Source organism: Nyctereutes procyonoides, unplaced genomic scaffold (genome assembly GCF_905146905.1).
Source record: "Nyctereutes procyonoides isolate TBG_1078 unplaced genomic scaffold, NYPRO_anot_genome, whole genome shotgun sequence".
Taxonomy (NCBI): domain Eukaryota; kingdom Metazoa; phylum Chordata; class Mammalia; order Carnivora; family Canidae; genus Nyctereutes; species Nyctereutes procyonoides.
Genome location: NW_026575128.1, coordinates 27,211,815 through 27,283,903, shown reverse-complemented (window position 1 = coordinate 27,283,903; position 72,089 = coordinate 27,211,815). Strand labels below are relative to the sequence as shown.

The 72,089-nt window shown below is 36.7% G+C and overlaps 1 pseudogene; it reads left to right on the top strand.

Moving 5' to 3' along the window:
* The first annotated feature begins 21,577 nt into the window (after positions 1-21,577).
* LOC129520618 (RNA-binding protein EWS-like) lies at positions 21,578-61,974 on the top strand (annotated as a pseudogene).
* The last annotated feature ends 10,115 nt before the right edge of the window (positions 61,975-72,089 follow it).

The following is a 72,089-nucleotide window of genomic DNA, read 5'->3' as shown; positions in this document are numbered from 1 at the left end:
TTTAAGATGTTGAGGAAAGTTCCCTCTATCCCTACACTCTGAAGAGTTTTGATCAGGAATGGATGCTGTATTTTGTCAAATGCTTTCTCTGCATCTAATGAGAGGATCATATGGTTCTTGGTTTTTCTCTTGCTGATATGATGAATCACATTGATTGTTTTACGAGTTTGAACCAGCCTTGTGTCCTGGGGATAAATCCTACTTGGTCAAGGTGAATATTTTTCTTAATGTACTGTTGGATCCTATTGGCTAGTATCTTGTTGAGAATTTTTGCATCCATGTTCATCAGGGATATTGGTCAGTAATTCTCCTTTTTGGTGGGGTCTTTGTCTGGTTTTGGAATTAAGGTGATGCTGGCCTCATAGAATGAATTTGGAAGTACTCCATCTCTATCTTTCCAAACAGCTTTAGTAGAATAGGTATGGTTTCTTCTTTAAACATTTGATAGAATTCCCCTGGGAAGCCATCTGGCCCTGGACTTTTGTGCCTTGGGAGGTTTTTTATGACTGCTTCAATTTCCTCCCTGGTTATTGGCCTGTTCAGGTTTTCTATTTCTTCCTGTTCCAGTTTTGGTAGTTTGTGGCTTTCCAGGAATGCGTCCATTTCTTCTAGATTGCCTAATTTATTGGCGTATAGCTGTTCATGTTTTTAAAATCGTTTGTATTTCCTTGGTGTTGGTAGTGATCTCTCCTTTCTCATTCATGATTTTATTAATTTGAGTCTTCTCTCTCTTCTTTTTAATAAGGCTGGCTAATGGTTTATCTATCTTATTAATTCTTTCAAAGAACCAACTCCTGGTTTTGTTGATCTGTTCCACAGTTCTTCTGGTCTTGATTTCATTGAGTTCTGCTCGAATCTTAATTAACTCTCTTCTTCTGCTGGGTGTAGGATCTATTTGCTGTTTTTTCTCTAGCTCCTTTATGTGTAAGGTTAGCTTTTGTGTTTGAGTTCTTTCCAGTTTTTGAATGGATGCTTGTATTGCGATGTATTTCCCCCTCAGGACTGCTTTTGCTGCATCCCAAAGATTTTGAATGGTTGTATCTTCATTCTCATTAGTTTCCTTGAATATTTTTAATTCTTCCTTAATTTCCTGGTTGACCCTTTCATCTTTTAGCAGGATGGTCCTTAACTTCCACGTGTTTGAGGTCCTTCCAAACTTCTTGTTGTGATTTAGTTCTAATTTCAAGGCATTATGGTCTGAGAATATGCAGGGGACGATCCCAATCTTTTGGTATCGGTTCAGACCTGATTTGTGACCCAGTATGTGGTCTATTCTGGAGAAAGTTCCATGTGCACTTGAGAAGAATGTGTATTCAGTTGAGTTTGGATGAAAAGTTCTGTAGATATCTGTGAAATCCATCTGGTCCAGTGTATCATTTAAAGCTCTCGTTTCTTTGGAGATGTTGTGCTTAGAACAGAAAGAGCTAGATTGAAGTCACCAAGTATAAGTGTATTATTATCTAAGTATTTCTTCACTTTGGTTATTAATTGATTTAAATATTTGGGAGCTCCCACATTTGGGGGATATATATTGAGGATTGTTAAGTCATCTTGTTAGATAGATCCTTTAAGTATGATATAGTGTCCCTCTTCATCTCTCACTACAGTCTTCGGGGTAAATTTTAGTTTATCTGATATAAGGATGGCTACCCCTGCTTTCTTTTGAGGACCATTTGAATGGTAAATGGTTCTCCAACCTTTTATTTTCAGGTTGTAGGTGTCCTTCTGTCTAAAATGAGTCTCTTGTAGACAGCAAATAGATGGGTCCTGCTTTTTTATCCAGTCTGAAACCCTGCGCCTTTTGATGGGATCATTGAGCCCGTTCACGTTCAGAGTTACTATTGACAGATACGAGTTTAGTGTCATCATGATATCTATTCAGCCCTTGTTTTTGTGGATTGTTCCACTGAACTTCTTCTTAAAGGGGAGTTTTAAGAGTCCCCCTTAAAATTTCTTGCAGAGCTGGTTTGGAGGTCACATATTCTTTCAGTTCCTGCCTGTCTTGGAAGCTCTTTATCTCTCCTTCCATTTTGAATGAGAGCCTTGCTGGATAAAGTATTCTTGGTTGTATGTTCTTCTCATTTAGGACCCTGAATATATCCTGCCAGCCCTTTCTGGCCTGCCAGGTATTTGTGGAGTGTTCTGCTGTTACCCTAATACTCCTCTCCATAAAAGTCAGGGATTTCTTGTCTCTTGCTGCTTTAAGGATCTTCTCTTTATCTTTGGAATTTGCAAGCTTAACTATTAGTTGTTGAGGTGTTGAACGGTTTTCATTGATTTTAGGGGGGGATCTCTCTATTTCCTGGATCTGAATGCCTGTTTCTCTTCCCAGATTAGGAAAGTTTTCAGCTAGGATTTGTTCAAATACATATTCTGGCCCTCTGTCCCTTTCGGCACCCTCAGGAACCCCAATTAAACGTAGGTTTTTCTTCCTCAGGCTGTCGTTTATTTCCCTTAATCTATCCTCATGGCCTTTTAATTGTCTCTTTTTTCCTCAGTTTCCCTCTTTGCCATCAACTTGTCTTCTATGTCACTCACTCGTTCTTCCACCTCGTTAACCCTCGTCGTTAGGACTTCTAGTTTGGATTGCATCTCATTCAATTGATTTTTAATTTCTGCCTGATTAGCTCTAAATTCTGCAGTCATGAAGTCTCTTGAGTCCTTTATGGTTTTTTCTAGAGCCACCAGTAGCTGTATAATAGTGCTTCTGAATTGGCTTTCTGACACTGAATTGTAATCCAGATTTTGTAACTCTGTGGGAGAGAGGGCTGTTTCTGATTCTTTCTTTTGAGGTGAGGTTTTCCTTCTAGTCATTTTGCTCAGTGCTGAGTGGTCAAAAACTAGTTGTATTGGGAAAAGGAGAAAAAGAGAAAAAGGAGAGAAAGAAGGAAAGAAAAGAGAAAAAGAAAAAAGAAAAAAAGGAAGAAAAAAAGAAGAAAAAGAGAAAGAAAAAGGAAGAAAGGAAAAAAAAGGTGGGGGAAGCAAACAGAAATCAAAAAGCAAAACAAAAAACAAAAAACAAAAAACAAAAAACAAAACAAAACAACAAAAAAAACAACAAGGGGATGTATCTTCTGATTCTGTAGACTTTAAGTCCCTTGACTTCCCCTGGAACTGGTCCGTCTAGTTGGTCTTCTGGGGGAGGGGCCTGCTGTGCTGATTTTCAGGTGTTAGCACTTGGGGGAGCTGCTCTGCCCCTGCCTGGTGCAGGGCTCAGTGGGGGTTGTTTACCCCGTGAGGCCCCAGGAGGAACAACCCCAGTGGCGGCGGCCAGCCCTGGAGCTCTGGAGTCAGCCCCCGAGTAACTACGGGGCTCTCCGTCTGCAGGGCCTGGAGGCTCCGGGGCGGGGCCGCTGATCTGTCCAGCTCGGGACAGGAGCGTCCTTGCTGTCCTGGGCCCTCCTGGCCTCTGCCTGTCCCGGGGGGAGGCCGGATCCTGGGCTGTGTCCCCGCGCCCTGTGCTCCGGGGCCTGCGCTGTTGGATTCGCGCTCCCGCCCCGCAGCCCCCTCCGCGGAGCCGCTGCCCGAGCCCCTCCGAGCTGCTCCGGTCCCGCCGTGCGCGCTGCAGCCCTTAGGGAGCTCCGCGCACTGTCCCGGGGCGCAGGTGTCTGTTAGTGTCCCCGGGAGCCCGAGGGCATCCCCGCCCTCCCGGGGTTCTGCTCCACCTCCCTGCGAGCCCCTTTCCGCCCGGGAAGGTTGGTGCAGCTCCTGCTCCTCCGGGACGGGGCTCTCCTGTCCTGGGGACACTCGCCCCGGCCTCAGCCCGACTCCTCGTGGGCCCCTCCCCCTCGGAGGCCTTTTGTTTCTTTATTTCTCCCCCCCCCCTTCCTACCTTGATAGAAGCGCGAACTCATCTCTCTGTAGTAGCATTCCAGCTGTTCTCTCTTTAAATCTCAGGCGGAATTCATAGATTTTCAGGATGATTTGAAGGTTATCTAGGTAATTTGGTGGGGACAGGTGATTTGGGGACCTTACTCTTCCGCCATCTTGCCCCTCCCTCTGCATATAAAAATCTAAAGACAAATTTAATTCCAGAGCCTACCATAAGGGAGAGACCCCAGGGGATGAAAGGAGTAGCCGAGAATCAGAATGAGATAAAAGCAAGATGACACATTTGTGCCTGTGTCCAAAAAAAAAAAAAAAAAAAAAAGAGGGATGTAGAGAACTTGACTAGGTCCACCAATGAGTGTCACGGAAAATTTGGAGTCAGCTATCAGAAAACAGTCTTCCCATTTGGGCAGGCACATCACTAGCACAGGTGGGTACAGTAGGCTCTGCAGGAGGCTGTATGATCTTTCCATTTCCACAAATCTTACAGAAAAGTTCAATGTGGTAATCATTAAGCAGTATTTCTTACGAAGAGGCTAAAGCAAATTGGAGTGTCAGAAATCTGGAAAGTAAATGACATTTTGCAACTTTCATGATTGATTTTGCTCTTATGGAAGAATAAGTAATAAAGTAGCTCTAATTCTTGCAAAAGCGTAAAGGGGAGGTAAGAGGAGATTGAGTACAGTCAAGATAGTGGCGAGGTGGTAGCAGCAGAAAAGCAAATTCACATATTCAACTTTGGCTTTGTAAGTAAGTGATTTCTTTCTCTATTCCAGGAAGAGGGATGACATTATGATAGTAGCGGAACCTCATCTTTAAAATGAGAAAATAATGTAATCTGGATAGTGTTGATTTATCAAATAAATGAAATGACTTCTCTAAAGGAAGCTTTACAAAAATTTCTTCCTTTTTGTTTGTGAGTTTTGAACTCATTCTTTATGTGTCAGTAATTTTAGATTCCTTTTAGGATCCAGTGATTTGATATCTAATGAACTATTAGGTCTAAACTATTCATAGAAGTTTTAGACTTTCAAAAAGGTTTTAAAGATCCAATAGATCTTAAGTTATAGTATCTCTTCATTCCCCACCCTCTCCGAGCTATTCTTTGCACACATCTCAGCGCCCCCATCTTCCTCAAGACTCCGAGGCTAAAAATAAAATTATGTCTGCTCATTACCAGTCTCATTTTTTTTTTAATTTAGAGGTAACACAGGATGTGTACATATGTCAATAAGATACCATTTGCCTCATGGGTGCACATACATTTTCACTGTTATTGTGGCTTAGGCATCTCTCATATTATGTTTTTGATGGTTTATCTATTTTCTACCTCATGGGAATCACATTTGTGATAAAACAGCCATATAATTTAGAGTGACAAAAGTTACTTAACTAGATCGTAGCATTCTACTTTGAGATTTAGAAACCTTCTTAAATTAAGGTAGATCATTATTTTAGTTGCCTGAGGTAAAGAATTCTTGCCAGATTTAAGATGTTTGTTTGGTTTGGATGACTTTCTTTTCTTTAGACACATGATTAGTTCACTGTTTTAATACAGTAAAAAGAGTTCTTATTCTTAAGGATTAGAGATACCTGCTTACTCTCACAACCTTTTTTTCTAAAAATACAACAGAAGCAAAGCCAATAAAGAAGTATTAGACCTACTGGAACTTTTATTAGATTTTATTTGTTAAACCTTAAAGCACTGAAATCCTAAAATAGAAGTATTTTATTTTTTTCAATTTACTATAATTATTGAAATAAAACAATTGGGGGGAAATAATTTTCTAAACTAAATGCCTTGTGTTTTAGTTACCCATGATCATTTTATTGTTTGTCCTAAAGTAAATACTTCTGTATTTTAAGCATCAGTGATTATGTTGTTGTCTATCCACAACTTTGAAAGCATTGTACTTCATTAGGGCTAGAATTGGTTATCTTCATAAAAACATTTTTTTCACAATTTAAAAATAAAAAATTAAAGTACCAGCTAAATGGTTTCTGAATTTCAAGAATATGCTTGTAGAGCCAAGTATATTGTTATGGTAACAGTAAATTATGTAACTCTAAAATTGCTATAATAACATACTCACTCTGTCAGAACAAATTAAGGTAGTTGCTATAACCCTATCAAATGAAAGCATTATAGTTGTTAGATATTAAACATACGGTTTCTTATAAATTGATTGGTTTCTATTTATAAGGAACCATCTTGTTAATCTGAACATGGTTACATCATAGTAATTATGATCCTTATTTATTTTCTAACATAACAGTAAATAAATAAGTTACTGGTCACGATATTAGACAGGCAGATAATTCAGCTCTTAAATTCAATTAGTATTTCTGTGGCCCTTCTGCTTAATGTGGTTTTCTTTTCTTTTCTTTTCTTTTTTTCTTTTCTTTCTTTTCTTTTCTTTTCTTTTCTTTTCTTTTCTTTTCTTTTCTTTCTTTCTTTCTTTTCTTTTTCTTTCTTTCTTTCTTTCTTTCTTTCTTTCTTTCTTTCTTTCAATATTTTATTTATTTATTCAGGAGAGACATAAATAAATTTTATTTATTTATTCAGGCAGAGGGAGAAGCAGGCTTCATGCCGGGAGCCCAACATGGGGCTCGATCCCGGATCTCCAGGATCACACCCTGGGTGGAAGGCGGCGCTAAACCGCTGAGCCACCCGGGCCGCCCTTAATGTGGTTTTAACCCCTAAAAATCTGATCACCATTTCCCTGTTGGACTTTTCCCTTTATTCTGTAGAAAGATCATTTACAGGGATCCCTGGGTGGCGCAGCGGTTTAGCGCCTGCCTTTGGCCCAGGGCGCGATCCTGGAGACTCAGGATCGAATCCCACGTCGGGCTCCCGGTGCATGGAGCCTGCTTCTCCCTCTGCCTGTGTCTCTGCCTCTCTCTCTCTCTCTGTGACTATCATAAATAAATAAAAATTTAAAAAAAAAAGATTAGAAAGATCATTTACAGATCATTTCTATATCTCATTCTGCTTAGAGCAGCTGGACTCACGTGTCCGACTTCTCTCTGATTCTTAGACTTAACATTCCACTGGCTGCTTAATTCTTCTATCTCTTTATTCTCTGAGCGGGGATTTCATTATTTTTCTCCTCATAGTCTTTCTTTCAGTAAGACTGGACTTTTTTATCTTAGCCTGGTTAGACACCTTCATCATTGGTGCCAGAAAAATGCCAATAATTAGTTTTTTTTTACTATAGAATTTGCACTAGACAAAAAGTAGGTAGATTTGATTTCCACCCACCGCTTCTATTAAACTCTGGTTGGATGATCATATTCTTGTTCGGGGACTTATAATTCTCCTGTTAAATGGAGGATATGACATAGGTCATCTTTAAAATTTTTGTAACCTTATGCTCAGTCTACTGATATCAATAGGCCTCAATATATTTCCATTTCCTCAAAGTGAATGTAATGGAACAAAATTAATTTATTCCTTGGATCACCTCTATTCTATGATAAGTGAGTCTTTTAAGAAAATTCTCCAAATAGGGCTTGAGAACTGCTCCCTAGCCCCTACTCTGTAATTATATTTTTCTTCTATTAGGCAGTCCTGGGAACTGTTAAATAAAACTCTCCTAATCACACTGAATATATCACCACTTCAACTAATTATTTCATGAACTACTACTTCTTTCACAGCCTACCAAATAACATAAAAATTCTTCTGCCCTGAATTGTGAAGAATCCTGGCTTCAATAATTTCCTAGAATTTTTTTTTCACACAATGCCACATTTCATATGACACAATATAGGTAACATTTACTCCTCACTGAACTTAGACTTATTTATGCATTTCTCAATTTCAACATAAAGACCCAGGCTAATTTCATATATAAAATATGTAACAGAAAAAACTTAGTACTTATTCCCAATTGCCTTCTAAATAGATTATATTAATTGGATAAGTGTGACAAACATTGGCATTTAAGTACTTCAGCATTAAAAAGTGGCCATATGTGAGTTAGTCGATTAAAATTACAACTTGAGGTAGTATTCTAATCAAGAACCTGTACCCAGGGGTGATGAGTTAGCATTTTACTAGAAAGGTTTTAATCCATATTAAATTATTACCCTAATGGAAACCAGATGCTTTGGTAGTTAGCATAAAAAGTGATATTAATAGTTTGTTGAAGTAGTATAATGAATGTTAGAAATGGGTCTCTGCCAGTGAAATAAAAGGTATTCAAGATCTGTGAATTTGCTAATTTCTTTAGAGACACTTCCTTCACATGAACAGTGTTTAAGACTCCAGCCAGGTCTGTAGCCTTTGTCTAGGAATGGAGCCCAAGATTTCATTTCCCAAATGGTTTTATGTCCTGCCATTATTAAAATGACTCCTTGTTGCCTGGTGACGAGTAGGTTAAGAGATTTCTGCTTCTGGCTTAATTCCGAGTGAGTTTTTTGGAATGATGTCAAGTGAACATGTCATGGAAACAGCCCCTGAAAAGACAATAGTATATCATGAATCTTGCCAAACAGTGTGAAAGAAAGAGTTTTATGCCTGCATAATAATGAATGATTGTTTACTAAATGGCTAAATGTGGCAGATAGGCTCTGAGAACCTGTTTACTTTCATTATAAATTGGTCAAGATGTTACATGGCAAACTAAACTCTGACTACCACAAACTGTTTAGAGAGCGACTACTAAATGAGCTGCGATGACTTTTTGGCTTGGGTTGCTTTGTAATAGAGCCTCTGTTGGTGATCACCTTGAAAGGTGTAGATGCAAGTGGAATGCAGCAATAAGAAAAATGAATTATACTGCAAAAAAAGGGGAAGCATTTGAGAGTGGGAAAGAGAGGAAGACAAGAGAAATGGCCACATGTGGCTATTGAGCATTTAAAATGTGGCTGAAGTGGTTCCTTACCTCACTACTCATATTGAAATATTAAATATACTTATCAATATTAATAATTGTTACCAATGATAAATTAAAATTACAGAATACTTTGTTGAATTAATAAAACTTTAGAGTAAGGCATAGCTTTTCCAACCAAACTAAACCAGATATGAGTTTTAAAATTTTTTGTACATAAAAACTTAAAAATTCTCTATAGAAAAGATACAGAGAATTTAAAAAAAGGAGAAAATGTCAATTTGTATTGACAGCATAGAGCAACAAAAATAGCTCATAGCTCATTTTCTCAAGGTAAATAAGTATATATATATATATATATATATATATATATATATATACACAAAGCCACACTAAAATGATATGTACATCAATTACAGTAAGAAAAGATTAAGAAAGAGTAGCTTCCAAAAAAAAAAAAAAAACCTATAGCTGTACAAATAGATTTTCAAACTCATTCATACATAAAGATATACAAATAAAACACAAGATTCTGGGGATCCCTGGGTGGCTCAGCGGTTTAGCACCCACCTTCAGCTCAGGGCTTGATTCTGGCATCCCAGGATTGAGTCCCGCATCGGGCTCCCTGCATGGAGCCTGCTTCACCCTCTGCCTGTGACTCTGCCTCTCTCTCTCTGGTCTCTCATGAATGCATAAATAAAATCTTAAAATAATTAAAATAAAATAAAACATGAGATTCTATGTTTTTTTCCCATCAGATAGACACATATGAAAAGTTGCATAGTACCCAGTATTGGTGAGAGGGTAGGTAAATAATTACTGCCACATCTTGTTGGTGGGGATGTAAAAGAATGGAAATGTTTTGAAGGAAATTTGGCCATATCTATCAAAATGTATAATGCAGGTGCTCTTTTTCCCAGCATTTCCTATCTATAAATGTGACCCTGGACAGACTCACCAAAATTATCAAAACATATGTTCAAAGGTCTTCACTGCAACATTATAATTTAAACTAGAAATAAAGTCAATAGCCAGTATTAAACAGAAAACTGGTGAAATGAGTTATAATGTGTCAATATCAGGACATAATATAAAGCTTTTATGCAGACATAAAAATAGCTATATTGACATAGACAGATCTCATATAAAAATCAAAACAGAATCATTGCAAGCATATTTGTATAGTTTTTAAAATGTTAATTAAATTATTTTAGAAGAAAACATAAGAAACTTGTGCTCCTGACTTATGACCAAGTGGAGGATTTACTAAAGATCTAAAGTATATAATAACTCACTAAAAAAGTAAATAAATGATAAAATAGATATAACTTACTGTTTCCATATTTAAAAAATGATGACTTAGCAATAGTTCTGTTATTTTGGCCAACTTAGATACAAAATTAAAAAAAAAATGTAGAGTCAACAGTTTCACCTGAATTTTCCCATATTGAATTTTTCAGGGGTCAGATTAAATAAATAATTGCCATATATTCATTTATCCTGCGTAGAAAGGTCTACAAGTCACATAAATTACTGCTTTCAACAGTATGTTATGTAAAGATGGAAGTATTTGGACAGAATTCATAATGCCACACTCTATAGAAAGAAGACCAATGTTAAAAAAACATTATTTGTATCCAGAATTCTAACTTAATTCTATGAATATGTATTTCTTGATTGGGTTAGAAATATCTAATTCAAATGAGTAGGTTTTTAAGGTTTGCTTTTTTTCATTCCTTAAATGTGGTATACCTCTATTAGCATTTATTCTGATATCCTCCTGCCTGTTATAGCATGAGAAGAGCCATTGTTCAGCTGAATAAATGTTTTCAAGGAGTAATAATATTTTGATAAGCACATATATGTTCTCTAGAGAAGAAAACAAGTACGAAGAAAACATTCTCTGTTTTCCAACTAGTAATAACTTATAACCCAATTCAGCTTTCTAATTGGCTGCTCTGGAATAAAAATTCCCATAAAACACCTGTAAAATCTCAGAAGACATTATCACCATCAGCCTAAACTAAAATGTTATTGGCAGTTTCAGTGTTTTGAAACCAGAAGGAAAAATAAATATGAGGATCAGTGCCAGGTGGGGAACACTGAAATTTCATTTGTCTGGGCCATTTTCATCATGTCTGCTAGCCTTAGCAGTAGGGAACAACTTTGAAATCCAAGGTGTATACCTGTATACGCATTTAGGGAGATGTCATCACCTTTTCTTAATTGAAATACTTTTCTATTTAAGCTCAGTTCTTAAAAACTGTAATTTAGGAATTCAGTTACTTGTGTGTTTAGTGCATATTTGGATTTAGGAGAATACATTTATCCATGAAAATATGACAAGCCCAATCAGATATATGTTGAAAACAGATTAACAAACCATTCTATCTCTACTTATAGTTACATTACCTTCAAAAACTTGTTGGGCCATTCTAAAGCTTCCATAATTTAGTTATTATAAAACTATCTAAGGGCATATAAAACAATTTACCCAATTGTGAAATATGGTTATTTATAATAAAATATAATTCAGTCACTTATTTAAATACCCAGGATACAAACCTAATTTGCGTTAGACTGTAATTGGACTAAATGACTTGGTATCAAAGATTGAGTATAATCAAGGGTAAAACAATAGTATAGATAAGCAAGGAAAATTGTATTGAATTATGTCAGGAAAAAAATCAGAATGGTAATATTTGAGTTGTGTGTTAAAGAAATAAACTTTACTTTAAAAAATATTTTAGTGTAATTATTTAGAAAGGCTTTTACCTTTTCAGAGGTACTTATTACAGTCTTTATTATGAAAAGAAACTTTTACCATATTATGTTAAAAGATACCTATAAATAGCTAAATCTTTCAAGAGAGCACTATCTAGTTTTTTCTAAATAATATTAACCCTGAAAAAAAAATGTTTCTCAAGATTCAACAAGATTCATGAAGCAGCATGTGTTTATTTTCAAGGTCTGTCATTCCTGAGAGACACAGGCCCAAGCCTGCTTGGTTTGTGACAGCTAATAATATCTCAGAATTGAAAGAACTATTATTTTTATTTTAGTTATGCCCTGTACTTGTTTGGTGAATTAAGTCTCAAGCTTTGAAAGTCTTACTTCATAAGCAAGCTCAATGTCTCGTCATCAAACATAATTTAGCTGCACTACAACTAAAATAGCAGTGGTTGTCCAGAAATCCGTTGATACCTGAGGAAAGAAGAATGAGACAGTTTCTAATTTGAATGGGACGTGGATGGTCGGCAGTGGGCAGATGTCAGTGTCAAAGGATGGAGCTACTATGAAAATGTCATGTTTACAACAGGAGCTTTAGAGATTTTATTTGAAAGAGTGGCGGCTTCTCTCAAAGGAGGGGCCAAATCCCATTTTCTGGTAGCAATCCTTCTGTGCAAGAGAGCAAGAGAATTCACAGGAGAATTCACCTTCAAGGAAAGGCCAGTTGGGCAAGTTTCTTGGGAACAGTGTCCATGGTGCCCTAAAATACCAAGGCATCCAGATCCAGGCTAGGCAGCCGTGGCCTGAACCAGAAAGGCAGTTTCAATTGGATTGGAACATTAAAAAAAAAAAAAAAAAAAAATGATGACCTAGTCCCTGGTGGCTGTTCAAAAGCTCTTAAAGTTCATTGACATTATAAAACACCAAAGGCAAATTCACTTAGTTCACTTTAAACTTGAAAAGAAAGATGGGTGGGAGGGATTATTTGAGTACCTTCATCTCAGTGGAGAGCTGTAAATCACTCTAGTACTTAAAACATGAAAGGAATTTATTTCCCTGCAGAATGTCTCCTAATTTTGTAGTTCTGTTGATGAAAGGCCTTTCCACAGAAACTGAAAAAGAACATTGTAATAGAGCCGCTAGCATAAAAACATATAAATTTAATTCTTTCATATAGCTTTTTAAACATACCAATAAAATTCTGTAGCTTTTGACTACCTTGGAAAACAACAGAATTACCAATGGGAGTAATTTAAGTTTTCATTATCTAGCCTCCTGATTCTGAAAGGTAATAAAGGAGTAAGTTTTAGTGAAAAAGCATATCCTAATAGGCCAGGCTTGAAACTTGCAATAACCATGATGGGACTGCATAGATAGCAAAAGATTCTTAAGCAAGATGTAACAGGGTGGAATTAGTGTTGGAGCAATTATTTTAGCAACATGCTCATTTTCTTTATGTAATTTATAACCTTAATCACTTGTAGGCAAATTTAATCATGAGGCAGTGCTCCTGCTATTTACACTTAGTAACACTGGCAGTGCACGGTGGATGAAAATTCTTCACACATGGTTTCTTCTTCCACAAAGGAAGTTTCCTATAGCTTTTTATTTGTTTTTGATTTTTCAACTCAACAAAAGGATGGAGATCTGGCTTTTGAAAATAAGCCCTTGGAAAGGAGCCACAGATAGGTGTCAACAAGCCTAGGCCTGATTTCTCATCCACAAAGCAATGCATTTATTTTCTTTTGTGCTAAACAATATATGTGGGGAAACAGACCTCAGGTTCATGTGAAATTGAGACTGAACTTGATTGCTAATCAGCATTCTGAGTTATACCCAAGAATGTTCTGACTGTATTATACTAAGCCCAAGTACACAACCACAACAAAAATATAAAAGAACTGGTTGATGAATATGGGTGTGGGTGGCAGTTTCATGTTGGTGGGCCAAGACTGGTCTGATGCAATGCTTCATTGAAGTGTTTGCTTCAAAACAGACCTTTCTAGAGAATAAAAAAAAGGTTTCAGACAAAGCTAAATAAGTAGTATTAACTTGAGAACACTTTAAATTTCTTTAGATTTAAATTCCAGCTGGCACATGTTTCAGGTCTTCTATATTCTCATGTTTTATTTACATCTCTTATCATTCAGTACTATTATTTAAATACCTATTTCTGTTATTAGGTGCTGAGCTTCTTTAGGATAAGAACTAAATGTAGTTTGTCTTTGTATCTCCAATATCTACCTTATGCCTGGTACATCCAGAAGTTAACAAAAAAATGACATTAATATATGTAAGACATAATGAGTCATTAGTTTGCTAAATAAATAACTTGATTGATTCTTGAGAGACAGAAAGATACTTATTGTCAGCCTATTTAAAATTCAACACCAGCTTTTATTATCCCAAACCATCAACAGATTCCAGTTGAAGATACTCTAGAAACCATGTGTTAAAACCGTTAGTCAAAATACTCTTCTCAACAAAACTAACTGACCAGATTAGTTATGTGAGGTGTTGAAAGGACTGGGGGAAATAGGAAAACAATAACATTCGGAGGATGGATTTAGCAAAGTATTTTCATTGTACCATAAAAATTCCAGAAAGTGCAGGTTTATGGGATTTTTGGACCAAAGTAAAAAGACTACATAGCTCTAATGGAGCAATCTGCAACATTTTCTATAGGATACTTTTAGACAATATGTATATGTGAAAAATATGAGAGTACAGTTAAATGTAAGTGGATAAATCACTACACATAATGGATGTCAATTTGAAAAGAGGTTTCTAACATGCTGCAGGCTCTTTGTGTTATATTTAAAACTACAAATTACATTTGTAATTAACATTCATGATTCCAATTTATCAACATGTTTGAAAACACAACACTGGAAAGGACTATCAGTACAGTGGATTTATGCCATTTAATATTGACTGATCAAACCTAACTATATTTCATACATACATACATATAATACATATTGAGAAAGAAAAGTAGGGCTTTATAGGAAGTTATTTCAATTTAAGCCAATAGTATCATGTTAAATGAGCTAACCACTGTACTCTGCTGAGCTTATACTCATTTATCCATTGGGAATATCTTAGCCTTCCTCTCTATTTAGGTTAGGATACACTGTGTATACTATTTCTAAGTACCACACCAAGAAGGACTTGAAAAAGCCAAAGCTTGCTCAAATAAGAGAAGCTTGAATAAGATATCTGAGCTATATGAGAACAGTTAGTGGAGAAAAGGGGAACATCTAAAAGCTGTTCATAAAGGCAAACACTGTGCTCTGCACTAGAAGAAAGAAACTCCTTCAACTCTTACTCCCAAAGAATTAAAAGTCACCAAGCCCCTATCTAAGCTTCCCTTGCTGAGACACCAGGAGAGCCTGTGTCCAAGGCAACATTAGAATTCCAAACTTTAGGTCACATCATTGCAATACTCTTTACAGCCTTGATCTTTACATCTGATCATAATTCATTATGGAAACCTCTCTTCTACATACTATTTATCCAATCTCACTCTCTCACAAAGCTGTTCTTTCCTTCACCCCTCTTCTCATACCTTTCAAATATGCCTAATGAATTACTAGTCTAATATTTAAAAATATTTATAAAACAAAATAAAAAGCCAAAGTCTTTCTACCTCTCTTACTAGAAGAAAATTCTTCAATCTTTCCCCAAAAGAAAATATTTGTTTTTCTACATGCTATAAGGTCTGGAAGGGTCATTACCATTATTGACGCTCAAACTCTTATTCTCTACTCTCATGTAATGTTGTAATGTTCTCTATTTGGATTTCCCAACCTCTGAATATATTATTCTCTATTTTTGCTCTTTACAATAATTTAAAAAGCTTATAGTTACCCCTTCATATTGATGAAAGTTTTTGGAATCCGAATCAATATTTTTCTCTATCCCATGTTCTATAATTAATCATGGTGATTTTCAGAGTCTAGAAGGACTAATTTCATAGATTCTTACTGCTTTTATTTTTTCTCTTTTAAATTCATCTTATTTTTTTCTTTCAAATTTTTATTTAAATTCTAGTTAGTTAACAAATAATGTAATGTTGGCTTAAGGAGTAGAATTTAGTGATTCATCACTTACATATAATACCCAGCGCTCAACACAAGTGCCCTCCTCAATACCCATCACCCACTTAGCCCATCCACCACCCACTTCCCTCCCTCAATCCTCAGTTTGTTTTCTATAGTAAAGAGTCTCTTATGGTTTGTTTTCGTTTCTTTTTTCCCTTCCCCTACATTCATCTGTTTTATTTCTTAAATTCCATATATGAGTGAAATCATTTGTCATTTATCTTTCTCTGACTTGTTTTGCTTAGCATAATACTCTAGTTCTAACCACGTTGTTGCAAATGGCAAGATTTTATTCTTTTTGACAGCTGAGTGATAGTCCATTGTGTGTGTGTGTGTGTGTGTGTGTGTGTGTGTGTGTGTGGTGTGTATCACATTTTCTTTATTTACTCACCAACTGATGGATATTTGGGCTCTTTTCATAATTTAGCTATTGTTGATAATGCTGCTAAAGATCTGAGTGCATGTGATCCTTTGAATCAGTATTTTTATATCTTTTGGGTAAATAACTAGTAGTACAATTGCAAGGTTGTGCTGTTGCAACAACCAATACCAATGAACTATTGGTAGATCTATTTTTAAGTTTTTGAGGAACTTGCGGCTTTTTCAGTTCAATTCTACTTCTTCATATCAAAGGTTTTTATAACTGGACCTTTTTATCACCAAAAAAAAGTGCAACAGAAATCATAAGCCTTAAAATTTCTATCTTTTAATATCATGCTTCTCTCATACTGTCACTTCTATGACCTACTTTTTGACTTCATAGAGATCTCTGAGCCTTTTTGCCATACTCTATTAGTCTCATCTTGAACTTTCATTTCTGACCCACCTAAGATGCTTAGTTAATCACTGGGCCTCACTCTAACAAGTATTCTCAGCCTCTTGATACACTGTCTGCTACTACTCAAGAAAATCATAGAATTGCCTAGATTTGGGCCACTATAAGTTAATGGAATCTCATTTCAGCTGGACTACAAAAGCACCCAACCATTCTATTTTTCTTGGTTACTTTATCCTTTCTGTTCAGTGCGTTTCATATACTTATCTTCCTCTTTGACTTTTACGCAAAATCCACCCTCATATATTCAACAACCTTACCAGCATTTTTAAAATAAAATGAAAGTCATCAGGCATGAACTAACTCATCTACTTTCCCCCTTTGTATAAAATGATTTATACATGCACATGTTTTTACTTTTCTTCCAGGATCAGAATGTGAGTTGTTCTCATCTTGTAAAAGTCAACCAACTTACTCTACCCATCATCTTTTGTCTTTTCTAGGATCTTTGTCTTTAAATTTATCTTCTCTATACATTAACTTTTCCCAATTTCAGCTGATTCTTCAGGCAAGGCGAGGCTCTCAGTTCTAAGTACTTTTTTCCAATGACTCAATTGACAACAACCTGTCTTCAGTTCCTCAGTGGAGTCTCAACTCATATATGTTAGTCTCCTTTTTGGCTCTGTCATCAGGTTTCTGTCCCTGAACAATCAGTGTTTTCCTTCCTTGTACACACCCTCATTGGCAATATCATCACTCATGGTTTTAACCAAAATCCATAAGCCCAATAGCATCAAATATGTATGTCCAGGTTAGACCTTGAACTTAACTTCCAGAATAGTTAATAGGATCTCAAACTCAACATAATAATGTGAAGTTTCACATCATTCCTGTTTTCCATATCTACTATTCACGTACAAAACCTCAGTTAATGAAACCTCTGTTTACAGAGAATCTGTGTACAGAGATGCTGACATCTCTGAGTCATCTTCGATGCTGCATTCTCCCTCACACCTAATTAATCAAATCCTGCTAAATACACGTTTGATCTATCTCTTCTTTGCTATAGCAACTGCACTAGGTCCAGACGACCATTATATCCTAGTTAAGACTATTGAAAGTAACCATTTAATTGGGCTCCTGGTCTTCATTTTTACCTATCTTTAATTCACCTTTGATACCACTGCTAGTAACAGCACATGAAAGCACATCTAATTTATATAAATAGAGAGTGATCTGAGTATATTTGAGTATATTTGAAAGTAGGTTCAAGGAGCAATTAATCATATTGTTATACCTGGTGAATAATCTGGAATGTCATTCTTCAGGTCACCAATAGAATGTGATTAGTTTGTAAAATAATTAGTTCCTCATCCCCATAGCTATACTCTTACAAAGTGATTCCTTGGAAATCTAGCTCTGTACAAATGCTCCTTCTGACTTGAAGGGGGAAGATATTTTCTGAGCTGTTTTTAAAAGAGTTATTATATCTATTTGGCCAAGATATGGCTCAAAGTGCATGTATCCACCCCTCAACACCACTCCAGCAAGTAGAACTACTCTGGCTTTCATTACAGAATAAGTGATCCACTGACATATACTGTCACAGAAAATCTGTTTAAACTCCCCTTCTACTCCCACTCTTGGCTCTATTTGACAGTAAAGAAATTTGTCCTGGCCCAAGTATAATAGGATTAAAAGAACTTCTGGGCATGAAGTTAAGGAGGAAATAGAATGAGTTTCTGATCTTGGGAACTGGAAATAGCTTTGGATTTAATCTGGGCATTGGGCTCATAGTTTAAAACAGATCACAAATCTTTCCTTAGTGTTTACAGAAGCAGAGAAAGGAAAGTACAGCTTTGCCTGGAAAGGACTGAGCTCAGAAAAGAAACAATAAGAAATTCTTGAGTTCCCTCCCAAATTGAATAATTCTCCTAAGCTAGCTAAATCCTGAACCAGTATATTGCCCATCAAGAGTGAATACCCTTAAAAAATCAATCACATTGTTGAATAACAGTGTGTTATTAGACTGCGATAGGCTCTTCTACTGAGAAAAGAATCCTGGAAAAGATTAAACATCAAGATCACACTCCAACATTAGATACAGTTTCAGAAAAAAATTGCCCAAACTGACAAAGAGACTACTGGATATGATTTTAGAGGTTTTATCTGAGTCTACCAGAGTGTATAGCTTTAACTGGCTTTCTGCTGGTTAGGCCATTTTACATGTCTGTAAAAGCAGAAGATAACATTTAAAAAAATGATAGTAGTCCAAATCAGTATGGCCCAGGAAAGATAGATAAAATTTATTTCTGCCCTCTAGAAAACAGAACACCAAATATTACCTATTATTGCTGTATGGAAGATTAGGCAGTTTTGCATCTAATTAATTTTGCAAATTAATTTCAGCATTTCTGAAGGCCCGACTGCCAAAATCTCCTCTGAATTGATTATAATATCTTATTAGTTCCCTCATTACCTAATGAGTTAAATAAAAGTTTTGGCTCATGTTCATTTTATATGAGAGTCATGATGTTACTTTTTTGTATTATAAGTTAATAGCATCATAGTTAGAAGGAAACACTGGGAAGACCAATCAATAAATTCAGTGAACTCTCTGATAGGAAGGTACAAAAATTTTGTCACCTAGCCAGTGAATGGTGATTGACTGACTCACTTCATGCAGCTATCTATACGACAAGAAGATGAAGAAGGAAAATCTTGCCAAGCAAAATAATTTTACACTTCAGCTATCTAGATGTGTAGTATTTCTAAACATAGAAAGCTTTAATTTAGAGTTTGCCTAAAGGCAGCAGGTGCTGGATATTTTTCATCATTTGGTTTTTATGTGAATGTCTCTTGCCAGCAATGAAAATCCCCATTTTCTACTAGAGTGGTAAAATTTTGGTAGAGGAAGTTTTGTGGTCAAGGTTAATGCTGATTGGATTATACATTTCTAAATAGAAATTGCTTGGAGTATAATCACAAAACAATACAAATAAAGAAATCTTCCCTCTCCTCAAAATAGCTATCGTGTCATGGGATTTAATCGAATGCAACTTGACTCAACAAACATTTTTTTATGTACCTACTCTAATGACTAAGGCAATGTATTATGTTCTATCAATGCTAAGAGAAATAGGTATTCTATCCACAGGAGCTCCAAATCAAGCAGGAGAGAATGAAATGCATAATTGTATGTAGAATGCAAGGTAGACTGTAAGAATTCTAATGCTGTATACCTCGTTTCATTTATAGATGATTAATTGATATGCTTTTTTTTTGCAATACTGTGGTGAGACGGTATTTATTCCTTTCTTTAAAATGTATACTCAGATGAATAAGAGAAATCCAAAACTAAGAGATCCCATCATTTTGAGTATTCAGCATTTGTCCTGCATAGGAACCCATTTTGGTATGCCTTGAATGAAGGAAGCAAGATAAGTTCTGAACAAGATGACGGGTGACTTCCTAAGTGGAACTGACCTTCCCAAATGACACTGAATTCACACTGTTCAGATGCTTGCTTGGTAATAATATAGTTTATGAATGTAGAGTTATCCCAAGTTATAATTTTTTTTAATTTTTAAGTTAAATCAAAACTAAAAAGAAAAATCCTTTTGTTTCAAAGAAGATCTCTGATGATAACTGTTAAGAGGCCATCACCACAAAGGAAAAATGGGGCTCATCAGACACAAAGCAAACAAGAATATGTTGTTGCCATCAACTTGCTTCACCATAACGAAAACATAACCAGAGCAAAGCTAGTATGATGTGAGGAAAAACTAAATATGAAAAATCCTTGTCCATGACAGACCCTTGAATGTAAAAAAAAAAAAAAAAAATTATAATGGAGAAGCAGGTAACAAATTCATGGTTATAGACTAATGCAATCTGAAGTTTCACTTTTATCTGTAAATATTAATATTTCATTCAGATGTATGTAACGTAAAAAATAACACAAAGGATTTTTCTCGTGTATTTCTATCATTTTTACTACTTTTGAGAAAATTCAACTTGATTAAAATTTTCAAATCACTTCTCAATTTTCAAGAATGTCACTCACCTAAAAATTAATGAGTAGAGATGGGATGCAATCAGAACTATGCTCTAGGAAGATTATATTGGCTAAATTTTTTTTCTTTTCTTTTTATTATTATTATTTTTTTAAATTTTTATTTATTTATGATAGTCAGAGAGAGAGAGAGAGAGAGAGAGAGAGAGAGAGAGAAAGAGATATGCAGAGACACAGGCAGAGGGAGAAGCAGGCTCCATGCACTGGGGGCCCGACGTGGGATTCAATCCCGGGTCTCCAGGATCGCGCCCTGGGCCAAAGGCAGGCGCTAAACCGCTGCGCCACCCAGGGGTCCCCTATTATTATTATTTTAAATTGGAGTTCAATTTGCCAAACATACAGCATATCACCCAGTGCTCATCCCGTCAAGTGCCCCCCTCAGTGCCCGTCACCCAGTCACCCCAACCCCCCGCCCACCTCCCCTTCCACTACTCCTTGTTTGTTTTCCAGAGTTAGGAGTCTCTCATGTTCTGTCTCCCTCACTGATATTTCCCACTCATTTTCTCTCCTTTCCCCTTTATTCCCTTTCACTCTTTTTTATATTCCCCAAATGAATGAGACCATATAATGATTGTCGTTCTCCGATTGACTTACTTCACTCAGCATAATACTCTCCAGTTCCACCCACGTCGAAGCAAATGGTTGGTATTTGTCATTTCTAATAGCTGAGTAATATTCCATTGCATACATAGACCACAGCTTCTTTATCCATTCATCTTTCGATGGACACAGAGGCTCTTTCCACAGTTTGGCTATTGTGGACACTGCTGCTAGAAACATTGGGATGAAGGTGTTCTGGCATTTCACTGCATCAGTATCTTTGGGGTAAATCCCCAACAGTGCAATTGCTGGGTCGTAGGGCAGATCTATTTTTAACTCTTTGAGGAACTTCCAAACAGTTTTCCCGAGTGGCTGCACCAGTTCACATTCCCACCAACAGTGTAAGAGGGTTCCCCTTTCTCCACATCCTCTCCAACATTTGTTGTTTCCTGTTTTGTTAATTTTCCCCATTCTCACTGGTGTGAGGTGGTATCTCATTGTGGTTTTGATTTGTATTTCCCTGATGGCCAGTGATGCAGAGCATTTTCTCACGTGCTTGTTGGCCATGTCTATGTCTTCCTCTGTGAAATTTCTGTTCATGTCTTTTTTCGCTGAATTTTCAAAGGAGTTGTTATGGTGGGTCGAGATTGAAGCTGGCAAAGGAGAGATCAAGAAGGGAGGAGAGAAAATGATATCCACAGATTACAGTTTCTACAGCCAAGTTGGAGCCCAGCAGGGCTATAGTGCTTGCACAGCTCAGCCCACTCTAGGATATGCACAGACCACCCAGGCATATGGGCAGCAAAGTTATGGAACCTATGGACAGCCCACTGATGTCCACTATACCCAGGTTCAAACCACTGCCACCTATGGGCAGATTGTCTATGAAACTTCTTAGGGACAGCGTCCTGCTGGTTATACTACTCCATCTGCCCCTTCCCAGCCCCTACCCAAGTGTACAGTTAGTCTGTCCAGGGGTACAGTACTGGTGCTTATGATACCACCACTGCTACAGTCACTACCACCCTGGCCTCCTATGTGGCTCAGTCTGCATATGGCACTCAGCCTGCTTGTCCAGCCTATGGGCAGCAGCCAGTGGCCACTGCACTTGCAAGACCACAGGATGGTAACAAACCTGCTGAGACTAGTCAATCTCAGTGTAGCACAGGGGTACAACTAGCCCACCCTAGGATATGAACAGAGCAACCGTAGTATCCCCAGGTACCTGGGAGCTACTCCATGCAGTATTAGGGCACCAGCATATTATCCTCCAAATAGCCAACTAGTTATGATCAGAGCAGTTGCTCTCAGCAGAACACCTATGGGCAGCCAAGCAGCTATGGAAAGTAGAATATCTATGGTCAACAAATCAGCTAGAGGCAGCAGCCACCCACTAGTTATACACCCAAAACTGGATCCTATAGCCAGGCTCTGAGTTTATATAGCCAATAGAGCAGCAGGTACAGGAAGCAGAATTCATTCTGACACGACCACCCCAAGAACATGGGTGTTTATGGGTAGGAGTCTGGAGGATTTTCCAGACCAGGAGAGAACTGGAGCATGAGTGGCCCTGATAATGGGAGGCAGGGGAAGAAGGGGATTTGACTGTGGAAGCATGAGCAGTGGACAGGAAGGAGGACTGAGTAGAACGGGTGCTGGAGAGCGGGGTGGCTTCAATAAACCAAGTGGATTCATACAGGAAGGACCAGATCTTGATCTAGGCCCCACTGTGGATCCAGATGAAGATTCTGACAACAGTGCAAGGCTTAAATGACAATATGACTCTAGACAATCTGGCAGACTTCTTTAAACTGTGTGGAGTTATTAGGAGGAACAAGAGAATTGGACAACCCATGAGCCATATCTACTTGGGTAAGGAAACAGGAAAGCCCAAAGGTGATTGATATAACAGTGTCCTACAAAGACCCACCAACTGCCAAGGCTGCTATGAAGTGGTTTGATGTGAGAGATTTCCATGGGACCAAAAGTAAGATTTCTCTTGCTGGGAAGATGCTTCTGATGAATTGCATGTTGGGTGGTATGCCTCCTCGTGAGGGCAGAAGGATGTTGCCACTACTCCGCGGAGGTCCAGGGAGCCCAGGAGATCCTGGGAGCCCCAATGGGTCACATGGGAGGCCGTGGGGTGGAGAGAGATAACTTTCCCCCAGGAGGGCCCCAGAGTTCCTGAGGGAACTCATCCGGAGGAGGAAACATCTAGCACCAACATGGAAACTGACAGTGCTCCAGTACAGGGTGTGGAAACCAGAACTTTGTCTGGAGAACAGAATGCCATTAATGTTAAGGCTCTGAAGCCTGAAGACTTCCTTCCACCACCCTTTCCACCTCTGGGGAGTTAACATGGCAGAGGCGGTCCCGGTGGCCTGTGGGGAGTAAGGGGAGGCCTCGGGGACCACAGTGGGTACAACGTTCAGAGGTGGTCCTGGAGCAGAAAGAAGTGGCTTCCATGGTGGCCCCAGCCATGGACAAATGTGAATTTGCAGGAGGAAGATGAGGTGGCTCTGGTGCGACCCTTGGACTTCTGATGGAAGAGATGGGAGAGAGAAGAGGCAGGTGTGGAGGACGGAGGAAAAATGGATAAAGGCAAGCACTGCCGTCAGGAACACAGAGACCCACTCCAACCAGGCGCAGAGATCCCGCAGAGCTGCAGGGACTACCAGATTTATTTTTTAAGCCAGAAAATGTTTTAAATTTATAATTCCATACTTACAATATTGGCGACAACATTATGATTATTCCTTGTCTATACTTTAGTATTTTTTACCATTTGTGAAGAAACATTAAAGCAACTGAAATGGTAGTGTGTCTAACTTTTTCCCTCTTCTTTTAAAGTCCATCATTTAAACAGTGGGAACTCATTATGAGTATGCTCAGTATCACTGTAGAGAACCAAGAGGGCCTCTGTCACAGTGTTCATTGTTGTGATGTTTGTTTTCTTTTGTTTTAAATTCCAAACAGTCACAAACAATTAAAAAAAACCAACAACACTGAAGCTGGAAAAAGCCACTAGGAGACTATTCAATGTCTAAGTAAAAAATAAAGAATACCCACTGTAGGAGAGATTTTGTGGAAATGAACAGACTTTTTTTTCTTTTTTTTAAAGATTTTATTTATTTATTCATGAGAGACACATAGAGAGAGGCAAAGACATAGGCAGAGGGAGAAGCAGCCTCCCCATGGGGAGCCTGATGTGGGACTCATTCCAGGACCCCAGGATCATGACCTGAGTAGAAGGCAGACACTCAACCACTGAGCCACCCAGATGCCCCGAAGCCTTGTTTCTGAAATTACAGATGCTAGTGTTTTTGTCTTTCATAATTAATTATAATTGCTTATTTAAAAAAAATTTTTTTTAACCTACCGACATTTTCCCAATAGTAAACTAGTATTTTTGAATGTCATCTTTAACTTGAGCCTGCTTCGATTTATAACACATCAAAAGCTTGCCATATTTGGTTCTAAACAACTGTACTGATTTTTACAATGGCCTTTTGAAATTACAATTGCCAGGTGTTTTGGCTAAGGAACTTGTCATCTGAGCACCCTAATGCTTCCCTTCTACCATTACATAGATCTGAAAATTAATGGAAGAGTACCTGAAAAAATAGGCTTCTGGTCTCATTAAACTCTAAAAATATTCTTAATTAGAATTTTTACTTTTAATACTGACTTTCCCACTCTTCTGTATATAAATTCTCGTCGTAGCTCAAGTATCACTCACATGTGCCAAAAGGCTAGTGAAAGTCTTTTGTATACCAGGCTTAAAACAAGACAAAAACTAAATCTTAAAAAGATTTAAATAATCCAGCTCTTACTTCCTTTTTAATCTTATCCTCAGGGGATACCTTGCACCCCTGTGGTAGAGCTGTTCACTTTTGTTATTTAGTAAACATTTACTGAGTACTTACTATATGTATTTGACACTTGATTTCACAGATAACCTGGTCTTTAGGACCTTATGGTCCAAGAAGAGCTGCCATTTACTGAAGGCTCACTCTGTGCCAGCCTAAAAGCTAAGCACTTCAAATGCATTACTCATTTAATCCTTGCTAATACTCCAAGAAGGGGAAATTATACCCACTGACATATGAGAAGACTGAGGTTTAAGATCCTCAAATAACTTGACGGAAAGCACATAACTTGAAAGTGGTAGAACTGGATTCACAGCAGTCCATGTGACTTTAAAGCCTGTGCTCTTTCAATTCTCAACTACAGAACTGCATCATTAATGGGAAAGAAAGAGAGTTGAGTGGGGAAGTGGGCCACAGAGGTGAGGGCTGGATTTCATCAGGATAGGATTCTTGAGGGGTGCCTAGGTGGCTCGGCCAGTTAGGTGTCTGCCTTTGGCTCAGGTCATGATCCTGGGGTCCTGGGACTGAGTTCTGGATCAGGCTCCCTGCTTGATGGGCAGCCTGCTTCTCCCTCTCCATCACTTGTGCTCTCATGTGCTCTCTCTCTCTCTCAAATAAATGAATAAAAAAACAAAACAAAACAAAACAAAACCCAGATAGGATACATGAGCTGAGCCTGACACTTAAAGCCTGACACTTAAAGAAACTTTCTTCCACACTGGGCAGAGATTTTGGTCACTCCAGGAAGCAGCAGGAGCACACTAGCGTGAAACAGTAACTTCTGGGAACTTTATGGAGCAACTAAGGAGACTAGGACATGAGGAACTGCATATACACTGTGGAGTCTGGAGAGAAGTAGGAAACCATATCCTGTTCTAAGGAGTTTTAACTTTATCACAAAGGCCCTGGAAATGTTCTAAGCAGGAAGTTATGTGGTGAGATTGACCACACCTCTACCCAGTAAGAAGCTGTCATGTAAGGGGTGGGGGGTGGGGGGGAAGCAGGCAAAAGAGATTTGAAAATAATGAGCACTAATATATCTTTAAAAAAAAAAGATTTTATTTTATCTATTCATGAGAGACACACATAGAGAGAGGCAGAGACATAGACAGAGGGAGAAGCAGGCTCCATGCAGGAAGCCCAATGTGGGACTTGATCCTGGGACTCCAAGATCATGCCCTGGGCCGAAGGCAGGTGCGCTCAGCCGCTGAGCCACCCAGGCGTCCCAAGCACTAATACATCAATGACATATTAAGAAGTTTGATTTAGTGTGCATCACACAGAATACTTCAGTGCTTGAGAGAATGCACAGAAAGTATTGATTAAGGCCAGGTATGGTTAATAAGGAAAGGTTTCCTAGAAAAGCTTTGTTGGGAGCCTGAGAAACATGAATAGATAATATAAGGACAGAAAGAAACATCTAGTTGGAAGCAGTAAAGCCAAAAAACAAGAAGGAGCAAGTTACATGTGAGCAGGAGAGTGGGGCTGGTAAAGAATGAGTTGGAATATAAGAATAGAAAATAAAATTAATTTATGTTATCTAATTCATTTGGCAATGATGGAGAAAATGGTTGTTATTTCAATACAGAAACAGCAATGTTTCCAGAGAGATTTTAATCAATCTTGTAATCACATTACTATATCAGTTACCCCTTGAGAAAATTCTCACTTAAAATGCATATGTAGGGACACCTGGGTGGCTCAGTGGTTTAGTGCCTACCTTCAGCCCAGGGTGTGATCCTGGAGACCCAGGATCGAGTCCCACATCGGGCTCCCTGCATGGAGCCTGCTTCTCCCTCTGCCTTTGTCTCTGCCTCTCTCTGTGTGTGTCTCTCATGAATAAATAAATAAAATCTTTAAAAATAAAATGAAATAAAAAGCATATGTCAGTGTGCTTGGGTGTTACAGTCAGTTAAGTGTCTGACTCTTGGTTTCTGCTCATTTTGGAATCTCAAGGTCATGGGATCCAGCCCCCTGTAGGGCTCCACACCCAGTGTGCTTGCCACACTCTCTCCATCTCCCTCTGTGCCTCCACCCCCATGCTCTTCCACGTGCATGTTCTCTCTCTCTAATAAATAAATCTTTTAAAAAAGATGCATATGTAAACACGTTAACAAAAACCTATTAAGTGATTTCAGTTCTTTGTGAGACGTAAGATGACTAAAATAGATCCTCATTTTAAGGAGTTAAGAGATAAAGCTTACCACACATCCATAGATGCATATGACAACATGGGCCTTTACAAGTGTATGTTTACATTGACTTGTGCAAAATAAAACAGGAAGTGCACTGTGTAGTAAGTACACAGAAAGTAGTATTGTTCCCTGGAGAAAAGACTTACAGTAAGCACTGGTGATTTTCTCTTGAAGTATTGAGAGTTGGTTGTATAAACTTTCCCCACAGCTTATGGGGAAAGGTGTTATCGTCTAAGAAATTCTTATCTCAGTTAAGGAGGAATTTGTCAAAACCTAGAAAAAGCTCAAGAAGTTTCCTTCTGCTGAGTCATGAGAAAACGCATGATATCTCAGAAAGGAACATGAATTATATCTCTAGTAACTTGGAAGCCTGAAGGCTTTGGTGGCAGGGTTTTTGGATGGTACAGGTGGAGTTGTCATCTCTTTAACCAAAAAATGCACTTTGGAGACAAAGATACACTTGGAATTGAATCCATCCAGATGATATCAAAAAACTTAACTGTGTTTTCTAGGCTATGGCTCCTCATTTCAGAATGATGGATGTTAGAGAAGGAACAGGGAGCAGTAGAAAATGAAAAGATCTAAAGTTCGGGTTTTTCCATATGCTCCTTCCTATAGGAAGGCACTTAATTTACTTTTACCATCTTTACCATTTTAGGTTATTTTTAGTTTGAGTGAAAAGAGGGAAAGCATACTTGTATACCTGAAAATATCACAAACATACAGACGGAAAGGTTTGATAGGCCATAGATTCAATTGCATTGTTTGAAAAGAAAAACCTAATAAATAGGATGTATTGTGAGGGATATTAATGTAAATTCTTACACCTAGGTTCAGAAATTAGTTGGACAAGTACAGAAAGAAAACTGGCTTAACTGCATTTTAGGTAAAAACAAACACCTGGGTGGCTAAAGTTGGTTTTACAATTCTATACAAGCCAACTGTGTGATGTGGCAGCCAAAAATATCTAATGAACCCTCAGATTGCATTAGCAAAATTATAGTAGCCAGGGAAAGCAAAGTAATAATTCTCTGGCTCTTTGCTCAGGCCAGACCACATCTGGAGTTATGTATTAATTTCTAGGCCCCACTGACAGTTAATTACAGTTCACCCCAGGAACATGATTAGTTGTTCAGCTTATGGAAACCATGAGGTATGAAGAACAGTTAGAAGGAACTGTGTTTAATGTAGGAGACAAGATATTCACAAAAAGTGCCTTAAAGTCTGAATGACTGTCATATAGCAAAGAGTTTTTATTTACACAGCATAGCTTCTGAATAGTGATTAATGCCAATCTAGGGGCAAATTTCATGGAAAAATATGTTGGGTCAACATTAGAGATATTTGTTTAAAAACCTGAACTGTCCTTCAATACATGGGTTACTTTATGAAGTCATTACAGGAAACTTAAAATATTCTAGATATAGTTGAATATCTGCAACATGTGCTTGAGTCAGCTATTACCAGTGTATGAAAGCTTATTGTTAAATGTTTAGGACCTTTGCCAGCTGGTTTGGTAGCCTGAAATCAGAAAACTGGAAATATTTACACTAGAGAAATTGGTAAAAAGTATAAATTAGTATTTTTTCTTTTGAGATCCAGCTTACCAGCATACCACGGCATTTTGAGAGATGTCAGTGTAATAGATAAAAAGTTTTCACTCTTCCAAATCTAAAAGCCTATGGATATATTAATATATAGCAGAATATAATCTGAGTTTTAAAATAAAATAAAAAAGAAGTCATATGGGTAGTAAACCCAGGGAAATTTATAAAAAGATGTTAGAGGTAAAATGTCAAGAATAAAAGAAGAATAAATACTAGTGGATTATATTCTACAGGACCAGGGAAAAACAGCATAGGGAGAACTTTACAAATATTTTGAATTTTTGAGATTTGTCATTTTGCGAAGAAAAGCATATCTTAGATATATCTGTTTGTTTTCTTTTTTAGAAATAGATATATTAAGGAACAAATGAGTAAAGTTTATATCCAGAAATTGCCAAGCAGTTTAACTATAAATTTTGAGTCTAGAATAATTAGCTTTCAAAACTGCAAATATATTTCACTGTATTTTTTATAGTTAATGTAAATGCTATCTGAGATCATTGCTTCTGTAACATAAATTTATATTCTTCATTCTATAACTTAGGGATGAGCTAATTATTCCTACATTTAATCATAAACATAAATTACCTTAATTCCAGGGGTATTTAAGATTCTTTTCATATGGGTGGCCCTTTTGATATGTAGTTAATTAGTGCCTGGCTTGTATGTTTTTTGTTGAAATAGCCATAATACGATGTTCAATAAAAACAAAGCTCTGTAGTCCCTCATGCTAAAAATTTAACTATCTCATGTTTCAAGGTGCAATAGCTTTGAAATTTAAAAAAAGGTAATACTTCTCAAATGTCTTTAGTTTTGTGTGACATTTTAATAGACTCTTACAGATATTTTATTTCAAAATGGAAAGAAAGTTTTTCCAATTTGAAAACATTTCCTTCCTATTTTCCATCATAGCAGCACAATGAAGAAATAAAAACACAAAACTCCGTATTTATCTCTTCTTTCTTTGAGTAGCTATATATGATACTATGTATATGCTCCTGGTAGAGTAATGACTGAGTTAACACTATGACTCACATGTTATAATTATTTTTACATCAAATAAAATTCAAATATTTATTAAAGCCTTATGAGCAAGGTCTGTGTCTCATTCATTTTTGTGCACACATAAACACATACACAGAACAATTTACAAAAATATGCGTTCAGTACATACTTTAAAACATCTTTGCTTTTCGTTCTTCTTTTAAAGATTTTATTTTTATTTTATTTATTTATTTATTTATTCATTCATTCATTCATTCATTCATTCATTCATTCATGAGAGACACAGAGAGAGAGAAGCAGAGACACAGGCAGAGGGAGAAGCAGGCTCCATGCAGGGAGCCTGACTCAATCCCGGGTCTCCAGGATCAGGCCCTGGGCTGCAGGCGGCACTAAACCACTGAGCCACCCGGGCTGCCCTCTTTTAAAGATTTTATTTATTTATTTATTTGAGAGAGAGAGTGAGAGAGAATAGAGAGAATATGAGCTGCGGGGCAGTGGCAGAGGGAGAGGGAGAAGCAGGCTCCCCACTGAGCAGGTAGCCCAATGCCAACTGGATCACAGGACCTTGGGATCATGACCTGAGCCAAAGGCAGGCACTTAACCAACTGAGCCACCCAGGCACCTCTAAAAAATATCTTTGATTGAGGAAGTTAGTTTACTCAAGATTTTATTAAATAATACAAGCAACATTCTTTTTTTTTTTTATCATTGGTGGTATATTCAGAAGCAACATAAGTCCGTTCCTCTATTATTTTCCCATAGTCTGTGAGTGCTAACTTTCTGTCGTCTTCATTAAAAGTGCTGATTTTAAATTTATAGATACAAGTTAAGCCATGATTTTTTTTGTGGAATGGAATTTTGAAAAAATATTATGTTTAATAGGATCCAAAATAAATATATTTGCAATCAATCCATCAAAAGAATAAATTGTAAGACAAATAATGCACACACATATATAAGTATATATATGTGATACATAACTATATATATATAGTTATTTATTTATTCATTCAACGAATATTTAAAGAGTGCCTACTGTAAGCCAGGTACTGTTTTAAGGAACTCTGATACATCAGACAACAACAACAACAAAAAAAAGAGAAAGATGCTGATCTAGCAGAGCTTTCATTTTAGTAGAGGAGGTAACCACTGAACAGTAAATATAATTTTTAGAAAGTGATTAATATTTTTTGTAAGAAGGTAATGTTTACCATGAAAGAAGGAAAGAAGGAAAGAAAAAGAAAGAAAGAAAGAAAGAAAGAAGAAAGAAAGAAAGAAAAGGTAAAAGGGCAAGTACAAATAGGAGTATCAATTTCATGACTATTTCAGACAGTAGTTTGAACCTGAGATTCCACATAACTTTTTGGGTAGAGTCAGCAGGATTCCTGGCAGAATAAATGTGAAGTGTGGGAACAGGGGTCATGAATGGTGCTATTGTTTTTGGCCAGAACAATTATAAAGTGATGGATAGTGTTACTGTCAACTGAGTTGTGGAAAGCTATGCTTGTGGCAAGTTTGGGAGGGAAGCACATTAAAAGCATGAATTAGGAAATTCCAAAATAGATGTGAGCAAGAATAAGCCCACCACACACCATAAAATGACCTAGATTTCAGACCACAGATTAAATATAAGAGGTGACAAACTTTGTCCCAGTGAAATGGAACAGACCCAGCCATCTTCTCATCGGTTACCACAGAACGGTAACTAACACGTATTTATATTAATTGACATAACTTATAGGATGTCTGACAACATTTCTCTTTGCATTTTTAAAAATATTACACATGTGGTTAAGAAGCTATCCTTCCTGTGGCATAAAATTCCAAGAGGAAGGCCTTCTTCAGGGGGGTTGAATATCCCTACGGCGTTAGAGCTAAGGATTCAGGGTATCTACCATTTAACTGTGCTCTTTCCCACTTCTGCTGGTTTTCAACTTTGTGTGGGCTGTGAACTTTCCTCACCAGGTAAAAAATGTCATTAGTTTTCACCTTAATTGAGGCGCATTTATGATTTTATTGACTGAAATTGGAATTAAGCTGATCTTTATATCATCAATAAAAAACAACTTGTTGAGCAAACGAATTCCATACCAAGAACAAAGAATCTTTTCAATCTACTGAAGGGAGCAAAGGTTTCTTGAGCACATTACAGTCCAGAACAACACGCAGGTGAAAGTATATCTGGTTCTAAGCAGCGCAGGGGTGCAAAAAGTAAACACTCCATGATTCCAGCGCCTTAACTGTTCACAGAGCAGATGACATAGTCAAGAGGAAGGTTTTTCTAGGAAGAATAACCTTCCCTGGGGTCAGAAGGAGTAATTAATTCTAACAATGTGATTGTAAGAGGAGAGAGTAGCTCAGGTAAGCCCGAGATTAGTTGTAACAATTGCTTTTCTTTATTAAAATTATCTCTCTGCTAGACATTTATTCTAGTTTGGGTTCCTATATCATAAAACCAATTAACTGAACCAGTTACACTAGGTTGGGCACAGGTAGCACAACTCTATTCTTTTACACTTCTACTTTTTGGATTCTTCTTCTTTTTTTAGATTTTATTTTACTTTTACAAGTAATCTCCACACTCAAAGTGGGGCTCGAACTCACAACCCCGAGATCAAGAGTCATGTTCTCTACCGATTAAGCCAGCCAGGAGCCCCCATTACCTTTTGGATTCTATCTGAAGATTTGTTTTTGTTTTGTTTCCTAGATGAAGTTGGGCAGATTCCATCATTTTTAGAAAACATTTAGATAACAAAAAATGTAGGCCTTTCTCATAAAAATACATGCCACCATCCAATTTAAATGTCTCTCCTACTTGAGCTTGTACATGTCAGAGGCTGCATGGGGGAAAGTCATGATCGACTTCATTCTTTCTCTTTGATATACTTCTGAAGTCACTCTCTGGCACTTCTTGCCTCACATTTCTGGTCTCCACAGCATCAAGTTCTGGGGAGTAGAGGATTGGTGAAGGGGCAAAAATGGCTTTACTGTGATGGATTCAGTTGTAACTTAATGTTGGGTCTTTGTATTGGATGCTGGCTTTTTTCCCCATGGGATGCTCCTCCACCCCTTCACCCCCCACCCCCTCCCAGCATCCCCTGCTGGCACTTTAATGTTGAAAGGTAATGGTTGCTCCAGGGATGCAGCTTGCTCCTAGCGCTCAAGAAAGCTGACTGCATCAATTGCCAGATCTGTGTTTAGTAACTTCATGGTGGTAACTTGAAATCAACCACAGTAGGAATAGTTACATAATGGAAATTGGCAAATGCTACAAATCAGAGCTTTTAAAAATTTTGGGGGGAGGCAGGAGCAGGAGTGGGGGAGTGCCTGGCGATTATTAAGTTATACTAGCACATCAGCTCATATATCATTTCCTTGGGCCTCCTCAGCTAGACTTTTGTTCAAAAGCTCTTTTTGAGAGTGATGGTACATACCAAGCATTGTTCTCCTTAGAAGTATTATATAAATTGTCAGAGTTCTTTTAAAAAGTTCCTTACTTTGGAGGAATAGGAAGGGAAATAGAATTCTAGCACAAGTAATGTCAAGTCTTTTCCCCAAATCTCTCACTACCAGAAACCACTGTTGATAAAGTGATGGACTGGTATTCAATTGCACTTTCTTCAGCATTTCTCATAATATGTAGACTTTTTCTTTCTTTCTTTTTTTCTCTGTCTAGCGCCTGTTTTAATTTTAGTGGGGTTTGAGAAGGGCAGAGAGATAAACCATATTATTAAATGGCCACTCTCATTCTGTAAGTCTCAATTCTGGTGCTTTAAAATTATAATAACTTAATCTGCTTCCTGGGCTTGTTGTGAAGATTAAAAGTTAAAATTCATATGAAGAACTTAGTGCCATGCCTGAAACTGGCCTATAAATAAATGACTTACTTTACAATGCTGAACCGTGGAAAATATAGTAGTTGCTTTGTTTTAGATGTGGCTAATAATACTATCTCTGAGGCAAATAACACACATTATTATTGTTGTTATTATTATCATAAATAGCTCCCATATATATTATATATATATAGGTATATTAAAAGTTTTAAATCTCTGAAGAGTTATTTTAATAACAATTGCTATCTGCTAAAAGTTTTAAGAAGCATTTTTTCCTTTTTACCTAATAGGAAAAAAGTGAATGATGGTTCGATTTCTTTATAGGGCAGTTAATTACTTTATTTTATAAAGTACTACAACTAGCCACGACTGGAACACTTAGCGTTATTTCCTGCTTTGGCAGGAACTGGCTATAAACCTTTTTATCCTCTTCACAGAATCCCATATACATTAGATTTTCAATACATAATTCATAAAAAATTAATTACTCAATATTAAAATTGAGAACACCTGAAAAATTTATATATGAACTATATAATTAAAATAAAGGACACAGTATATAATTAAGCATCCTTATATTTGAAAAGTATCTGACATCTATTGAGTGCCTACCATATGCCAAAAAAGCTCATAGCATTTCTTTTTATGGAATAATCTAGTGCAGAGTTTCGAATATTATGTTTCTGCTGCCAGCTTCTAATTCATAAAATTTTAAATTGTCTACTTGCTTAATAACCAGTTAGGTGTTTTTCTACTCCTCCCTCCCCACCAATGTGCTTAGCTCCTCTCTATCATAACTACACTGTGATAGAATCTGTGATGGTTAATTTTCTGTGTCAATTTGACCTGGCCACCGGGTGCCCAGATATTTGGCGAAATAGCTCCTGTTTTGACTGCTTTCAAACTGGAACATTAGGTTTTTCCTACCTTTATATTTCAACTGAAAAACTGGCTCTTCCTAGGTCTTGAAACCCTCAGCTTTTGGACTGGAACTATACCATTGGCTCCCCTAGTTGTCCAGCTTACTAACTTTGCACATCTTGAGGCATGTCAATCTCTCTAATTGTGCGAGCCAATTGCCTATAAAAATGTCATATATGAAAAAAAAGTCATATATGTGAGATATTTAAATGTCCATCCTATTGGATCTGTTTCTCTAGAGAACGCTAATACCAGAATCCAATGTAGTTCTAGAACAATTTTTTTAAAAAAATATTCAGCATTTATATCATTAGGACGGTGTAACTATTGTTCTCTGGAAAACCCTGTCTTCTAGGACAGAACTGGGTGGAAGGAGAAGATATTACCACTGTGTACATATACTTTCTTTTCCTCCTTAGTTTTATTATTTATTCATTTATTTTTCTGAGAGGGGTCATGATTTTTTTCAAATTTTTATGTAAATTTTAGTTAATATATAGTGTAATATCAGTTTCAGGAATAGATTAGTGATTCATCGCTAACATATAACACCCAGTGTTCAACTGGGTGACCTCCTTCATACCCATCACCCATTTAGCCCATCCCCCACCCACCTTTCCGCCATCGACCCTTAGTTATCTACAGTTAAGATTTCTTATGGTTTGCTTCCTTCTCTTTTCTTTGTCCCCCCTTCCCCTATGCTCATCTGTTCATCTGTTTTGTTTCTTAAATTCCACATATGAGTGAAACCATATGGTATTTTCCTTTGACTTATTTTGCTTAGCATAATATACTCTAGCTCCATCTACACGATTGAAAATGGCTAGATTTCATTCTTTTTGATAGCTGAGTAATATTCCATTATATTATTTATGTATATATTATATATATATATATATCCATATATTTATATGGATATACCACTTCTTCTTTATCCATTCATCAGTCAATGGGCATTTGAGCTCTTTCTGTAATGTGGCTACTGTTGATAATGTTACTATAAACACAGGTGCATGTACACCTTTGAATCAGTATTTTTGCATCCTTTGGGTAAAATATCTGGTGTTGCAACTGCTGGATTATATGGTAGTTCTATTTTTAACTGTTTGAGGAACCTGCATACTGTTTTCCAGAGTGGCTGTACCAGTTTGCATTCCCACAAACAGTGTAAGATAAGAGGGTTCCCCTTTCTACCCATCCTTGCTAACATCTATTGTTTCCTGTGTTGTTAATTTAAGCCATCTGACAGGTGTGAGGTGGTATCTAATCACAACTTTGATTTGTATTTCCCCAATGATGAGTGATATTGAGCATCTTTTCATGTGTCTGTTAGCCATCTGCATGTCTTCTTTGGAAAAATGTCTATTCATGTCTTCTGCCCATTTCTTAACTGGATTGGTTTTTAAGTGTTGAGTTTGATAAGTTATAGTTTATAGATGTTGGATACTAGCCCTTTTTCAGATATGTCATTTGCAAATATTTTTTTTTCATTTTGAAGGTTGTCTTTAATTTTGTTGATTCTTTTGATGTGTAAAAGCTTTTGATCTTGATGAAGTCCCAATAGTTTCTTTTTTGCTTTTGTTTCTCTTGCCTCCAGAGATGTGTCTAGTAAGAAGTTGCTACAGCCGAGGTCAAGGAAGTTACTGCCTGTGTTCTCTCCTAGGATTTTGATGGCTTCCTATCTCATGTTTAGGTCGTTCATCCATTTGGAATTTATTTTTGTGTACGGTATAAGAAAGTGGTCTGGTCTTAGCCTCAGCAAAGACTTCCAGTACTATGTTAAATAACAATGGTGAGTATGGATACTTATGTCTTGTTCCTGACCTTAGAAGAAAAGCTCTCAGTTTTTCCCCATCGAGGATGATATTAGCTATCGTTCTTTCACATATGGCCTTTATGATGTTGAAGTATGTTCCTCCTATTCCTACTTTGTTTAGGGCTTTTGTCAAGAATGGATGCTATATTTTGTCATATGCTTTTCCTGCATCTATTGAGAGTACCATATGGTTGCTATCCTTTATCAATGTGGTGTATCACATTGATTGACTTGTGAATATTTAACCATGCTAGCAGGTCAGGAATAAATCCCATTTGATCATGGCAAATAATTTTTTTTTCAAGTAGGGTACATGCCTAGCATGGAGCCCAATGCAGGCCTTGAATTCATGACCCAGAGATTAAGACCTGAGCTTAAATCAAGAGCCAGATGCCCAACTGACTGAACCATCCAGAAACTTCCATGGTGAATAATTCTTTTAATGTACGGTTGGATTGCTAGGATTTGGTGAGGATTTCTGCATTCGTGTTCATCAGGAACACTGGCCTATAATTCTCCTTTTTAGTGGAGTCTTTGCCTGGTTTTGGAATCAAGGTAAGCTGGCCTTGTAGAATGAGTTTGGAAGTCTTCCTTCCATTTCTCCTTTTTGGAACAGTTTGAGGAGAATGGGTATTTAAATGTCTTATTTATTTATTTATTTATTTATTTATTTATTTATTTATTTTAAATTTTTATTTATTTATGATAGTCACACACAGAGAGAGAAAGAGGCAGAGACATAGGCAGAGGGAGAAGCAGGCTCCATGCACCGGGAGCCCGATGTGGGATTCGATCCCGAGTCTCTGGGATCACGCCCTGGGCCAAAGGCAGGTGCTAAACCGCTGCACCACCCAGGGATCCCCCTTAAATGTCTTCTTTAAATGTCTGGTAGAACTCCCTTGGGAAGCCACCTGGCTGTGGACTTTCATTTGTTGGGAGTTGTGGGGTTTATTTAAAAGATTTTATTTATTTATTCATGAGAGACACACACAGAGAGAGAGGTAGAGACACAGGCAGAGGGAGAAGCAGGCTTCATGCAGGTAGCCTGACGTGGGACTCGATCCCAGGTCTCCAGGATCAGGCCCTGGGCTGAAGGCAGATGCTCAACTGCTGAGCCATCCAGGTGTCCCTTGGTGGGAAATTTTTGATTACTGATACAATTTCTTTGCTGGTTATGGGTCTGTTCAAATTTTCTATTTCTTCCTGTTTCAGTGTTGGCAGTTTATACGTTTCTAAGAATGTATCCATTTCTTCCAGATCTCCCAATTTGTTGGCATGTAATTTTTCATAATATTCTCTTATGTTGATTATGATTTCTCTACTCATTCATGGTTCTATCTATTTGGTTTGCTTTTCTTCTTTTTGATAAGTCTAGCTAGGGGTTTATCAATTTTCTTAGTTCAACTTCCAAGTTTCTTCTCCTGGAATACCACATCATTTTTAAATGAAATGTGGGGATGAGAGACAACAGAGACTGAAAATACTCTTCTATTCCTTTTCAACCCACCATAGATTTATGCACTTATTCAACAAACAATCATTGAGCTCTTACTCTATGCCAGATATTGTGCTATGTGTTGTGAGGGAAATAGAGATGTCCTTTAAAAGCTGACCCTGAAACTCAGTCAGGAAATGGCATTGTGTGAATGCCAGTTCGATCAAGAAATACCCTTCCATGGATGCAGAATTCAACTCAGAATCTAAGTCATTAGGGAATTTAAAAAAACTTCTAAAAATTAAATATATGTATATATCTTTTTTAAACAATACAAAATGTCAAACCATGAATATTTTAAAATTAGTTATCTGAAAAGTCCATAGGTGATTATTACAGTTTAATGACAACCTGTGCGACTAGTTCCTAAATGTCAATTCTTTTAAGAAACCGAGAGCCACAGACATTATATGCTAATTATCTACATTATTTGCAAGGATTTTTTTTTGTAAGATTGTTAGAGTTTAGGGCAACTGAACAATGCTAAAGAAACATCAAAATAATGAACAACAGCAAAAAAAGCCTTTAAATATAGAGAATGAATAGTTATTCCAAAGATACTGGTAGAATTTATATAAAAGAGTGAACCATTTCAGTCCTGAGAAATCATGAGTAGTTCATGAAGAGCTAATAAATAGAAGTAAAACAAAGAACACAAACATTTTTAAGGAAGTCTTTTATACTCTTTCCCCTAGTGTTTATCCTCATTCACTCAGTGGCTGGAATAGCTGCCTTTGTGGGCTGTCTTCCCAAAGGTCACGCAGGAATGAACCAAGAGAGCCCTTTACGTTAGCCTGGGTCACAGTGACTTTCAAAAAACAGTTCCATTGGAGAGGTGACAGTAGACAAAGAAGGACAGAGAGAAAGTGGTTACTGTCGCTGACAGCTGGCATAAACCTTGTCTTCATGAAGTTCAATATAAATGAAAAGGGGAGACGTTAAATATTTCAAGACCTGATAACATTAATGAAAGTATTGAGTTGATTAATTTTAAATACAGAAGAAACCTGGTTGGAAACCAGCTGAAAAGTCAGTGCAGAGGGGGAGAGATGGAAGATACTCGAAAGGAAGGAGGGAATTCTAGCACAATAGTCTGTGGGAAGTAATCAGATCAAAGATCAGGTGAGAAGCCAGCTGAGTTAGGGACAGAATAAAGTGCTGAGACATGGAGACAGGGAAATGTTGGAATAAGCATAGAGAGCCATGTGGAGAAGGGGTAAAGGACGTGTGTGGACCCTGGGGCCAGACAGCCTGGGTCTGGAGATAAACTCTGCCAGTTTTTAACTGTGCTGTCCCAGGACAATAGTTTTTACTTCTCTGCACCTTCACTGCCTCACATGAAAAATAGGGATACTGTTAGTATCTTCATAGTATCTTCACTGTAGCCTCCTTGTGAGAATGAAATGTGTGAATACTTACAAAGCACTCAGAATAGAGCCTCACACATGACAGACAGTCAATGATAGCTATACCTATTTTTAAAAATATCTGCAGCACTGGGAGGGTAGAAGAGGGGAAACTGAAATCTTAGAGAGAAAAGTCTCATTAGTGGTCTACAGTGTCGTCCACACATAGTAAATCACATTAACACAATAACACTGAAAGTAACAGTAAGTAACCAACAGGGGGCTTGCTCTTCCAGGGCTTGTGTACACTCATTAAATCTTCACCACAAACCTTTGCGGTAGATACTATAATCATCCTGGTTTGCAGATGAGGAAACATATAGATTAAACAATAAAATGTGCATCAGATATCAAATGGGCTACAGAAGATTACTCTGAATTGCACTGAACTAGAATAAACTCTATGGCCTTTGCAATTTGTTTCAAACCTTATCCATATATGAGGATGTTCGGTGAAAGCTGGGAGCAAATTCCAGCATAAGCCACACACTACAGAGGTGATATATTTATTAATAAATTTGTATAGTTGATATAGGTTAATGATAAACTGAGAAAAAGGCAACCCACTAGGATCAGCAGAGAAGAAAGGAAAGCTAAGCTGAGGAGTGCGGGCTAGACTGTGTATGCAGAGGGGAGCCATCCAGTGAATGGAAGTGTCAAGATACTCTCAGCAGGGAACACAAGAGGAGTCTCTCCCCACCTCATTACAGAACTTGGTATCCATGCTGCACTCTTTCCATGGTGTACACATTATGCAGCAACAAAATTATTAAATGAATTTATCCTGTCATCAGGGAAGAGTAACAGGCCCAGACCACCTGCCCATATTAACCTTTCCTTTTTTTTTTTTTGCATTAAAATTTTTGCCTCCCATTCACTTTTCCCTTTCCTCCTTGCTCATAAACATTCATTCTCCATAGGCTTTGCTGAAATTTGCAAGTTTTCCCAGAGCTGCAATCCCAGTTGGTGTATCACTAGCTTTTTTTCTCCACTTATCTGCGATATGCAAGTAACCATCTGCTGTTTGAAATTGCGTGGTTGCCAGCATAAACTGTGAGAGGTATGCTAGGAGGATTCAAATCTCTCACTACATTGCAGAGGAGAAAATCTGTTTTAAATATTTCTAAAGGTTGCTTTATATCAAATGCTTGATTTATTTCCACTTGAAGAAGTTAAAAAAGAAGTAGGATTGAAAAGCACAGATAATGCTACCTACAGGCAGCCAGCCGAGAGATTAGTACCTCACAGGAAAATGTGTTGTTATTGTTGGTTATAAGGCTCTGAAGTTACACAATAGAAGGAACTCTGTAATTTTAGTTTTGTTATTTTTTCGTGTGTGTTCACAATTCTAATCAAAGTAATTCTTTGTGATTGTTTCATGTAACATCTTATTGCATTTTATGTATTGGTTTCATTAGTATTTTTCCAGAGCAGCTTTCACTTTATGTTTTTCTTAATAGCTAGAGACGACCACTTGGCCCAATAGGTGGTTTAAATTGGGAATCTTTAAAAAGAGGATGCTCTTCAGACCAGGGTTTGAGGTGTCTGGGTGGAAGGGTTTTTCTTACCCAACTGACTTGACTAACTACAAAGATAATGCCTTTCTTATGTCAGATCACTGAGACTACAAAGCAAAAATCAACTGTAGGCTGTGTACAAAAGTGATCATTATAGTTTGTCATAAAAAAGATCTGAGATTTAGGACCCAAATTACTTGTTACCAAAGATTAAATAGGTGATTTCCATTTTTAAAAACATATTTTTGAGAAATCTATCCTTTTGAGAGGCAGAAGGGAAAAGACAGCGCCCTATTTTCTACCTTAGAAATTCCCCATCAAAGTCCTTCCTCGAAAAAGACCATAAATATCTTCTTGAAGCATCTCGGCCCCCAAAGTGAATTACCAAATTGTTTCCTCTGTCTAGCCACTGAAAAGTTTTTGGTAAGAATTTTCAAAGGAAAGTAATAAAATATCATTAAAAGAAGGGAAGTAAAAATCATCAGGGAATCTAAAGTGTATATGGTTATGGTGCTTTAAAGGAGAACTGGGGGAAAATGTCATATAACATAAGACACTAAATGTCTAGAAGCCATTTAGCATTTAAACATGCAGTCTTGGAATTATAAAGCAGTGAAGAAGATAAAGCTGATTAAAAGGAATCTGTGCATTTAGATCCTTTGTATGTTTGATGTGTGTATAATTTACAGAGATAGGGTGTGACTGCTGGAGCCAGGTCAAGGGCACTGTTGCACAACTGAGTGTACTCACTGGTCAAGTTACCCTGGGGTCTGTTTTCGAGTGGCTGCACTTCTCATCTCCTCTAATAAACAGGATGTTGATGGGGCACAAGATTTGCTCTTCTGTTTTGTTCATCAGTGTAATTTTGCTAAAAGTATCTATCCCAAGATATATCCAGCTATACTCTCATGGAGAGTTTAAAATTTTATTCTCAGGGTAGAAGGAAAGAGAAATGTGATCTTGAGGCTCTCCGCTCATTGCCTTTGAAGACATGCAATGCATAATAGGTGCTCAAAATTTTTCCTGAATGCATTATTAAATGAATTAATATGCCAGGTGGTACAAAAAGCAGTTTCAAAGACATGATGGGAATGAAGATCCAATGATAGTGAGTTAAAGAAAACATAAACAGAATAGAAGGGGAGAGAGCAAAGAAGACAAGACTGCTGAAGAGTTTTGCTGTAAAAGGGATGAAAGACATGGGATAGGAGCTCAAAAGGAAAGTAGAGTGCATTGGATTTTTCTTAAAGTTAATGACTTGCTATTTTAGGTGGATATACTAAAGTATGTTTGTGCTTTGATAGGAATGATCCAGTGGTGGGGGAAAGAGAATTGACAGTGAGAGACAGGGAAAAATTACTGAAGCGATGTCCTTTGGTGGATGCCAAAGGCTGGCCATGAACAAGACAGGCTCGTATCTTTGTTCATTGGTTACAGGGAACCAAAAGCTATGCAAGCTGATGGATGCAGGCTAGTAGATGCTGGAATATAAAATAGCACTCTTCTGATTCTTTTCATCTCCTAAGTGGAAAAGGAATCAATTTCATCAGCACAGAATGAAGCAAGAAGTATTTTCAATTTAAGGAAAAAGAAAAGGGTATGAAATAGTCCAGGAGTGTGGGAGGTTGCATGGACGATACAAATATACTGAAATTAGCTACCAAGTAGCTCTAACAGAATTCTTGGGAGTCTTTAAAACTTCTTTGCTGATCTTTTCTACCCCTGAAGTTTGTTTAGAACTTAAAACTAGGTTTACAGGGAAAAGCTTTGTAAGAAAAAAAAAAATTTTGACTGGTAATGTTTAAGTCACACATTTTTGGGAGGCAATATCACTATAGTCTTTTGCAATCATATTAGTCTTTTATAGATTGACAGAGCTGGTATATTTAGTGAAGCTTTGTGTTGCTGTTTCTATAGATGAGTGGCTGTTTTCCGAATAAGAACTTCACCCTGACTTTGGATTATATAAGTCAGTGAAACAGTATGGACATTTCAATTCAATCATAATCATATGGTTTTGCAATGTGTAATCACTTTGCAATTTTGGGAAACTTTGGATATAGTTCGAAGTTAGCATCTTTCTTGTGAATATGAAAATAGAGGCTCAAAAATGGCATAACAAAGGAAAAAAATCTGGGAAAGGGGACATTTGGGTGTCTTGGGCTTCTGGGAGTGAATTAACCAAATTACCCGAGGGTGTATGTGATGTTTTATTGGTTTGCTTCTCATACCACCTAAGAATCTGAAGGGGAAATAAAAGTAGAGATTATGGGTAAAAAAATCTTTTATATAGGAAAAAAAAAGGTATCCAGGGAGTTACTTTATATATTGTTACATAAAAATATCAACTATAACAATTTCCTTGTCTGCTCAAAATTATTTTATGAAAATCTGTAACTGTAAAAAGGAGCTGTAAAAAAGGTAGATAGGGTAACCAAATTTCACAGATAAAGTTAAAAACAAAACAAAACAAAACAAACAAAACACATTTCAGTCCCCATCTCCTGGCTTAATTTAATCTTTCTTTGGACTGAAATTGCCTCTGGTAATTTCTGACTACAAGAACCGCAATTCTTTTGGAGGTTCTGTATGGTATTCATAGAAAATATAATTATTATTTTCACTAGTGTGGAATGCACAGAGAATTTATAATAAATTTTTGTATGTTCAAGGTCATTACCATCATTAGTTCACCATGACATACTCTTCCAGGAATGTTAACACCTCATGTGAAGAAACTGAGGCATAAAACTTGTTGGGGCAGTGAATGGCAAAGCAAACAGTGAATAACAGCTTCCTTCTGCCATCTTGATCCCCGGGAAAAAGAATTCATGGGCGTTATTTTCTCTTTCCTAATCCATTATCTTTTATTCCTATTCTTTGTCTAAGGCACTGAGATATTTTAGAAAAGCCTCAGTCCTTGGACACATGCTGGGATGGCCCTATAAATGCCTCTGAGAATTCTGGCTCTGGTACAGCTTGACAGACATCAGTCAGACTAGAGAGGCTGACACGTACTGAACATAAAATGACTCACAGACTTAGGGCACAGTTTCAGGGAGCGACTGAGTGTCCACAGGCTTTTGTGTCATTGTACCCCGGCAGTTACTAAGTCTTCTCACTGGCAGAAATGGCAGTGGCCTAATAAGGGATTTTCCACTGATTACCCTCTTCTACAAGTAGGAGCCAAGAACATTTTCTCCCTTGAGAAGAGGTAGAGTCAGAAGGCAGCGGGGAGACTCTGGAAAGGAACTCTAAAAGGGATTTCAAAAGAGTTTCATGTTGCATATTGGAAAGGAGAAGGTTATAAAACTCAGGGAAATACCAGATGAGATAATGTTCTGGTTGCCCATGAAGGAGAATAAGGCTAATAAACACAAGGCAGTGGCAAATATGCATATATTAGCTGAAATATTTGAGTGGGGAGGCATATTAGAAAAGGAAATTCCCTGTAGGGATATTTGATTTCATCAGATTGATAAGTTGTTATGCTGGGAAACTGTGAAGGTAAGCATATCAGTTCAATCCAATGACTTTGGCATGTGTAATGGAGTGTGATTTATAAGATATATGGATTCAGGCATTTCAACTTGACATATGATTATTGATGATAACTTGATCATCTAATTCCAAAGTAAACATGGTTGGCATTCTTAGAAGTTCAGAAATATTTATTGCTCTGTGTACATGCTGATGTTTGAGGATCATTCTTTCAGAATTGTCTTTATGAGAGAAGAAGAAGGAGGGAGCAGAAAACCCGAATTACTATCTCTGTTATGAACTGAACCATCTCCTCCAAAATTCACATGTTAAATCCCTAAACACCAATAACTCGGAATATGACTTTCTGGAAATAGAGCCTTTAAAGATGTGATTAAGCTACAATGAAGTCATTAGAGTGGCCCCTAACCCAATATGACTGGTGTCCTTTTAAGGAGAGATCAGAACACAGAGAACAGAGACACAGAGACCAGGATGTAAAGATAGAAAAGGCTGTTGTCTGAAAGCCAAGGACAGAGGCCTCAGGAGAAGCCAAACATCCTGACACCTTGATCTTGGACTTCCAGCCTCCAGAAATATGAAAAATGCACTTCTGTTGTTGAAACCACCCAATGTGTGGGATTTTGTAGCCCTACAGAACTAATATTCTTTCCTCTGTTCTCTCTAGTTGCTCTCTTCTCCAATCTAGAGACAAGGCTTAAGGACTATTTAACAACTTATTGAAGTTTCATTTACACAAAATATACACATCTAAGGTAACTTTTGTCACTATAGGCAATCATTTCCCTGCTTTTTGTTACATTACTTTGCAATTTCCAGAATTTTATGTAAATGTATAATAGTAATAGACCTTTTTTTTTTTTTTTTTGCCTGATGTTTTTTCACTCAACATAATGAACTTGACACTCATCCATATTCTGGGTGCATCAGTGGTTTCATTTCTTTTTTTTTTTAATTTTTATCCATCTATGATAGTCATACACACAGAGAGAGAGAGAGAGGCAGAGACACAGGCAGAGGGAGAAGCAGGCTCCATGCACCGGGAGCCCGACGTGGGATTCGATCCTGGGTCTCCAGGATCACGCCCTGGGCCAAAGGCAGGCGCCAAACCGCTGCGCCACCCAAGGATCCCAGTGGTTTCATTTCTATAGTTGAGTGCATTCCATTGTATGGGTATATCTTATATGTTGTTTATCTGTTGGTGGACATTTTGTGTATGATTTTTTCTCTCTTGTTTGAGACTATTACAAATAAAGCTATATTCAAAAATTATTTTTCCATAATCATCAAATATTGATTTCAGCAATAGGCACAGTAGTTTGGTAGTTCAAATCTTGTCACTATAAATTTTTGTATACATTGGCCAAGTTTCTTATAAGTGCTTGAAGTATGTCTTGTTTTTCTTTTGTTTTTGTCAATACCAGAAGAAAAATGAATTAGTAATTAGAAGCGAGTTTCTTTGGTGGAATGAATAATGTTCAAGATATGTAGACTGTGTAGAAATCTTCCATAGGAAATATATCCTTGCATAAACAGATAAAAAATGTAACATATCTAATAAGAGTCTGTACCCACCAGAATGATGTCCCAGAATGGGAAGACTGATGGCCCTGTGTTAAGACACTTATTAATGGGGCACCTGGGCAGCTCAGTGGTTGAGCGTCTGCCTTTGGCTCAGGACATGATCTTGGGGCCCTGGGATTGACTCCCTCTGCCTGTCTCTGCTTCTCTCTCTGTATCTCTTATGAATACGTAAATAAAAAATATTAAAAAAAATACTCATTAAAGGATTTTCTCGTTGACCCCAACTGGAAAATTAGCTGATTTCTGCTACTCTGCCTGTAATGAAATTTTGCCTGCTTTAGCTTTGAAATTTTCATGATATGTGCTGTCAGAGTGCTAAAGAATAGAGAGCTGAGATCTCATCAAGCATACATAACAGGTGGTATGACTATTTTTGTACCTATTCGCTGTGAACTATGAGACAAATTTCACTTAGGAGACTTGAATTAATTATAATTCATGCCACCTGTATCAAAGTTGAATCTCAATGATAATTATAGCTACCTAGAACAATTTAATAATTGTGAACAATGAAATTGATTTAGTTTGGTTCATAACAGTGTTACCTCCTGTGTAACATGGGCATAACAATGACTGAATAGAGCCTTTGTGAAAATTAAAGGAATAACATATAATGTGTTTAGAACAGTGCCTGGCATTTGGTAAGGGTAACAAAGGATGATATAGGTATCTATCTATCTATCTATCTATCTACCTACCTACCTACCTACCTATCTAATCTTAGGAATCATTCAAGCTAAAATTTTTATCAATACCAAAATTTTGATCAGAATGAAAACTTTAAAGATTTATTATTTATTCATAAGAGACACACAGAGAGAGGCAGAGATACAGGCAGAGGGAAAAGCATGCTCCCTTGGGGAGCCTGTTGTTGGACTCGTAGGAAATCTTATATTAACAGATGCTAACACCTGAGACAATGTTGTGGGCTGAATTGTGTCCCCCCACAGAGATACGTTGCTGTCTTAAACTCCCTGTACCTGATAATGTGACCTTATTTAGGACTAGGATATTTGCAGATATAATCCAGAAGTCATCTTGGATTAGGATCTACCCAAAAAGAGGAAATTTTGGATACAAAGACATATACAGACACAGGGGAAAAGGTCATGTAAAGGCTGAGGCAAAGATTGGAATTAGGGTGCCACCAACAAAGGGAATGCCAAGGATCGCTGGCAACCACCAGAAGCCAGAAAAGGCAAGGGAATATTCTCTTCCGGATCCTTCACAGGAAGCACAGCCCTGTGGACATTGCAGTTTCAGACTCAGCCTCCAGAGCAGTGAGAAAATTAATTTGTTTTAAACCACCTAGTTGGTGGTACTCAATATTCGTTAACTTCAAATTAAACAAACACATAAAATCTCTCATCTCAGAAATCAGTGATTCCAATGGAAATAATCCAGAAGATACAAAATTTCCATTTGACTGAATTCTTACATATGCTCCATTCTTTATGTCATCTCCTCCCTTTGTCTAATCATGCTTAGATGACAAAAATGGGAGACCACGTTTCACTTAAATTTTAAGTATCATGTAAAATTTTTACCATCTCAGGAATTACACTATTAAAATAATCATATTTTTAGTTTTTTTTTTTAATTAAGATTTTATTTACTTATTTGAGAGTGAGAGAGCATGAGTGGAAGGAGGAGCAAAAGGAAAGGGAGCCCAAGGCAGGCTGATCCCAGGATCTGGGGGTCATGACCTGAGCCAAAGGCAGACCTTAACTGAAAATAATCAGATTTTTTAAAAAGAAAGATAATTTCATCATAGTATTTCCTCATTTGTGAAAAAAGGAAATAAGGAACTGAATTTTGGAAACAACACTTCCAGTCAGTGACTCCACCAAGCATTTTGACTGCACTTCTATTTAAGCATTTGATCCTATTTTTGAATTCCTTTCTTGGTCTTAAATCTAAAATTCAAAAAAATATCTAATTAGGATTGATAACTTTAGAAAATTACATTCAAAGATATTTTATTCTTTAAAAAATGTTAAGGATTGAGAAGTTCATATAATCCTCGAGCAAAAGAATAACTAAATATAAATGCAAATCTAGTATAAGAAGAAAAGCAATGCCATTAATTAAAAGAAAAACTCCCAGTTGATTAATGTTAATTATTATTTTTCATGGATATTAAGAGACTGAATATGCAAATGAACAATGGCCAGACCACATGTAAAAACAGAATTCTGATCCACAAGCTGTAGCAACAAGTCCAGGAAACCAACCCATTCTCTAACAGTAAGCAGCTCCACAAGCCAGCCTGCTATCTATAAATCAGACTTATAAAAAGTCAGACCACCATCACTAGTAGCAATCCAGGCAGCTAAATACTAATCCCTGTAAAAATTGGCCCCAAATGGCCAGCACTTAATTAATAACTGACCACTTCCCTAATTTTTATCTCAACTTCTAAATTTAAAGATCAACCAGAGAAAGCCAAATATGCACCTGTAACGAATCACAGGACTTCCAGCTTCTGGTTAGCCCACCTGCAGCTTCCCCTTGCCAACAAACTAATCAAGGCATACCTGAAGGCTTCTCTTTTCTATAAAACTTTCCCCACTCCGCTCTCTGCCTTTAAGTCTCTGCCAAGATGCAAGTGATGGTGCTGACTCTCTTGCTACAGCAAGCTCTGAATAAATAAATAATCTTTTATGTTCTCATAGAAACCTTTCCGGTAAAAGAGCAAGAGGACAAACTTAAAACTACCAGCTATTTCTATGAGCATACTACCCACAGGTGAGTGTGCAACCACAGTGCTGAAGATATGTAACTGCTGAATAATTTATTTACAGTAGAATTCTAAACTCTTATTACCTTTATTCGTTTATTTGTAGAATTAAGGCAGGTGGCATAGGGCATATTCAACGATGAGCAATAATTGAGGTGTGTGAACACGTTCAGTTTGGCACAGGTTGAAGACTTAGCAGTATTATTCTCTAAAGACAAAAAATATTGCTGCAACATTTTATTCTATTCATGCAAGGTGTGGAAGTAATTGGTGAATAATTACAAGTGTGTCATGTGTGCATTCAATCCACTGGGACTAAAGTTCACCTGCAAAGTCAAACAGGCAAATTGCATTTCTCACTTCGCTTGGTTCAGGAAATAACACTGGATTCACAAATTATCAGATAAGGCACTTTTAATTAAGAGCTTCCTTATATATAATTGGTATGTTTGGTTTGTTAGGTTTAACACTAAAGTTTTGACTCCAAATTCTGTTTTTCTAAGTTTGTCTCTGTTTTTACAACACTAGAATTTTTTTTTAATGTAGGCTCCGCACCCAGTGTGGAGCCCAAAGTGGGGATTTGAACTCAGAACCCTGAGATGAAGACCAGAGCTGAGATCAAGAGTCAGAGGCTTAACTGACTGAGCCACCCAAGTGCCCCTTACAGTAGAATTTTTTAAAAGATTTGAAAATGTGCTTCACATCACACTCTGCTCTTGATATAACTTTCATTATAATTAGAAAGGGCTGAATATTGAGCAAGTGAATTTTAACAGAGTCAACATTAGATTACTCGGCATCTGATTATCTTGCTTGTAAATTTTACACACCCTGTTCTTTTCTCTATTTGCCTAGTATTTCATAATGTTTCTCTTTCTAAGGCTGCCTTTGTGACTTCAAATTTCTCAGTCTAGAGCTGCACTAACTGGTACAGGAACCAGTTGCCATGTATGGCTGGTCACCTCTTAAAATGCAGCTAGTAGGGCTGAAAACTGAAATTTTACTTTCAATTAATTACAACTAAACTTAAAATACCCAATACTCAACTCAGGTATTATGAAACTAAAACAACGTAAGTATGTAAATCCACTTTTTTTAGCTGTAAATATTATGACCTCTAAATACAGAGCATATATTTCTGATAGAGACTGTCTCAATTGATGTGGCCTGTAGGTGAAAGATAAAGTCCACATTCAAAAACCTAGTATGAAAAAAATAGAAAATATCTTATAAATAATTTTATATTGAGTACATAGAGAAATGATGCTATTCTGGACATATTGGTTAAAGATCATTAAAATTGAGTTCACTTCTTTTTTACTTTTTTTTAATGTCACTACAGAAATGTCTAAAAATTTTTAGTTGGTTTGAATTCTATGTCTACAGGGCAATACTGGTCTAACACATTCCAGGCTCTTTCTCAATTTTCTCTGAATAGATTTGCCTTTTCTAATCTCAGCCTACTGTCACTTTGCACTTCCTAGAGAATTCCCACAAACCTCTCAAACACCTAGAGTTTCCCTCAGTCTCTTTCCTTTAATCTTCGTTAAAGAAAACTCAAAATCCATGTCTGTACCTAGAAAACCCTCTTTGCTATTCCTTTTGTATTAGTCAAGCCTCTGATTATAAATACAATAACCCAATTTAGGCTCTATCAAACATGGGAAGGGGATGGGCATTACAATAAAAACTCAAAGGGTACCTAACTGGCTCCGTCAGTACAGCATGTGACTCTTGATCTTAGGGGTCATGAGTTCATATATCACATGGGGTGTAGAGTTTACTTTAAAAAACCTCAGTTACTTCAGGGTGCCTGGGTGGCTCAATTAGTTAAGTGGCTACCTTCGACTCAGGTCATGATCCAGGGATCCTGGGATCGAGCCCAGTGTCAGGCTCCTACTCAGTGAGCAGTATGCTTCTCCCTCTCCCTCTGCTCATGCTCTCCCTCTCTCAAATAAATAAATAATATATTTAAAATTTCCTCAATTACTTCATCAAATGAATGATGACACATAAACACACATTACAAGTTAATGGTAGAACATATAATGCTTGAGTGAATTGAACTAATTACTTGCCTTTTTAAAAAAAAGATTTATTTATTTAAGAGAGCGCAAGCACACAAGCTGGAGGGGCAGAGAAAGAGAGGGAAAAATCTCAAGTAGACGCCAAGCTCAGTGTGGACCCATATGTAGGTCTCGAGCTCATGACCCTCAGATCATGTCTTACCACATTTAACCTACTGCACCACCCAAGCACGTCCTAATTACTCACCTTTTAAATTTCAGTATTCCTTGCTTAGTTTTCATTTTGGTACATAACAAGGACAATCAAGGGGGAAAAGAAAGCAAATTAATCACGTGAGAATAACTTGTTATTCATTTTATTATTACCTAATTATACTAGAAGTGCAATTGTGCCTATTTACACATTGTTTTTAGAAATATTTTTAGATGTAAGAAACTGATTAAGTCATTTAAACTCAGTTCAGAGGTTAGGTAAACAAGGGCCTTTCACAAAAGGTTTAATATTAATGCTAATGTTTTAGAATTACTAACTCCCTTTTATCAAACAAACCTTCAAAGCAACAACTTTTATTATTGCTTTTAAAAATTAACAACTGATTCAAATGAAAATAAATGCTCACAAATGCGAAGAAATAAACCAGTTAGGAGTTAGAGGATACAATTGCTTCTCTAATTAATTCAGCAAATATTTACTGAATGCCTCCTGTCTGAGGGAATGCTTTATGAGTATATGCAAATAAAACAATCCTTGATCTCCAGGACTAAGAATTTAGTGACTGGGGTGAGTTATTATGTACTCAGGGGAATTATGAGGACAAAAAAAATACCATTTTTCATGTGTTTTGTTTTTCCTTTCCACAAACTCATAGAATCTCCTTTCCCCCTATCCATCAGAATTAAGTCCTTCAAAAATCCAAATGCCAGGTAATACCAAATCTTTTTCCTAGTAAGTAGCAATCCTAATTTGTTACAGGCCCACTGCTGGAGGAGTAAAGCTGGATGCCACAAGAAGGTTGGGGAAGTGGCTGGGCTTTGAGATGAAGAATGGGAATGTACTCTGCCCTGTGAACTAGAATCTACAAGAGGGAGAGAGTGGAGGAATCAAAACCCCATCTCAGCGTTACTCGTCCCAAAGCGGTGGGATCTCTGGATAGGATTAGCTCCATCCGTGGCACAACAATCTTATAAACTCTAGGGAGAGGTGGGGTGGGTAGAGAAGCAGGGGAGAAAAGGTGGGACAGTGTGAGCACATTTCCCCTACACACTGATTCTGATATTAACTTCCTGCCTAGCCCAAGAGTTGGAATTGAACCTGATATATCTGATTTTAGAAAAAACTAAAGACCTCTAACAGTGCTAACATCTGAGGCTGAGAAGCAAGTTCATAGTGTTACAGGGTGATAACCAAGACTGATGGTCCTCTGGTCATCCAGGAGGCATTCGCATGGCCTATTAATAAACAGCTGCTGGGCCAAATCACAGAGTTTACTTTCTACTGCTTCCACTACCCTGCTTCAGGTTATGCTTTTATGGAATCTCCAGACTTTTCTCAGTCCAGCAACTAAAGAGGTAACACTTAGCAAGCACACCAGGAGCCCCCAGGAACCCACTTCCACATTAAAGCAATCATCCTTCGGTCTGTGCATGTCCATTTACAGTCTTAATATTCTGATATCTGCCCTGTATAAAACCAATCAAAGCTGGCAAAAATTGGGTTACCAAGAATTACTTAGACAATTAAAAAATAAGTCTACTGGGGCACCTGGGTGGTGCAGTGGGTTAAATGTCTGACTCTTGGTTTTAGCTGGGGCCATGATCTCAGGGTCCTGAGACTGAGCCCTATGCCAGGCTGGTGCTCAGCGTGGAGTCTGCTTAAGACTCTCTTTCCCTCTCCCTCTGCCCCTCTCCCCATCCTGTGTGTGTGTGTGTTATAAATACATCTTTAAAAAATAAGTCTATTTCATTATTTAAACATGAGAAATAGTATAGATTGTTCCTATTTTGAATACCCCCACTTCAAAATTAATTTTTTCACCTTGTGTTTAACTTACATTGAAGTTTACTGGAGCATATACTTAAAAGGGAGTGAAATAATAACTAAATACTATTAAAAAATCAACAATTAGTATGGTAGTGATAGCAAGAGCTGATTCACTGTATTATTGCTACTCAGGTTTTCTGTTTTCATTTTTGCTATTTTGTTTTCTGAAGTGTAGCAGTATGTGTAGTGGGAGAATATTTTTGACATATTAACATTTTTATCCCTCTATTTCTTTTATTATCATGACTTATTTTATACCATGAGTCCCTCCCCCTATTAAAACTTAACTTCCAAGTTAGATTATGTATAATTCCTACATGGTGCTTGAAAAAATAGTATTTGAAATCTAGCTTGGGTGCCAAAATGGTTTTAAAAAAAACTTAGAACAGAGACAATAATCTTGAAAGTAAATGTCTCCTTTGCAAGAGCTGGGTATTCTGGAGCTCAAAAGACTAAGCCTTGATGGGAGCAAAGCACGAATATTATGCCAAATACAACACATTATAAAAGAAATTAACAAAAGGGCCAAGTCACCCAACCTAAGGGCTGCCCAGACTGAGACAAAGAGAGAAAAGAAGAAATGAGACCAAGGAGAGGGTTTTGTGGTGAGGGGACCACACCTGAAAATCCTAATAGCAATGAAACTATCAACTGTCCACATAAGGCATGCCAGGGAGCGCCTGTGTAAACAGAGTCACCTCAGAGGACCATCCTAACACCTCCAGTGTGTATAGCACATCATCCCAGGCCAGAACATAAGAATTCTTGTGTTTCTAAGTGCCACGTACAGCCAGCTAATCAGCTAAGCAGGAATGATGTCAATGTCCAATCCTATCTTGTGAAACACTGATGTGTCTTCCACCTCTTCTATTGATCTTAAAGCCCTCCCCCTGCACCTCCCACCAAACAGAAAGGCTGGCTACTCAGAAAGGCAGTGATGGTACAAAAGACAACTGTTGGTGTGGAAAACCACCAGCACCTTTACTTGGTTTGGTTAATCTTGTTTTAATATTAAATACCTAAAAATAACTGGTTTCCTAACACTACAGATAAAGAAGTCACCAGATACTGGGCTAGAATCTTATGCCTCATAGATATGCATTGGCAACTTTTTTTAATTTTTGCCTTTAAAGTAATGTTATATCTTCAGTTTCTCATTAATGTCTTTTACTATGACAGTGGAGATGAAAATTATTCAAAGCTTTTTAAAATGTGTTCTAACCACTGGGAAATATGTCTCATACTTTAAGCTACAGAGCCTCTCTTAGTTCAACAAAGTAATGTAAAAAAAAAAAACAACTCGACTTTTAGAATTTTATTTTGTGATTGATTTATTTATTTATTTATTTATTTATTTATTTATTTATTTATTTATTGTCAAAAGGTGTATCCTCATCATCTCTCAGCAGGCCTGAAAAGGCAACAGATGTTTCCTATCATGCGTTTCCTTTCAGTCTTCAGTTAGTTTTTGACAGGCTGAAACTGGAGTATTTATCACTGTTGGTGTGCTCCCTCAGTAATTGCTATTTGTTGGATTCACAAAAATATCTTTTAAAGAGATCCAACACTATTTAAACTAGGGCTACCTAATTTGGCTATCATGCCAACTTGTAGTCAAAATCTCAATCAAACAGGTGTATAGAATGAGCTTTTACTTTCCACAACATGTGCATACTCATGTTAGCTATTCACATCGAGTTAAGTGTTCAACATTCAAGATGTCTTATAACAATGAATTTAAGGCAGTTTCCAAGTATATGTGAAAAACAAAAATAAAGCATAATTAAAAAGAAAAAAATAAATCTGTTGAGTAAATACAATCTGGAAGGCATGCAATATTATTAATATGGTTATAATAAAAATGGTCATAATTCTGTATCATAATATATTCCATTATTTAACAAGAACTCATAAGTGTAATGCTTATCCTATAATTCTCTCAAGATAACCTGATGAGTTAGAATGGATATTATTAGTTATTATCAATGAAAAAAGAGAAGCAAAGAAAGGTGAAGAGATGCAGCTAGGTTCACACTAAGAAAAGCTTTTAATTTTGTGCTGATATTTTAGCTTATTAAAATTAGTGGCTGGGATACATGGGTGGTGGAGTCAATTAAGTCTCTGGCTGTTTTGCCTCAGGTCACGATCTCAGGTCCCTTGGCTCAAGCCCTCCCAAGAGGCTCTGCCTCAGCACGGCGTCTGCTGGAGATTATCTCTCCCTCTCCTTCTGGACCTCCCTCTCCTGCCCCCGACTCAAATTAATAAATAAATCTTTTTAAAAAATTAGTGGCATCCTTTGATTTGCAACAAATCATGTCATTCCTATGTATGCTACAAGCCCAGATGGACATGGGGCCAGGGCACTCCATAGCACTGAGAAACAAGGCAAAGTCACACTCCTTATACATTCTCATAGCACCTGCTTCAACAGAAACTCTGTAGTTGGGGTCCTGGCATTTATTTGACACAAATTGTTTCTAAGTTTCTTATTATCAGGATGGCTTGTCTCTATTTTTGGCATGAAATGTGTTGGGGCTGATCTTCAAGGCTGAACTGTATTTTTCATTCTAAATAGTAGTTTTTAAATAAAATCCCATTGATACTTACCTTCAACCATCAGGTTCTATTCTTTTCAAGTCTGCCTAATAGAGTAGATTTTAAAATGAAGGGTCCCCCCTCCCCTCAGTTTTGAATACAAGAATTTCTTGAGGTACAGACATAGCAACATCAGGTAGATCTGGTTTTTGCATATATTTCTAGGTGAAAACAATACAGTATCTTAAGTTCTGAGTCTGTATGAATTGATGAAAATCCAATCTTCAACCGACATGGATAATGCTGTTAATTTTATGTAACATACTCAATCCCTTCACTCCACCTTTACCTTCTCATGTTCCATGAAGGCAAGGACCTTGTCAATCTTGTTTACTGTTTTATCCTCAGCATCCATGGGGATACTTGGTTTTATTAAAAAAAAAAAAAAAAAACCTACTCTTTAGAATGAAAAATACTGTTGGACCTTCAAGATCAGCCCCCATAACATTCCCTACCAAAAATAGAGATGAGTCCTTCTGGTAATAAGAAACACAGAAGCAACGGGATCTATAATAATGCTGACACATGGCAGGTGCTAAATAATATGTACTGAATGAAAAAAATGAATTAATAATCTCTGCATTTGATAAAATATGCCCTGCAACTAAATAATTCCTCTGGCTTCAGGTGCTATGAACTATAGCCTTCCCTAAACAGGTAAATAGACACAATCATGTATCCTCATTAAAATGTAGGCATTTTAGCACTCTGGCTATTAGAGGAGCAATTATGATAGCAGAACTACATACTATTCACTTGTCCCTGGTCCTGAGCAGAAATATATTGACAAAAGGAATTATTGAAGGAGTCTAGCAAGGTGTAGCCAGAAAGAAAAAAAAAAGAAGCTTGGCTTGGGATAGGATTGGGGAAAGCAGATGCATGTCCTGAATACATGAGAAAGGAAGTATTTACAGGCAGGAGTAAACAACCATGATGAGTACCGATCAAAGTGTTCATTGCGTTTGACAATATGGAGATCGAGTCAGAGGCTGGATTGAGGACTGAAGAGTGATAGGAAAGTCGGAAATACATTTGTCATATAGTTTTTAGATCCTTGGTTTTTAAGGAGTTTAGAAATTCAAGGGAGCAGAGAAATGGTACAGTTTCTGGAGGGTGTTGTAGGGTAAGAGAAATGTATTTTAATAGGAGGTATTCGAGATTGGTTGAATATTAATCAGAATAATCAATTAGAGAAAGATAGCTTAAAGACTTAGGACAAAATGAATGTAACAATGAAAAACAATTCTTGACAGGGTGAGAGGCAATGGGATCCATGCCACAAATGGAGATATTAGCCTTTGCTATCAGCAGTGACACTTACAAGAGATAGGAATTTGAACAAGATGAGTCAGGTACAAATAAGTTCATAGATGTACTGATGGAAAAAGAAAGAAATGCCTGTTTGATCATTTTTATAATAAAAGATGAGAAGTGTTATCAGCTGATAGGAGAGTGGTACAAAATTTAAAGGGAAATAGTTGTTAAAGAAACATGCTCTTATTAACTTTTAAGTTTGATCACTCCATTTAGAGCTAGCCATTGGTGGAGATTTCCAAGACAGATTTGATAGCAGGTGATAGGAATATCTTCTTTTAGAAAATAGGACATTAGAGAAATACTTCCCTGAGATACATTTTAAGAGACTGAGGTCTTATTTAAATTCATGTTTCCCAAGTCATTTATTCATAGAATAAGAGATTGTGGGGAAAGATGTCTACTTCTCTCTAATGAACAGCTTCCAGTTTTGCACGTGTTTGTCTTTAAAAAAAAAGATTTTATTTATTTATTCATGACAGACACATGCAGAGAAGCAGAGACACAGGCAGAGGGAGAAGCAGGCTCCCTGTGGGGACTCCATCTCAGGACACCAGGGTTATCGGGATCACCACCTGAGCTGAAGGCAGACACTCAACCACTGAGCCACCCCAGGTGCCCCTTGCTGGTTTTTTTTTTTAATAAATTAATTTTTATTGGTGATCAATTTACCAACATACAGAATAACACCCAGTGTTCATCCCGTCAAGTGTCCTCCTCAGTGCCCGTGCTGGTGTTTTAACGCTGGATGTCGCTGTCTCAAAACCCATCAGCATGTGGATTAGATAGAGGAAGTCAGGCTTGAGCAGTCAAGTGATCTGAGAGGGTTTCAAACTGATCCAAGTCCTATTGTTAGCATTTATTTTTTTAAGGGATTGTTTGTAACTCCATCTCATGTACCCTAAAGATAATGTTTGCCTTTCATAATCCATGATGATGTTGTAGATATGTTTAAAGATTTTTAAACCATTCATATCCCACCTAAATAGAATCTAAATACTCTTCCTCAAATCACTTACCTAAATTTGACCATTAGAGTCTCCCAGCCTTAATGTTCTTCATGATTTCTGCCTGTTTATGGTTAACCTATTGTAGCCCAGTGCAAATACCACCTGCAGTATGAAATCATCTTTGAATCCACTGGTACACACTGGCTTTTCTAAATTATTGATTAGGTCTCTTTTATTGTCATTATTTCCTTCTGACCTTTTGTTATAGTTTACTGTGGAGACTTTTCGACAAACCTACCAGATGATGAGTTTGCTAAAGATAAGAATATCACTTATCTTTCTATCTGTTGCCTTTGTATCCTGCACGGCACAGGCAAAGATAGTGACTGTTACAGGTTAGTGACTTGTACCAAAAATGCAAACTTTTTTTGAATGACTGAATGAACTTCCTGGTCATACACATTTCAGGGACATACCTAACTAAATTCACCTTTTATAAGTATTGCTTGTATGAGATTTTAAAACATCAATACAGGAAATATTAAAAAAAAACACACTTGTTCTATTTACGGTTTACTATTTCTGAAAGTCAAATGCACTGCTGTCTTCATGGCACTTGTGTATGACTATACAATAAAAATTGATTCCTTTCTCTGAAAAGGGGAGTAAATTGAATTTATTTATTAAATTGAACCGTTTCTAAGGAACATCAAATCCAGGTGTCCTACTGACTATCTGAATAAACAAGGAAAATAGAGTCTTGCAACCCTAACAGCTTGAAACTGGGCAGGATATCTACATGTAGTGATCACTAAAATGTTCTTTCAATATTTGAAAGCTAGAGACCATATTATCCTAAAAATAAGTATGGATTATAGTTCCCAAATCATTACTCATTTCCTTAAGTACTCATTACTGTATTCAGGCAGGGAGTGAAAGCCCTGATATAGACAGAACAAATGTATTTTTAAGTTAGATATCCACTGCATAGATGCAAAATCTTGATTTTTAAAAAGCCATACTTTTTTCAAAGTTTTACTGAGATATAACTGACATATAACATTGTATAAATTTAAGGAATATAAGATCATGATTTGATACATACATATATTGGAAAATGAGTTTAGTTAATAACTATGAGTTTAGTTAATAACTATCACATCACATAGTTACAAATTTCTTTGTGACAAAACTTTAAAGATTTATTCTCTTAGCAAATTTCAAATATATAATGCAGCATTAACTACAGTCAGTATGCTATACATTACATACCTAGAATTCATCTATCTTATATCTTGAAGTTTGTACCTTTTGACCACTCTCATCCAATTCCCCTGGCCCCCTGCCCTGCATTTGGCAACCACAAATCTGATCTCTGTTTTTATAAGTTTCTATGATCTCTGTTTCTGCGTTTTCTATGAGTTTCTATGAAATTTTGTTTTAGATTCTACATATAAGTGAGATCATACAGTATTTGTGTTTGACTTTTTCACTTGATATAGAGCTCTCAGGGTCCATCCATGTTGTCCTAAATGGCAGGATATCTTTTTTTATGGCTGAATGGTGTTCCATTATATATAAATCACAATTTACCAATTCACCCATTGTTGAACACTTAGATTTTTTTCCACATTGTGGCTACTATAAATAGTGCTGCAATGAATATGAGAGTATGAAGAACTCTTTGGGGTTCATTTGCTTTTATTTTTTTTTTTTTTGGATATATAGCTAGAAGTGGAATTTCTGAAGAATATTTTATTTTTAATGTTTTGAGGAGCCTCTATACTGTTTTCCCATAGTGGCCACAGCAATTGACATTACCACCAACAATGTACATTGGTTCCCTTTCCTCCACAACCATGGCACCATTTATCTCTTGTCTTTTTGATGATGGCCACTCTAACAGATAAAACCCATAATAAGAATAGGAAATACTTTTCGTTAATAAAAAATTAGATTCATTTTTGCCCATATCACTTGTTACAGTGTCAGTTTTTCTTCTTCTTATCATGCTAATCATCTTTTAGTTCTGAGAATTTAGTTTTTAAGGTTGGTACAAGTAAATATGTGTCCAAACTCCCTGGGAGAAGGGATTTTGTTGATCTTACTCATTACTGTATGTCCAGCAACCAGCCAGTCAACATTTAAGTGTAGGTGCATATCATTTCACACATAAGAGCATAAAAACATTTTTCCATGTCTGTTCTCCTGACCTTTGTTTCATATGATTACTTTTCCATATGTAACGAACCCTTACACTACATTGTTATTCTTTAAATGATCAACACTAGGGATGCCTGGGTGGCTCTGTGGTTGATCCCAAGTCCTGGGATCGAGTTCCATATCCATCGGGCTTCCTGCATGGAGCCTGTTTCTACCTCTGCCTGTGTCTCTGTCTCTCTCTCTCTCTGTGTGTCTCTCATGAATAAATAAAATCTTTTAAAAAATCAATATCTTTAAAAGGTTTGTAGTATGGAAAATGTGTTATACATAGTTACCACCTCTGGTACTCGTCATTGCTTTCTGAAGATTCATATCTCCACGTGTTACCTTTCTCCTTCTGTCTACAAAACTCCTGCTAATATTTCTTAGGTCTACTGCCGATGCATTCTTTCACCTTTTGTCTTTCTTTAAATGTTTACCTTTTCCCTTCATATTTGAAAGATCTTTTATCTGATAGAATTCTCAGTTGATAGTTAACTTGCTTTCATTTTTTATTTCAGTACCTTCAAGATGATGCTTTATTGTCTTTTTGCTTTTATCGTTCCCTTATCTTTGTACCTCTTTAGGATGTCTTTTTTCTCTACTTTTGGTTGTTCTTCAATCTTTCTGTCACTGGCCTTGAGTAAATTGCCTCTGATGTGCCTTGCAGTTTTCTTCACGTTTCTTGTGCTTGAGTTTCATTGAACTTCTTAGATATGTAGGTTTATAGTTTTTATAGTTTTTATCAAATTTGCAACACTTGGAGCCATTATTTCTTCAAATATTTTTTCTGTCCCTCTCTTTCTCCCATTCTACATGGACTTCAATTGCATATGTATCAGACTACTTTAAGTTGCCCCACAACCTGCTGAGATATTCTTATCTTTTCAAGTATTTTGTTCCATTCCAATTATCTACTTTCAATTGCTAATTTCCAAATTCCCTAATCTTTTCTTCAACATCTCATTTACCGTTTTCCCTATTCAGTGTATTTTTCATCTCAGACTGTCGAGTTTTATCCTGAGGTCTGATGTGAGTGTATTTTTGCATCTTCCATATTTCTGTTTAACATTTCAAACTCTCCAGCTTTTTTAAACATTTGGAATGTAATTGTTTTAATATCATTGTCTTCCAATTATGACATTTGTGTTAGTCCTGTGTCCACTTTGGCTGATTGACTTTTCTCCTTTCTGGTTACATTTTCTGGCCTCTTTGCACATCTCATCAATGCCAAACATTGTGAATTTTACCTTTTTGGAAGCTAAGTATTTTTGTTACCCGATAAAAGTTACTGAGATTTGTTCTGGGATAAAGTTAAATCAGTTGGAAACACTTATTTTTAGTTTTGCTTTTCAGATAATGTTAGACAGGACTAGAGTTTTGGGCTAAATATTCCCACCACTCAGGCAAGAACTTTCTAAGTACTCTTTGTAATGTTCCATGAATTATGAGATTTCCCAGTCTGGCTGATGATAAAAGGAATTATTTTCCATCCAGTGTAAGCATCAGATAATGTTCCCTCTAATCATTTCAGATGAATCACCCCCAGCTGTACCAGTTTTCCACTCAGGAGGCCTATCAATAATAACTCTGAAGCACCCAAGGAGGGCCTCTACAGATCTTCAGGGTTCTCTGTGAACAGCTCTCTTCTTTCTGGTACTCTGCCCTGTGAATTCAAGCCACTTTATTCTTTTCAGATTCAGTTCTAACTCCTCAACTCAGGCTATCTGTTGTATCCACCTGATTTCCCCCGCCCTGCACCATCCAGGAATCTCTCTGTAGGGAGCAAGGGCAGGGGGAGGGGGTAATCATATAGGGCTCATTTCATTTGCTTCCCATTTTCACAGGAATTACCATCTTTAATAATGAACGTCCAATATCTTGAAGGAATTTTTAAATCATTTATTACATCTGGATTTAGTTTCTTTGAGGTTTGAGGGTTAATCTTGGAGAGAAGTTGAAGGCCTAAGAGACTTCCCCTCTTGAGATACTATCATTTGTCTTTCATAGCATTACCTATTTTGCTTTTACCTGTGACTTCTCTGGCCATCCTTTTCCATCTTTTGGGAGTCCCTAAAGAATTCGTGCTAGCCTTTTGTTCCTTGAAGTCTATGAGTCAATACACATTGTTTTCTCTTAGTTAGCCACTCCTCTAAATGTTTTACATTTTATTATTACATTTAATCCTTGCAAAAATCCTAAGACAAGGACCCAAACTAACCTTCACTAATTTTACATAGCTAGTAGGTAATAAAGAGGTTATGAAGGCAGATTTTTTTTTATTTCATGTTTGTACAACTATGCTTCATGGCTTTTTCTTGTATTATTCTTCCTTTCTAGGTGGTCTCATCCATATGCATTATTTCAACTGCCATTTATTGTTAAGCCTCTCAAGACCTGGCCTTCTCAATATGATCTGTCCTTCAACCTCTCAAGTTCTGATACCAATGATCCATATTATTGAAAGATGTTCTTGGCTGGATGTAAGCAATTAAAACTTTCCGTTTTGCCAAAGTCTTTGGATATTAATCAGAAGTAAATCTCTGTATATACATATACAAATATGGATATAGATATAAATATGTAGATATAGAGATACACACATATACATACATATATACACACTAAACAGAGACGATATCAACGCTAAAGAATTCTATAACTGATATTGTTATGAACAAATATTTACAATGAATTAAATATAACTGCATAAAGTATTATTAAAAAGTAATATATTGGGCTATAAAATAGGAGAGTAAGAGTATGATAGATCAGGAAAAGCTTTTGGAAAAATAACAATTGAAATAAAACATGCAAATACACAGAAACAAAACTTTAAAAGAGCTGCCTTTTGATTGATAAGAAGACAGAATCTTGGTAGATATGGTAATATTTATTTCAATCTACACCACTTCCCTGGTAACTAAAAATATTATTTTGGAGAGAGTATCATTATTATGTTTTTAAAAGGCTCCTTTTAGCAAGTCTGATAAAAAAATGTGAGTCTGAAATAACTTCTGACAAGTATACCTGCATCAACTATACTGATTTTTATTTTAATTAGGATTTTCAATTAGTTAAAATATTTATTGCATATTTACTTTACTCAACACCTGTTGTAAGGACTAAAAGGGGTATGTAGAATTAGAGTCCTTGTATTATCACCATCATCAACAAACATTCATTAAGTTAGTTTGGGGTTGCTAGTAGATACTAGAAAGATATACAGTTTTCCTTGCCAATGAACAAAATACAGTAATAATTTCCCTAATACATAATTCATTTTTTATTTGTAAGGAAAATCTTCATCTATTATAGTAGATAATTAAGAAATATTTTTAAAGTTTTAATTTAAATTCCAGGTAGATGACATACAGTATAATATTAGTTTTAGGTGTACTACATAGTGATTCAATATTTCAATCCAACAATTGATGCTCATCACAAGTGCACTCTTTCATCCCCATCACCTATTTCCCCTATCCACCTCTATCTCACCTCTGGAAACCATCAGTTTCTTCTCTATAGTCAAGAGTCTGTTTCTTGGTTTTTCCTTTCACTTTTATTTCCTTTGCTAGTTTGTCCTGTTTCTTAAATTCCATATGTGAGCAAAATCACATGCTATGGTCTTTCTCTTATTTCTCTCTCTCTCTCTCTCTCTCTCTCTCTCTCTCTCACACACACACACACACACACACACACACACACACACACCATTTCTTTATTCATTCATCAGTCAGTGGACATTTGGGCTATTTCCATAATACAGCTATTGTAGATAATACTGCTATAAAATTGAGGTGCACATATCCCTTTGAATTAGTATATTTGTACTCTTTGGGTAAATACCTAGTAGCGTAACTGCTAGATCATGAGTTAGTTCTATTTCTTTTCTTTTCTTTCTTTTTTTTTTTTTTTTGAGGAACCTCCATACTGTTTTCCACAGGGGCTTCATTCCTACCACCAGTGCAAGAAGGTTCTCCTTTCTCCACGTCTTTACCAACACCTATTGTTACTTGTGTTGTTCATTTTAGCCATTCTGACAGTGCACGGTGATGTCTCATTCTGGTTTTGATTTGCATTTCCCTGATGATCAGTGCTGTTGAGCAACTTTTTATGAGTCTGTTGCCATCTATATGTCTTCTTTGGAAAAATGTCTATCCTTGTCTTCTACCCATGTTTAATTGGATTATTCTTTTTTTTTGGTGTTGAGTTTTATAAGGTCTTTATATTTTGGATACTAACCTTTTATCAATTATGTCATTTACACATATCTTTTCCCATTCCACAGGTTGCCTTTTAGTTTTGTTGACTATTTCCTTCCTTGTGCAGTAGTTTTTAATTCTGATGTAGTTCCAATAGTTTATTTTTCCTTTTGCTTCCCTTGCCTCAGGAGGAGGCATATCTATTTTTTTGTGTTTTTTGAAAAATTTATTTTAAATCCAATTAATTTTTTAACAATAAATTTATTTTTTATTGGTGTTCAATTTGCCAACATACAGAATAACACCCAGTGCTCATCCCATCAAGTGCCCCCCCTCAGTGCCTGCCACCCAGTCACCCCCACCCCCCGTCCTCCTCCCCTTCCACCACCCCTAGTTCATTTCCCAGAGTTAGGAGTCTTCATATTGTCTCCCTTTCTGATATTTCCCATTTCTTCTCCCTTCCCTTCTATTCTCTTTCACTATTATTTATATTCCCCAAATGAATGAGACCATATAATGTTTGTCCTTCTCCAACTGACTTATTTCACTCAGCATAATACCCTCCAGTTCCATCCACGTTGAAGCAAATGGTGGGTATGTGTCGTTTCTAATGGCTGAGTAATATCTAGAAAGAAGTTGCTATAGCTGATATCAAAGAAGATACTTAATAAATCTTAATTCTCTGGCTCCTTGTTATTCTGCCCTGTCACTTTTGGAAGGATACTGCCAAAAATGACAATGAGGGAAAACATTCAAATGTTGTTCACAGATAGACTTAAAAGTAATGTAATAGAAAATACTTCCAAAGTTAGAAGAACCAGAAATTCACCAAGAAGCTAAAATTTTTAATTTAAAAAATATGTTACATACCTTCAGTATAGGTTTTATTTTAGATCACGCTATATTTGTAAATTTTTATTTATTTATCTTAGTTAAGTATGTATATCTGTGCTAAATCTGATATAAAGGCTGTAGTTCAAGTGAATGTATGAAATAAAATATGATGGTGTACATGTTAGAGAGGGCCACCATAACAATGTACTTCAAATGGAGTGGCTTAAACAACACAAATTAATGTTCTCACAATCTGGAGGCTGGAAGTCTAAGATCAAAGTGACAGAAGGTCAGTTTCTGGTGATACTTCTCCTCTTGGCTTGAGGACAGCTGTCTTCTCTCTGTGTCCTCACATGGTCTTTTCTTTGTGCAAGTATGTGTTAGGAGAGAGAGAGAGAGAGAGAGAGAGAGAGAGATCCTGGAATCTCTTCTTCTTGTACAGATACCATACCATTTCTATAGGATTAGTGTCAAACCCTTATGACTTCATTTAACTGTAATTACCTCTTTAAGGACCCTATCTCCAATTACAGTCACATCGGGGTATATGGCTTCAACATATAAATTAGGGGGGGAACACAATTCCATCCATAACAGTATATGTAATTTTCTTATAATGTCTTAAGTGATTCCTGAACATTAAGTGTCTCAGGGCAGAAACAAAACAAGATAAAACTCGGAATTTTAAATGCATTCAAAGTGCAAGAGATTTGGGAAGCCTGGGTGGCTCAGTGGTTGAGCGTCGGCCTTTGGATCAGGGCGTGATCCTGGTCCCGGGATGGAATCTTGAATTGGGCTCCTTGTGTGATGCCTGCTTCTCCTGTCTCTGCCTCTCTTATGTAAAAATAAATAAAATCTTTTTTTTAAAGTGCAAGAAATTTAATTAGTACATACATACATGTATCTTATGACTGCACTTAAGGAAACACGAGATTTATTTATCTCTATTATAAGAAGTATTTGATTTTTTAAACCTGCGTCTGAGTTAAGATTATAAACTTCAATAATAAAAAGGTTGAATTTTTTTCTAACTTTTTCTAAGTTGCATATTTGCAATATACTGTTATATATTCTGTGAAGCTCTTACAAATCTTTCAACCATTTGATCCTTAAGAAACTAGAACTTTGTCATTAATTTTGTACTTGAGAGAAGAGTAGAACTGATTTAATCAAGACATAATTATAGTACTTGGCAATATAATTTTATTGTTACACTGATGGGATGTGATCATATATTTATTTTTAAAATTTGACATGAAGTCTCTTAATGACATGAACATTTCTTTTCTTTTTTATCTCCCTCTCCCTCTAATTTTAGCTTCCTTTCCTCTATCTTTCCACTTCCTCTATTCCATACTATTTTCTCTTCCCTTTATTCTTTGAACTTCCTTTTCATATGAACACGTTTTATTTTACTTTAATATTATAACTTTTTGGTTATGATATATCTTCCAATAACAGGATTGCTAGCATACAACTTATAAATTGATCTGTCTCATATTATCAAAAGTGCTTTTGTTTGAAACTATGAATATATAATATTCAAGATGTCCTGAAACTGTAGTAGCCATTGGCAACAATATCTACATGCTATCTACTTTCTCAGCCTTATCAACTCTGGAACAGCTGTTCACCTGATTTTGATAGCTACAGTAAAAGACCATTCTCAGGAAATATCTTCTAACCATAGTAACCCTAATGCACAAACATAGACAGACACTCTTGTAGAGGGCTATACTCAAACAGTGTTGGCTCTATTGAGATTGCATAGTTTGGGGTGGATTTAGGGAAAATGTCATGACTTAGGTTATAAAGCTTTAATGGAAGCTATTATGAGCAAATTGGAAAGGAAAAAAAAATTCCATCCCTGCATGTAACAGGAACCATTCTGGATGACTAGCATTCTCTTCAAGCCACAGGTAGCCAGTGTTACCTCTTATTTTATATGTCTGTCACTTTTCTATTTTTACCTACACAAGAAACTCTGGAATTTTATATTGAGCAATTCATTATTTCCCCATGGTTTCACCTTTGGATTCAAACGCTAAAAAGAAAATTTTCATTTCTTTCTCTATAAAACATATAGACCTGTGTTTATTCATTTATTGATTCAACAAATATTTTTTGAGCCAGGGACTGCACTAGCTACAAAGGCTGATACCTTCCTTTCTTCTCTACTGGGGTAAACAGACATTAATCAACTAATCACACAAACCATTGGGATATTTCAACTCCAACAAATGTTGCAAAAAAAAAAAAAAAAAAAGAAGTATACCATGCTAGGAAACCTTTAAAATGAGGGACTGGGGATTCCTGGGTGGCGCAGCGGTTTAGCGCCTGCCTTTGGCCCAGGGCGCAATCCTGGAGACCCGGAATCGAATCCCACGTCGGGCTCCCGGTGCATGGAGCCTGCTTCTCCCTCTGCCTACGTCTCTGCCTCTCTCTCTCTCTCTCTCTGTGACTATCATAAAAAAATAAAAATTAAAAAAAATAAATAAATAAAATGAGGGACTGACCCAAAATGGAAATTCAGCGAGTCTGTCCCATGGAAGTACCATATGAGCCAACATCTGAGGGTAAGGAGATAAAAAGGTGAAACATGGAAAGAAAAACACTTTTGATAAAGGACCAGTTTAGTGTCCTGATGCCGTATCATGTATAAAGGAATAAAGTCATTCTTGCGACTGTAGTACAAACTTGAGAGAGTGCAGGATGTGACACCTGATTAAAGGAGGAACTGGGAGCCAGTCCTCATTTTAGGAAGAGAAGATACAGAGTAAGGGTTGCATTTTGAAAAGGTACTTGGCGGGATGAGAACTGGGTGTTATGCTACATGTTGTCAAATTGAACTCCAATAAAAAAAATAATAAAATAAAATAAAAAGGTGACTTTGAAAAGGTGTAGAAGTTGATTGGGTGCAGGGGATTCTAGCTCAGATGCAAACAAACCAGTTAGAAGTCAAAGAACAAATTCAAAGTGATGCTGTGATGAAGTGGGAAGAAATATCTTGACTTAAGGGATATTTAGGAATTAAAATCAGTAAGACTGCATGATAAATTATATACAAAGGGTGAGAGAGGGCAAGATGTCTGGGTTTTGCTCCTAGATAGTTGGTGGTAACTTTTTTTTTTTTTCAATGCAGAACATTAGAAAAGGACAGATCTGGAATGAGAGGTCCACTATTTTGACATTAGGTTCATTTTCATGAAATTTCAGTCCAAAGAAGGAAAAAGACATCAACAGATATTAATCACAACTGTGTTGAGCACTATGAAGGAAAAGTGTAAGATGTTCAGGGAGAAAAACATGTAGAGAAAACATCATCTAGGTGAATAGGTATCTTAGTAGAGTGAAAACAAGACCAAAGCTGGAACCAAACTGGAGAATGATCACTATCACATTAATTGCTTCAGTTCTTTAACTGACACAGACTTTTACTGTATTTTTTTTAATTTTACTTTTTTCTCTTATTTCCTTTTCTATGAATATTCCACAGGGTACAATATAACATAATGGCCTAACATTTTCTTTAACTTCAATTTCAAATTGGATCATGCCCTTTCTGTAGATTATAACAAAATATGGAAATCAACTATTATCCCTTGCTTACAAATGTGTTTTGTATTCATTTGAGAAAAACATTTTAAAGAGCTTATTTACTTATTCCAGAGAGAGATAGACAGAGTGCGTGTGTAGAGGGAGGAGCAAAGGAAGACAGACAAGCAGACTCTGCACTGGACAAGGAGCCCGACACGGGGGCTTGATCACAGGACCCTGAAATCATGGGCTGAACTGAAACCAATAGTCAGATGTTTAACCGACTAAGCTACCCAGGTGCTCTCATTTGAGAAATTTTACGGCTGTCACTTAATATTTACCTTTTGTTTCTCCCTCTCAATCTCTCTTTCTCTGATAGCTGGTAGATAGATGATAGATACATGATAGATGATAGATAGATGCATAGATAGGCACAAAACCATGTAGTAGATCTCCTGAATATCCATAGGTTTTAGTCTCTGTCAACTTTGGAACAGGGCTCAGCATTTTTCTTTATCCTTTGAAGAAAGTCCATTTTAAAAACATCAAGGAGTTTGTGAGAAAATTTTGTATAGGAGATAGAAGAGGGAGAGAGCAGTCACATCCCAAGACTCAGCTTTTCACCCCTGAAATATCTTTTTACCCTAATGTAGCCGTTCTTTCTCTCTCCCTACCTCCCTAGGCCTCTTCTTTCCTTGCTTCCCTCCTTAGGTTCCTTTCTGCATGTACCCTCCAGCCTCCTCCCACCTCAGACAGGATCCCCACCACAAACAAATCCCTCTGCTTTCATATATTAATAAGTGTATTTCATCACCAGTTCTCTCCAATTGTCCATACCTTTAACCATCTGTGTATCAAGTCTGTGCAAGGCTATTAGGCTTAACAGCTTTGTGTGACCAGCAAAAAACAAACAAACAAACAAACAAAAAAAACAAAACAATGCTGTTAAGATTCTAGGATCTCCAATCCTGAGATGGTGACAGAAATAAATTTCTACATTTTCTGTTACAATTTTCACAACATAATCACAAAGTTAAACTGACAGATATGTACTTCTTTTTAAAGATTTTATTTATTTATTAGAGAGAGAGAGAGCACAAGCAGGAGGGGCAGAGGAATATGGACAAAGAATCTCAAGCCGACTCAGAAATGAGTGCAGAGCCTCCCCCTGCCCCCCAACTCCCAATCTCACAACCCTGAGATCACAACGTAAGCCAAACCAGAGTTTGGTCGCTCAACTGACTGTGCCAACCAGATGCCCTTGATATGTATTTTAACTATTAATTCAAACTTCTGCAGTGATTTGCAGATTTTGGATTCTGCATCCAAAATCAATGTTAGCTACTATAACATCAATAAAATAATTGGATATGCTGGAAAATTGTTATATAATTATTTTTTTCTTGAATTGTATTTACTTGGATGATTGGTTATGCGGAAGAGAGGGAGGGTTCCCTTAATATCTCATGTTTGTACATCACAACCACCTTTCTTCGTCCCCACCATGTGTGTGCACTTATACTCAATGCCATGAAAAATTTAGAGAAGGAAGTAGAGGCACATGGGGAACCTGTGTTCCACTTTGACTTCATCTTTTGATAATTTTAGTTTGGAATTTGGGATATTTCTAGATCTTTATAGAGAGTTGGTCCACCCAGAAGGATTATGTAGCAGAGGCTTACATAGAATAAACTGAAAGTTTGCAGTTTGTGTAAAAAATGATCAACAAACATAAGTCCAATCTGTGGTATGAGAGATATTAAAGATCCAAAACTTTAAACCAAGCCAGATAACTAGAAAGTACATAGCTTGTAAAATATGACATTCTACCTACTTTTAAATATAACTTATTAAAACCTTTAAAAGTTATATTTTCTGACACATTTATTATTAAACAAATATCGAGACAAAGAATGTATTTTTCTGTGACGATGCTATAACTTTGAAAGTTCTGAATCTCCAGAATATTAAAATTAGTCTAAAATACAGTAAAATAGTTACTCATTACCTGTAAATTCACTGAGTTTTAATGCTTAAACAGATTGGATACTACAAGGCCAGAAAATAAAACCTGTCAATGTTCATTGCAGCATAATTTTATTGTACTTACAGATAATTGGTTAGCACATCAATACTTCAAAATCATTGCCTTCTCCAAGAAGCCATCAGTACTGATTAAAATATCTTTTGAAATACTATTGAATATTTTAAATTTTCTTGGAATTATAATAACTATAAATTTGTGTTTAACTTGCCAAATTTCTCACAGCTCTTTCAATTGCAAATTTCTGATAATGTGAAAATTATCTGAAAATTACTGGATTTCTAATAATGTAATCTGAATCTCTACCTGTATTTCCATGAATAATAGCTTAAAATGCTATTCTTTTGTACATTCCCATAATCTGATATTGCTTTTTTCACCACTAATGATTTAACACAATGAGAAAAGTTCTACATAATACCTTGAAAGAATGTGTTTTCAAAAACTGATCTATTTAAGAGAGGCAACCTGCATATTTGCTTTCTTAATTAGGAAGATCTTCGATAGCAAAAATGGCTGTATTTATGAATAACTGCAACTTATTTTCTATTTGTTTTGTTTTTAGATAATGGCTGAGAACAGACTTGTAGAAATCACTTGAAGTAACATGATGCTAACATGATGCTTTATTTCATGATGCTAACAAAGAAGATTGGTAAATAACAAAAATATTCTATCACAACTGTATTTTCCCTTTATTGAATATTTGTTACTGGAAAGGATGTTACTCTGTATAGAAAGGGAGAAAGAACGAAAATGAACATTTCTCACTATTTTCAACTCCTGAATCTCAGATTATAAAGGTAAAAAAAAAATAAGGCTTTTTAAAATAAGTTGAATGTGGAAGTAAGCTTGTAAAATAGAAAGGAAAAAAAAAGTAAAAATGCAACCCTTGAGAGTCATTTGGTATGTTTCACTTCTACCCACCCAAATTACATTCTTATCAGGTATGTGGTAAAAGAACACTGATGTGAATTTCTAAAAAAAAATATCTGCATTCAAGATGGTCTCATGTGGATAGATTAGAAATGTTGAACAACCTAGGTTTTTGTATATAGAAGCCGAGACCCTTTTACATATAGTTTTGCAAATTTTCATTGTCTGGTGCTTATTAGATATTTCAGAAAGTTCCCCCTAAAATTTTCCAGATAAGCACATATGCCATCATTTTGTAACAGTGCAATCCATCATCCAAATTCAACTGTGAGAGTGAAATGGAGAGCTATTAATAAGTGAGACAAGAAATGTAAAGTAGGTCTGTCCCCGGAACACATGGATATTTACTCACAACAGCCACAGCCATTTTGTGAATATACTTACCCCCTCATGAAATTACCTTCTAGGATCTATAACTTCATGAGTTATTGTTTGTTTGTTACTACACTCTGCCATATGGACACCCATGGCTCTTTATTTGTATTTCCTTCATCTTATGACTTTCCTATTAGTCTGAATTATTATTATTACTTAAAAGCAATAATGCCAATACTTATATGTAAGATTATTGTATTTAATATATACCAGGGTGTGATCCTGGAGACCCAGGATCGAGTCCCACATCGGGCTCCCTGCATGGAGCCTGCTTCTCCCTCTGCCTGTGTCTCTGCCTCTCTCTCTCTCCCTGTGTCTCTCATGAATATATATATATATATATATATATATATATATATATATATATATACACACACACACACACACACACACACACACACACAAAGCATGGGACTATTCTTTACATACAGATTATTTCACAGCAGTACTACAAAACAGGCATTACTCAAAAGCACAGATTCTGAAAAATTACGCACCTTACCTCTGTCAACAAGAGGACCCATATTATAAGCTGGGTGGTTTTTTGTTTTTGTTTTTCTTTTTTTTTTGACACAAAAGACTAAACTTTTAGCCACCAGCTGCCTGTCTCATTCTTTCAATTCATCTGGAATTTTAGATTTAACTCTG